We start from the raw sequence: 72,089 nt of genomic DNA, 5'->3' as shown, positions 1-72,089 counted from the left end.
CTGTCAACGAAGAGATTCTTTGATCCAGAACAACACACAACTAGAGCGCAAAGGTTAATCGGAAACGACATCAACTCCTTCTTCACTCGAAGCCTCAATCCATTCGGGGGCTAATGATGGGGTTATGTACCTAGGGTAGGGTCATGGACCTGTTCCAAGTAACTTACCCTAGGACATCCTTAGAAGAGGTCGCCTTCCAGTCGACCAACGAGGATTCACTCGACTGGCCTGAAGGACTCGACCACGAAGACTCACTCGACCACCAGGAGGTCAAGAGGCACTCTGCACCGCAGCGGCCTGTAATCAAGTAGACTTTATGATAGTAAAGGCACTTTATGTGGGGCGTTACCAGTAACGCCCCAGACTTAACTCACCTTAAACCCTCTCCTACGTGGGCTGGCTGGGGTCCTGGTGCACTCTATATAAGCCACCCCCCTCCACAGGCAGAAGGGTTCGGCACCTTGTAATCCATACATTCATAATCCACTCGACCGCCTCCGGGCTCCGAGACGTAGGGCTGTTACTTCTTCCGAGAAGGGCCTGAACTCGTACATCCTTTGTGCTTACAACCTCTCCATAGCTAGGACCTTGCCTCTCCATACCTACCCCCCACTCTACTGTCAGGCTTAGAACTACGACAGAATGCACACAGATTATTCCCCGGCGCCTGCTTCAGGGTCTTTACGAGAATGGAGTTGAATCAGATAATGATTAATCAAGCATGATAATTAATTAATGATATTGAAACAAGAATTAAAGAGATGGTAGCTAGCTAGTACTACTTAATTACTTACCTTTGGTCGATGCCAAAACAACTTTTTTGCCCAATTACCTGGAGTCACCTTGATGGACTTTGCCCATGCCCTGCCCGCCGGCAAAGAAAATTAATAAAGGGGTTATTAAATAGTTCATATCAGGAAATGACGAACTAATAATAGGCCGAGATATGGTTAATAATGATTGAAATTACCTGTTGACTATCCCCTTCACGATGGTGAAGTCTTTATCTGCTTTAGTTAGTGAGTCCAGTAATTCAACTTTTCCTTCGTCAACTTTAATGTCTAACAAGACCCAGTGCCAACTGCATGCGCACACGTTTATATGTCTTAATTAAGCGGGCATGTGCATAAAATTAGTCAACTACCGTAAACCGTATACACTTAATTATTAACATCTAGCTAGCTAGTAAGCAAAAACAGAATTTGTAGTACAAGACAGTGTGACTCACGGGAAGTTGTAAGGAAGTAGTATATCTTCATTGGTATTGAGGCGCTTCAAGAACTCTAGCATGCTTTCCTCTACACCTTCTTGATAATATGAAATCTGCCATATGTCCTCATTAATGGTATTTGGGTCAATGAACCCAATGCCATAGCATCCAGATTTTTTCATTTCATACATCTTCATCCTGCATATAATACCACAAAAAAAGAATATAGTGAGGATAATTACATGTGATGATTGATGAAAATTATCACTACATAACTAGTTTGAGACTTAAATTACAGAAAGAAATCACTTACAGACAATAGCAACTGATGATAGACTTGTCAAGTGCGTCTTGATTGTATAACTGAAATAGTTCTGGATACTTAATGGCCAGAGCTTTCTCATGGTAATAATGCTCATGCTTGACATTCACCATGAGGAACTCTCGATTGGAAATCTTGGTAATGTTCATGTACCATTGATGCAATTCATACATTCTCGTTGGGAGGTCCTTGACCTTGTCTGGATGGACCAAAGGTTGGCCCCGGAAATATTTCCACGCTATTTCCAATTCTCTAAGTGGAGGCATGGGCTCGATTTTGAGGAGTTGTCCAACAGAGATATTGAGCATTTGAGCGTGCATTATATGATCCTCCGTTATTACCACATTGCCATGCTGGGGAACGCTAATGGTTTGTCCACAATAATATTTGGCGGGCGTACTCCTCTCATGTGTTGTTGCCACAACAAGCGGGGGGATCGCTTGCGCCGCCTATTCTCCCAACTGGGGAACGGTTTTCCCGCATTTTTTGCCAGCTGCTTGTTGGCTCGAGCTCGAGCTCGCTTCCTTCTTTAGCCATTCTCGATGTAGTTTCCTGATTTGGCGCTCATAGTCCGAGTCAACAGGCTTGGGAGCTGGTTCTCTAGCCATATGAATGAAGTGGTCAATTACTTTCTCAGGCACTTTCTCCTTTGGCGGCGGTGCCGGTTTCGGTCCAAAATGGGCGTCCACTTGGGCTTGCACTATGGATGCGTTTTGCTCCTTAGTCATGTCGTAAGGCCTATGAGGAAGAGGAGCGAGGCTTGGACCATATTTATATCGCTTGTCTCCGCCTGTACTTCCTTATCTACCTCGACTCGTACCGCTATGCACCAAAGCTGCGGCATGTCTCTTCTGCAATTGCTGAGACGGCGGAGATGGCTGACGTGGCTGAGTTGGACCAGGAGAAGTGGCCTGACGATGTGCCGGACTTGAAGCAGGAGGTGGCCTGACACGATGCCGGACTTGAAACCGGAGAAGTGGCATGACGCTGTGCCAGACTTGAAACTGGAGGAGTTAGCTCACGCGTTCGGGGACTTGGAGGAGGTGGCGGACTTCGAGAAGGACTCGGCTCATGCGTTCGTGGACTTGGAGGAGCGGGAGTCTACTGACTTGGTGCCGGACTTCGAGGAGGAGTCGGCAGACGACGCGGTATCGGTGGACTTCGAAAGATGATGCAATCCTTTCTCCATAGGATGATACGATGTATAACCTCTTCCAGTGTGCGCTCGTCTTCACCTCCAGGAATGTCAAGCTGTAGCCCCGAATATGGGTCCACCACTTCATCAACCATGACACGAGCATAGCCCTCTGGAATCGGGATGCAATGGAAGGTTACTTCAGGGGTAACTGGAAAAGCAACGCCGTCCGCCACCATCATGGATATGTTCTTCATTTTGGAGTGTAGCTCACAGTTAGTGTTCTCTATGATGTCATCCACAGGGTATGTATCCAGCAGTGTGTCGCCCGGGGCAGAACCAATGCTGCTTCTCGGCATGGATGAGACGGTGCTATTCAATGCTGGACGATCATTCGCTTGCTGCTGCCGCTGCTGAGACCCCCTTTCCTGGCTAAGTGAGTCGATCTGCTGTTGCTACTGCTGAAATTTGAGTGCCAGGTCCGCCTGCCTTGCTTCTAGGCCTTGAAGGCGTTCTGCATCCTGCTTCCTCCGCTCCTCCTCCAGCTTCCTTTTCTTCTCCTCCTCCATCTTCCTTCTTGCACGGGTCATGTAGTCCTCATTCCATTCTAAAAAGCCCTCATACCAGGGAATAACGCCCTTGCCTCGTGTTCTTCCCGGGTGTTCAGGATTTCCCAGGGCGCGCATAAGCTCGTCGTTCTCTCTGTTGGGTGTGAACACCCCCCTTCGAGCTTCTTCTATTGCGTCAATTATCTTTTGTTCGGCTCCTTTTAGATTTGCCTTCCGCGAAACTTCGCCTGTCTTCGGGTCCAACGCCCCCCCCCATGCGCATAGAACCAAGTTTTGCACCTGGGGGGCCAGTTCCTAGTAACCAGAGTGACCCCTGCATCCTCCATCTCTTGCTCATACTTGTCCCACTTAGGCAATCCCACCGCGTAGCCACCTGGACCCAGCCTATGGAACTGCGTCTTTTTTGCGGCATTTGCCTTGTTTTTCATCGACCGTTCCTTAGATAATTCTGAATCCTTGAAGGTCACGAAATCATCCCAGTGTTCTCTTTGCCTCTCCAGTGTTCCCGTGAAATCTGGAGTCTTCCTTTCATTAGCAAGGTAGTTGGCCCATACAGTTTTCTTGTGGGTGTTGAATGCAATTGCCATCTTCTTAAGAGCAGCGGCCTTGACTTTCTCCACATCTGCTTCAGTGAAATGATCTGGTAGGGTGAAATGTTCCATCAGAGATTTCAAAAGGTCTTTTTTGCCTCTGTCGTCGACCCAAGTAACACCTGGACGTTTAGTCTTTGGCTCTTTCCATTCTTGAATGGAGATCGGGAGTTTGTCCTTCACAAGAACTCCGCACTGACGAGTCCACTTGTCCGCAACGTTCTTAGGCGTGAGGGGTTCGCCACTAAGTTTGGTGGATTCAATGTGGTACTTTACACCATCCTTCAACAATCTGCCCGGGCCTCGCTTTGACTTGCTGTCTGTAGAAGCAGATTTGCTCGATCCGGAGGGCTGAAAGAAGAAAGATCGATTCGTTAATATATCTTCAATAAAAAAACATGTGATGATCACCATGATGCATGCTTATATAAATATACCTCGCCGGTAGTCTTTGTTATTTGAAGATCTGCATTGTCTGTGTCATCACAAACATTGTCTGTGTCATCATAATCATAATCATAGTTCATGACATCATCAGCTCGGTCGTCGAGATCGAATATCTTTTCATCACCCTCTCCGGTATTGTTAAGATATTGGGAGCCGTCATCTGCTTCATTCAGATCATCTAGCCCGTGAGGGCTGCGTATGATGTCGAACAATTCCTCTTCTCTCTCTGCCAGTATTGTCCGCCATAGCTTTTACTTTACTAATACAAAAGAAATATAAAACAATTTAGTATTCAAATTACAATGCATGGATGCAATTAATCAATAAGGAAAAACTGAATCTCGAATACATCGTCTCGAATATATAATCTTAAATACATCATCGTCTTAATATATATAATCTCGAATACATCATCTCGAATATTATATATCGAATACATCATCGGCTAGGTATCTAATAAAGATCGAGTACTACAGAAGAATCTAGGGCGCCACTCGCGGTTCCTGGGGCGCGGGCGGTGGACACCCAAAGATAAGGAACCATCACAGGATCATATCTCCAGTCATCTGCCAAAAGAACCTGCCAAGTAGTGGAGAACCTGACGTCGTCCATAGCAGCCATGTAGCGATGGACGTGCTCATCTTCCTCCCTGACACGGCGACGCACCACCTCCGGCGGGGCCGGCTGCCTCTGCACCGAATGTGGCCCACGCGAACGCCACCAAAAGAGATTAGGGTCGACGACGGGACTCGAGGTCGGGTTCCTCACCAAGCGGCGCGCCCTTCCAGGTAGCACCTCCCAGTGCCAACCCGGCGGAGCCCAGTCCCGGACATGGGTCCTCTAAAGCAGGACGTCGTCGCGAACGGGTCGACGGCGAGGATGCGGGCCGGGCATATCGTCGAGAACAAATGCTATATGCCCGCAAAAAGTAACATTTTTTAAATGATTGGATTGTGATAACTAAAATTCTATATATATGCAAATTCTAACAATTTGACATTAATCTAATTCATCTAACTAAAACTAATTCTAAAATTTCCAGATTATATAACTAACATTTCTATAACAATTCTAATATTTATATAACTAAAAAAACAGATAAATTGCTAACATTTCTATAAATATTTCTATAACTAAAAAACAGAAAACATTTATAACATTTCTAAATAACTAACATTTCTAATATTTATATTACTAAAAACAGAAAAATTGCTAACATTTCTATAACTAAAAACAGAAAAAATTTATAACATTTCTATATAACTAACATTTCTAATACTTATATAACTAAAAAACAGAATAATTTCTAACATTTCTATAACTAAAAAACAGAAAAATTTATAACAAACAAACTAATGTGTGTGTAGTGTGTGTGTGTGTGTGTGTGTGTAGTGTGTGTAGTGTGTGTGTGTGTGTACATGGCGGCCGGGGCGAGCTCACCGGCGAGGCGACGACGGGGCGGCGACGACGGGCCGACGGGACGGGGCGGCGACGACGGGGCGGGGCGCGGCGCGGCGATGGGGCGGCCGGGGCGCGGCGACGGGGACGACGGGGACGGGGATGGCCGGGGCGGCGACGAGGGGCGGGGGCGGCGATGTCGACGGGGATGGCGTCGATCGGGGCAGGGCGGCGCGACGGAGGGAGGAAACAGAGGGAAGAAACAGAGGGAAAGTGAATTTTTTTCAACTGGTGTATATATAGGATGGACCTTTAGTACCGGTTGGAGCCACCAACCGGTACTAAAGGTCTGTTTTGGCCAGGCCAAGCGGCGGGAAGCGCCCCCTCTTTAGTACCGGGTGGTGGCTCCAACCGGTACTAAAGGTCCCCCCTTTAGTACCGATTGGAGCCACCATCCGGTACTAAAGGGGGCGTGCTGGCTCCAGGCGGTGTGTAAGTTTAGTCCCACCTCGCTAGCCGAGGGGCTACCGCACTGGTTTATAAGCTCAAGTGCGGTAGCTCTCTCAAGCTCCTCTCCTAATCAGGCCTACTGGGCGTACCTGTTCTCTTCTGCCCTGTGGGCCTACTGGGCCTTTGCGGGCCTGCATCCTGGCCCAACAAAAGGTTGGGTTCCTAGTCGTATGTTGGCCGCTTTGGCCCAGTAGGCGGGCTTTTTTATTTTCTTAATTTTTTTTGGTTTATTTATTTTTGTTTTATTTATTTTTGAGTTGTTTTTTTGCTGTATTTAGAGTTTCTTTGTGAATATTTTTGCTTTAGGTACAAAAAATTACAAACTTTCTGTTAGTGCCGGTAGTTTTCAAATTTGAATAGTTTAAATTTTGAATTATTTGAAATTTCTGTGAATCACTAGTTTGTGAATAACTTAACTTTGAAAAAAGATTTTTTAGTGATTCTTTTTTCTTATGTTTAATATTAGTGTGTTTTATCGTTATATTCAATTTGGTAATGCTTAGGTTATTTAAAAAATGAAATGCCTTTGTAACAGTTGAGTTTTCGTTGGAAACCCTGATACTTCGAAAGAGATTATCCATTTTGTACACGAAGTGCATCCAGTTTTTGCCGCAACCCTCTCTACTTTTTTGCACATACTATTTGTATGAAATTATAATACCATGCCAACTTTCAACCTTTTATGAGTTCATTTGAAATGCTTTTCAATTTCAGGGTCATTTAGCTAGAAAAAATCAGTAAATGCATGAAAAGAATTTGTTTGCACATAAAATTTCTTCGCGTTTCAAATGCCAAAACACATAACTACCCTAACTATTACAAACATTCCCTCCTGGGTGTGAAACACATAAGAAAGTGATGATAGTGAAGCCGATCACATCCCAGATCTTTGGGTGTGAAAGTTTTTCTTCGCGTGTGTCCCTTTGCGCCGTAGCCATGGAAAATCTTCATCATTTAACTGGATGCTCGGGTCAATATTCACTGTGAATGGAGCAATTTCATCAAACCTTTCATAATCTTCTAACATGTCTGTCTTGTCATCCACTCCCACGATGTTTCTTTTTCCTGAAAGAACTATGTGCCGCTTTGGCTCGTCGTACGATGCATTCGCTTCCTTATCTTTTCTTTTTCTTGGCTTGGTAGACATGTCCTTCACATAGAAAACTTGTGCCACATCATTGGCTAGGATGAATGGTTCGTCTGCATACACAAGATTGTTGAGATCCACTATTGTCATTCCGTACTGCGGGTCTTCCGTTACCCCGCCTCGTGTCATATTGACCCATTTGCACCGAAACAAAGGGACCTTCAAATCACCTCCATAGTTAAGTTCCCATATGTCCTCCATGTAACCATAATATGTTTCCTTTCCCGTGTTGGTTGTTCCATCAAAGCGGACACCACTGTTTTGGTTGGTGCTCTTCTTATCTTGGGCGATCGTGTAAAATGTATTCCCATTTATCTGGTACCCTTTGAAAGTCATTATATTCGAAGATGGTAACTGGGACAGGAGTATGGGTCATTTTGAATCGCCATCATTCAGGGCACGTTTCTGCAACCAACCGGCAAAAGTCCTCGTTTGTTCGCGCGTAATCCAGTCGTCAGACTTCTCCGGGTGTTTGGAGTGTAGAAAATTCTTGTGTTCCTCCATATACGGAGCCACCAAGGCGGAATTCTGTAGAACTGTGTAGTGTGCTTCAGTGAGAGAATGCCCGTCCATACATATTATTTGATGTCCTCCTAGCGTGCCTTTTCCTTCCAGTCTGCCCTTATGTCGCGATTCAGGAACACCAATCCACTTAAGGTCAGGAATAAAGTCAATACAAAACTCAATGACCTCCTCATTTTCATGGCCCTTCGAGATGCTTCCTTCTGGCCTAGCACGGTTATGAACATATTTCTTCAAGACTCCCATGAACCTCTCAAAGGGGAACATATTGTGTAGAAATACAGGACCCAAAATGTTAATCTCTTCGCAAAGGTGAACTAGGACGTGCGTCATGATGTTGAAGAAGGATGGTGGGAACACCAACTCGAAACTGACAAGACATTGCACCAAATCATTTTGTAACCTTGGTATGATTTCTGGATCGATTACCTTCTGTGAGATTGCATTGAGGAATGCACATAGCTTGACAATGGCTAATCGTACGTTTTCCCGTAGAAGCCCCCTCAATGCAACCGAAAGGAGTTGCGTCATAATCATGTGGCAGTCATGAGACTTTAGGTTCTGGAACTTTTTCTCTGCCATATTTGTTATTCCCTTTATATTCGACGAGAAGCCAGACGGTACCTTCATGCTGAGCAGGCATTCGAAGAAGATTTTCTTCTCTTCTTTGGTAAGAGTGTAGCTGGCCTGACCCTGATGTATGCCGTCTTTTCCGTGCATACGTTGTTGGTCCTCCCGTGCCTCTAGTGTATCATTTGTCTTCCCATACATGCCCAAAAAGCCAAGCAGGGTCACGCAAAGATTCTTCGTCACGTGCATCACATCGATTGCGGAGCGGACCTCTAGGTCTTTCCAATATGGCAGGTCCCAAAATATAGATTTCTTCTTCCACATGGGTAAGCGTCCGTCAGCGTCCTTTGGAACAGGTTGTCCGCCAGGACCCTTTCCAAAGATTACCTTCAAACCCTTGACCATATCATGTACATCAGCACCAATACGGTGGCGAGGCTTCGTCCGATGATCCGCCTCACCTTTGAAATTTTTGCCTTTCTTTCTTATGGGATGCCTTGTCGGAAGAAATCGACGATGTCTCAGGTACACATTCTTCCTACAACTATCCAAATATATACTATCGGTATCATCCAAACAGTGCGTGCATCCGCGGTATCCCTTGTTTGTCTGTCCTGAAAGGTTACTGAGAGCAGGCCAATCATTGATGGTCACGAACAGCAACGCCTTTAGGTCAAATTCTTCCTGTCCATGCTCATCCCATGCATGTACACCTGTTCCATTCCACAGCTGTAATAGTTCTTCAACTAATGGCCTTAGGTACACATCAATGTCGTTGCCGGGTTGCTTAGGGCCTTGGATGAGCACTGGCATCATAATGAACTTCCGCTTCATGCACAACCAAGGAGGAAGGTTATACAAACATAGAGTCATAGGCCACGTGCTATGGTTGCTGCTCTGCTCCCCAAAAGGATTAATGCCATCTGCGCTTAGACCAAACCATACGTTCCTTGGGTCACCTGCAAACTCCTCCCAGTACTTTCCATCGATTTTTCTCCACTGCAAACCGTCAGTGGGTACTCTTAACTTTCCGTCTTTCTTACGGTCTTCTGCGTGCCACCGCATCGCCTTCGCATGCTCTTTGTTTTGGAACAAACGTTTCAACCGTGGTATTATAGGAGCATACCACATCACCTTGGCAGGAATCTTCTTCCTGGGGCGCTCGCCCTCGACATCACTAGGGTCATCGCGAATGATCTTATAACGCAATGCACCGCATACCGGGCAAGCGTTCAAATCCTCGTACTCACCGCGGTAGAGGATGCAGTCATTAGGGCATGCATGTATCTTCTGCACCTCTAACCCTAGAGGGCAGACAACCTTCTTTGCTTCATACGTACTCTCAGGCAATTCGTTGTCCTTTGGAAGCATATTCTTTATCGTTACCAGAAACTTTCCAAATCCCTTGTCGGATACACCATTCTCTGCCTTCCATTGCAGCAATTCAAGTTTGGTGCCCAACTTTTTTTTGTCAGCTTCGCAATTCGGGTACAACAATTTCTTATGATCCTCTAACATGCGCTGCAACTTCGTCCTCTCCAGATCACTTGCGCAGTTTCTCTTTGCATCGGCAATGGCCCGACCTAGATCATCAGCGGGCTCATCTGATGCCTCTTCTTCAGCTTCTTCCCGCATTGCCGGCTCAGCTTCTTCCCCCATTGTTGTATCATCGTATTCAGGGAACCCATGGCCATGATAGTCGTCGTCGTCCTCTTCTTCTTCATTGTCTTCCATCATAACCCCTATTTCTCCGTGCTTGGTCCAAACATTATAGTGGGGCATGAAACCGGACTTAAATAGGTGGACGTGAATTGGTTTTGACATAGAGTAACTGTGACCATTCTTACAGCCAGCACATGGACAAGGCATAAAACCATCCGCCCGCTTGTTTGCCTTAGCGGCCCGCAGAAAAGTATGCACGCCATTAATGAACTCGGGAGAGCATCGGTCATCATACATCCATTGTCGGCTCATCTTCATTACACAACACCGAATAGACCAAATTAATACAAGTTCATACATAAAGTTCATATACAGCACTAAATTAAATGCAACATATAAATAACTCTCTAGCTAAAGAATTTAAATGCAACAACAAATGCGATCAAGATCGCAACTAAGGTAACAATTGATCCAACAACATAATGATACCAAGCCACACTATCAATGGCATATTTTCTAATCTTTCTAATCTTCAACCTCATTTTCTCCATCTTGATCTTGTGATCATCGACGACATCGACAACATGCAACTCCAATTCCATCTTCTCCCCCTCAATTCTTTTCAAATTTTCTTTCAAATACTCATTTTCTCTTTCAACTAAATTTAACCTCTCGACAATAGGGTCGGTTGGAATTTCCGGTTCACATACCTCCTAGATAAAAATATCTATGTCAACTTGATGGGCATAATTTGTCATAAACATGAAATGCAACAACTAGTTTTAAAAGAGAATATACCACATCCGAATCATAACAAGGACGAGGGACGACGGGGACAGATATCAAAACCATGGCACTATGTATAACAAACAACGTACAGGTAAGATAATTATACGAGTAAATATATATCCAAATCACACAATCATCAATTTGGTAATGTAAAACATTCATGAACAAGAGCCTCACCACAAGGTGGTGCCCGCGACGGGACGGTGCGGGCGATCGAAGGTGGTTACGACGGAGATTTAGAAGGCACTAAGTAAACCACACCTACATATGCAAACTAAGTGTTATTTCTGACCTCAGATTGCATATAAATCAAATACTAGCAAATATAATTCCTCCCAAATTAATCACTATACAAAGCATTGCAAGAGCTAATCTAGCAACGAGAGTTGAAAGGACAAAGTTGCTAACCTTTGTGATCATTTGAATGGATGGGGGCCTTCAAATCTTGACAAATTTTGGGCAAAATTTGTGAGGAGCTCGAGGAAGAGAGGAGAAGCACAGAGGAAGTGAGGGGAAAGGGGAAGAACAGAGTGGCTCGGGTGGACGAAGTGTTTATGTACGTCGACCTTTAGTACCGGTTCGTGCCACGAGCCGGTACTAAAGGTGCTGGACGGGCCCCAGACTGACAACACCCTGCCACCACTCTCTTTAGCACCGGTTCGTGGCACAAACCGGTGCTAAAGGTTCGCCACGAACCAGTACTAATGAGAACGGCCTGCTAGCCATTGGAACCGGCACTAATGGACACATTAGTGCCGGCTCAAAATCAAACCGGCACTAATGTGTCTCAGATTTGCCCCTTTTTCTACATGTGATGCATCTTTTTTGCCACTTTGCATACTTGTACTAACTGTGCCTGACTGAGCATATCCAGACAAAAAAACAACATCTGCATGTTGATTGGTTGCCAGCATCCCCTTTAGTTTGCATGTGCCGAAACGAAAGGCGTGTTGTTTGGTTGCAGACTTATTTGAGGTGAAACACAAGTTTGATTGTTTGGTTACATCCAGGACAGTTGTGTGGTAACCTCCTCCTCGATGTGGTGAGATTACCAGAGGCACACAAGAAGAACTAAGAACAAAACTAGAGCAACCAAACAAACTTAGGCACAAACACAAGTTTTAAGCCAACATAGTACATTAAGTTTTAAACGAAACCCGAGTCCTAAACCAGCAACCAATGAGGAATGGGAAACATGAGCTCAGGCGGTCACGGCGAAGGCGTTGTCGTGCTCCTTGCACTTGGTGACCACCTCCACGCCGTCGTCGTTGAAGACGATCACCTTCATGGTGTCGGGGGTCAGCAGCTTGAATGTCAGTATGTACCCGATCATGATCTGGTGAACGGCGGCGAAGGTGGCCTAACCCTGATCAAGGGTGGCCCTGCCGTTGATCACCCTCACCATCACCCTCCATCCGCAACAGGTGTTCGTCTTGAGCTTGAACTCTATAGGGACGACGGGGAAGTACTTCGTGAACTCCTAGGGCATTGGCAGACTCTCCATCTTGGGAGCAAGGATAACCTTGCAGAAGTGGCTTCGTCCTGACTCCTGATGGTCGTGGCAATAATTTCTCCGCTTGGCGCTTGGGTGATCCTGCACCGGCACTTCGACCAATGGCGGCACGACCTCCTTGCCCTTGTCCATCTGCATTATGAACAACACGCAGTTCAATGGTCAACATTCATTCATACCGGCCTAACGCTCCTATATTAACCCGCCCTACTAACCCAGCACCGCGCTCAAACCCCATCTGTTTCACCACCTCTCATTCTCCATGAGCTCCAACTCCAACCCCAAACCTTTCCCATTGGATGGAGGGTCTTGTTCCTCGGGTGCTCGCTCAGTGACCGCAAGAAGTTCGAGCACACCATGGAAGTGTGCTCGAACTTCAGCAGCATCGATGACATGCACAAGGAGGTCAATGTTGTGATGAAGAAGGCTACGCCGGATGAGTTGAAGACAATGATTCGGGGCCCATCCAAGGCGCAATGTCAGTGGACATCTTGTGCTGGGCCATGAATCCGGTAGGCTCTGGCGACACTGGACAGCGGGCAACATGGGCCAAGTACAGGTAGTACAAGGCGCCTCAAGACCAGCATGCCACGACGTACTTGTTGGGGAACGTAGTAATTTCAAAAAATATCCTACGCACACGCAAGATCATGGTGATGGCATAGCAACGAGAGAGGAGAGTGTTCGTCCACGTACCCTCGTAGACCGTAAGCGGAAGCGTTAGCACAATGCGGTTGATGTAGTCGTACGTCTTCACAATCCGACCGATCCAAGCACCGAACGTACGGGGCCTCCGAGTTCAGCACACGTTCAGCTCGATGACGATCTCCGGCCTCCGATCCAGCAAAGCTCCGGAGATGAGTTCCGTCAGCACGACGTCGTGGTGACGATGGTGATGTTCTACCGGCCCAGGGCTTCTCCTAAACTCCGCGGCGTGGTGGAGGGGGGCACCGCACACGGCTAAGGAACGATCCGTAGATCAACTTGTGTGTATATGGGGTGCCCCCCGCCCCCGTATATAAAGGAGGGAGGGGGGAGGTGCGGCCGGCCCCTAGGGGTGCGCCTGGAGGAGTCCTACTCCCACCGGGAGTAGGACTCCCCCCTCTTGCCTTGGTGGAGAAGGAAAGGGGGCAGGGGAAAGAGGAAAGGGGGGCGCCCCCCCCCCTTCCTTGTCCTATTCGGACTAGGGGGGAGGGGGCGCGCGGCCTGCCCTGGCCGGCCCTCCTCTTCTTCCTCGTGGCCCACTAAGGCCCATTAACCCCCGGGAGGGTTCCGGTAACCCCCCGGTGTTCCGGTAAAATCCCGATTTCACCCGGAATCATTCCGATGTCCAAACATAGGCTTCCAATATATCAATCTTTATGTCTCGACCATTTCGAGACTCCTTGTCATGTCCATGATCACATCCGAGACTCCGAACAAACTTCGGTACATCAAAACTTATAAACTCATAATAAAACTGTCATCGTAACGTTAAGCGTGCGGACCCTACGGGCTCGAGAACTATGTAGACATGACCTAGAACCATTCTTGGTGAATAACCAATAGCGGGACCTGGATGCCCATATTGGTTCCTACATATTCTATGAAGATCTTTATCGGTCAAACCGCATAACAACATATGTTGTTCCCTTTGTCATCCGTATGTTACTTGCCCGAGATTTGATCGTCGGTATCCAATACCTAGTTCAATCTCGTTACCGGCAAGTCTCTTTACTCGTTCTGTAATGCATCATCCCGTAACCAACTCATTGTTCACATTGCTTGCAAGGCTTATAATGATGTGCATTACCGAGAGGGCCCAGAGATACCTCTCCGATGATCGGAGTGACAAAACGTAATCTCGAAATACGCCAACTCAACATGTACCTTCGGAGACACCTGTAGTACTCCTTTATAATCACCCAGTTACGTTGTGACGTTTGGTAGTACCCAAAGTGTTCCTCCAGTAAACGGGAGTTGCATAATTCTCATAGTTACAGGAACATGTATAAGTCATGAAGAAAGCAATAGCAGTATACTAAACGATCAAGTGCTAGGCTAACGGAATGGGTCATGTCAATCACATCATTCTTCTAATGATGTGATCCCACTAATCAAATGACAACACATGTCTATGGTTAGGAAACATAACCATCTTTGATTAATGAGCTAGTCAAGTAGAGGCATACTAGTGACTATAGTTTTGTCTATGTATTCACACATGTATCATGTTTCCGGTTAATACAATTCTAGCATGAATAATAAACATTTATCATGATATGAGGAAATAAATAATAATTTTATTATTGCCTCTAGGGTATATTTCCTTCAGTCTCCCACTTGCACTAGAGTCAATAATCTAGATTACATAGTAATGATTCTAACACCCATGGAGTCTTGGTGCTGATCATGTTTTGCTCGTGAGAGAGGCTTAGTCAACGGGTCTGCAACATTCAGATCCGTATGTATCTTGCAAATCTCTATGTCTCCCACTTGGACTTGGTCCCGAATGGAATTGTAGTGTCTTTTGATGTGCTTGGTCCTCTTGTGAAATCTGGATTCCTTTGCCAAGGTAATTGCACCAGTATTGTCACAGAAGATCTTCATTGGTCCCGATGCACTAGGTATGACACCTAGATCGGAAATGAACTCCTTCATCCAGACTCCTTCATTTGCTGCTTCAGAAGCAGCTATGTACTCCGCTTCACATGTAGATCCCGCCACGACGCTTTGTTTAGAACTGCACCAACTTACAGCTCCACCGTTTAATAAAAACACGTATCCGGTTTGCGATTTAGAATCGTCCGGATCAGTGTCAAAGCTTGCATCGACGTAACCATTCATGACTAGCTCTTTTTCACCTCCATATACGAGAAACATATCCTTAGTCATTTTCAGGTATTTCAGGATGTTCTTGACCGCTGTCCAGTGATCCACTCCTGGATTACTTTGGTACCTTCCTGCCAAGCTTATTGCTAAGCATACATCAGGTCTGGTACACAGCATTGCATACATGATAGAGCCTATGGCTGAAGCATAGGGAACATCTTTCATTTTCTCTCTATCTTCTGCTGTGGTCGGGCATTGAGTTTGACTCAACTTCACACCTTGTAGCACAGGCAAGAATCCTTTCTTTGCCTGATCCATTTTGAACTTTTTCAAAATTTTGTCAAGGTATGTGCTTTGTGAAAGTCCTATTAAGCGTCTTGATCTATCTCTATAGATCTTGATGCCCAATATGTAAGCAGCTTCACCGAGGTCTTTCATTGAAAAACTTTTATTCAAGTATCCCTTTATGCTATCCAGAAATTATATAGCATTTCCAATTAATAATATGTTATCTACATATAAAATCAGAAATGCTACAGAGCTCCCACTCACTTTCTTGTAAATACAGGCTTCTCCAAAAGTCTGTATAAAACCATATGCTTTGATCACACTATCAAAACGTTTATTCCAACTCCGAGATGCTTGCACCAGTCCATAAATGGAACGCTGGAGCTTGCACACTTTGTTAGCACCTTTTGGATCAACAAAACCTTCTGGTTGCATCATATACAACTCTTCTTCTAGAAATCCATTCAAGAATGCAGTTTTGACATCCATTTGCCAAATTTCATAATCATGAAATGCAGCAATAGCTAACATGATTCGGACAGACTTAAGCATCGCTATGGGTGAGAAAGTCTCATCGTAGTCAACCCCTTGAACTTGTCGAAAACCTTTTGCAACAAGTCGAGCTTTATAGACAGTTACATTACCATCAGCGTCAGTCTTCTTCTTAAAGATCCATTTATTCTCAATGGCTTGCCGATCATCGGGCAAGTCAACCAAAGTCCACACTTTGTTTTCATACATGGATCCCATCTCAGATTTCATGGCCTCTAGCCATTTTGCGGAATCTGGGCTCATCATCGCTTCCTCATAGTTCGTAGGTTCATCATGGTCAAGTAACATGACTTCCAGAATAGGATTACCGTACCACTCTGGTGCGGATATTACTCTGGTAGACCTACGAGTTTCAGTAGAAACTTGATATGAAGTTTCATGATCAATATCATTAGCTTCCTCACTAATTGGTGTAGTTGTCACAGGAACCGGTTCTTGTGATGAACTACTTTCCAATAAGGGAGTACATACAGTTATCTCATCAAGTTCTACTTTCCTCCCACTCACTTCTTTCGAGAGAAACTCCTTCTCTAGAAAGGATCCATTCTTAGCAACGAATGTTTTGCCTTCGGATCTGTGATAGAAGGTGTACCCAACAGTCTCTTTTGGGTATCCTATGAAGACACATTTCTCCGATTTGGGTTTGAGCTTATCTGGTTGAAGTTTCTTTACATAAGCATCACAGTCCCAAACTTTAAGAAAGACAACTTTGGTTTCTTGCCAAACCACAGTTCATAATGCGTCATCTCAACGGATTTTGATGGTGCCCTATTTAACGTGAATGCGGCCGTCTCTAAAGCATAACCCCAAAACGATAGCGGTAAATCAGTAAGAGACATCATAGATCGCACCATATCTAGTAAAGTACGATTACGACGTTCGGACACACCATTTCGTTGTGGTGTTCCAGGTGGCGTGAGTTGCGAAACTATTCCACATTGTTTCAAGTGTAGACCAAACTCGTAACTCAAATATTCTCCTCCACGATCAGATCGTAGAAACTTTATTTTCTTGTTACGATGATTTTCCACTTCACTCTGAAATTCTTTGAACTTTTCAAATGTTTCAGACTTGTGTTTCATTAAGTAGATATACCCATATCTGCTCAAATCATCTGTGAAGGTGAGAAAATAACGATACCCGCCGCGAGCCTCAACATTCATTGGACCACAAACATCAGTATGTATGATTTCCAACAAATCAGTTGCTCGCTTCATAGTTCCGGAGAACGGCGTTTTAGTCATCTTGCCCATAAGGCACGGTTCGCAAGTACCAAGTGATTCATAATAAAGTGATTCCAAAAGCCCATCAGTATGGAGTTTCTTCATGCGCTTTACACTGATATGACCCAAACGGCAGTGCCACAAATAAGTTGCACTATCATTATCAACTCTGCAACTTTTGGCTTCAACATTATGAATATGTGTATCACTACTATTGAGATTCAATAAAAATAGACCACTCTTCAAGGGTGCATGACCATAAAAGATATTACTCATATAAATAGAACAACCATTATTCTCTGATTTAAATGAATAACCGTCTCGCATCAAACAAGATCCAGATATAATGTTCATGCTCAACGCTGGCACCAAATAACAATTATTCAGGTCTAAAACTAATCCCGAAGGTAGATGTAGAGGTAGCATGCCGACCGCGATCACATCGACTTTGGAACCGTTTCCCACGCGCATCGTCACCTCGTCCTTGGCCAGTGCTTGCTTATTCCGTAGTCCCTGTTTCGAGTTGCAAATATTAGCAACAGAACCAATATCAAATACCCAGGTGCTACTTCGAGCTCTAGTTAGGTACACATCAATAACATGTATATCACATATACCTTTGTTTACTTTGCCATCCTTCTTATCCGCCAACTACTTGGGGCAGTTCCGCTTCCAGTGACCAGTCTGCTTGCAGTAGAAGCACTCAGTTTCAGGCTTAGGTCCAGACTTGGGTTTCTTCTCTTGAGCAGCAACTTGCTTGCTGTTCTTCTTGAAGTTCCCCTTCTTCTTCCCTTTGCCCTTTTTCTTGAAACTAGTGGTCTTGTTGACCATCAACACTTGATGCTCCCTCTTGATTTCTACCTCCGCAGCTTTTAGCATTGCGAAGAGCTCGGGAATAGTCTTGTTCATCCCTTGCATATTATAGTTCATCACAAAGCTCTTGTAGCTTGGTGGCAGTGATTGGAGAATTCTGTCAATGACGCTATCATCCGGAAGATTAACTCCCAGTTGAATCAAGTGATTATTATACCCAAACATTTTGAGTATATGCTCACTGACAGAACTATTCTCCTCCATCTTGCAGCTGTAGAACTTATTGGAGACTTCATATCTCTCAATCCGGGCATTTGCTTGAAATATTAACTTCAACTCCTGGAACATCTCATATGCTCCTGACGTTCAAAACGTCGTTGAAGACCCGGTTCTAAGCCGTAAAGCATGGCACATTGAACTATACAGTAGTCATCAGCTTTGCTCTGCCAGACGTTCTTAACGTCGTCAGTTGCATCAGCAGCAGGCCTGGTACCCAGCGGTGCTTCCAGGACGTAACTTTTCTGTGCAGCAATGAGGATAATACTCAGGTTACGGACCCAGTCCGTGTAATTGCTACCATCATCTTTCAACTTTGCTTTCTCAAGGAACACATTAAAATTCAACGGAACAACAGCACGAGCCATCTATCTACAAACAAACATAGACAAGCAAAATACTATCAGGTACTAAGTTCATGATAAATTTAAGTTCAATTAATCATATTACTTAAGAACTCCCACTTAGACAGACATCTCTCTTGTCATCTAAGTGATCACGTGATCCAAATCAACTAAACCATGACCGATCATCACGTAAGATGGAGTAGTTTTCAATGGTGAACATCACTATGTTGATCATATCTACTATATGATTCACGCTCGACCTTTCGGTCTCCGTGTTTCGAGGCCATATCTGCATATGCTAGGCTCGTCAAGTTTAACCTGACTATTCCGCGTGTGCAAAACTGGCTTGCACCCGTTGTAGATGGACGTAGAGCTTATCACACCCGATCATCACGTGGTGTCTGGGCACGACGAACTTTGGCAACGGTGCATACTCAGGGAGAACACTTCTTGATAATTTTAGTGAGAGATCATCTTAAAATGCTACCGTCAATCAAAGCAAGATAAGATGCATAAAGGATAAACATCACATGCAATCAATATAAGTGATATGATATGGCCATCATCATCTTGTGCTTGTGATCTCCATCTCTGAAGCACCGTTGTGATCACCATTGTCACCGGCGCGACACCTTGATCTCCATCATAGCATCATTGTCGTTACGCCATCTATTGCTTCTACGACTATCGCTACCGATTAGTGATAAAGTAAAGCAATTACAGGGCGTTTGCATTTCATATAATAAAGCGACAACCATATGGCTCCTGCCAGTTGCCGATAACTTCAGTTACAAAACATGATCATCTCATACAATAAAATATAGCATCACGTCTTGACCATATCACATCACAACATGCCCTGCAAAAACAAGTTAGACGTCCTCTACTTTGTTGTTGCAAGTTTTACGTGGCTGTTACGGGCTTAGCAAGAACCGTTCTTACCTATACGCATCAAAAACCACAACGATAGTTCGTCAAGTTGGTGCTGTTTTAACCTTCGCAAGGACCGGGCATAGCCACACTTGATTCAGCTAAAGTGAGAGAGACAGACACCCGCCAGCCACCTTTAAGCACGAGTGCTCATAACGGTGAAACCAGTCTCGCGTAAGCGTACGCTTAATGTCGGTCTGGGCCGCTTCATCTCACAATACCGCCGAACCAAAGTATGACATGCTGGTAAGCAGTATGACTTGTATCGCCCACAACTCACTTGAGTTCTACTCGTGCATATAACATCAACACATAAAACCTAGGCTCGGATGCCACTGTTGGGGAACGTAGTAATTTCAAAAAATTTCCTACGCACACGCAAGATCATGGTGATGGCATAGCAACGAGAGAGGAGAGTGTTCGTACACGTACCCTCGTAGACCGTAAGCGGAAGCATTAGCACAACGTGGTTGATGTAGTCGTACGTCTTCACAATCCGACCGATCCAAGCACCGAACGTACGGGGCCTCCGAGTTCAGCACACGTTCAGCTCGATGACGATCTCCGGCCTCCAATCCAGCAAAGCTCCAAAGATGAGTTCCGTCAGCACGACGGCGTGGTGATGATGATGATGTTCTACCGGCGCAGGACTTCGCCTAAACTCCGTGACGATATGACCGAGGTGGAATATGGTGGAGGGGGGCACCGCACACGGCTAAGGAACGATCCGTAGATCAACTTGTGTGTCTATGGGGTGCCCCCCGCCCCCGTATATGAAGGAGGGAGGGGGGAGGTGCGGCCGGCCCCCTAGGGGTGCGCCTGGAGGAGTCCTACTCCCATCGGGAGTAGGACTCCCCCCTCTTGCTTTGGTGGAGAAGGAAAGGGGGGAGGGGAAAGAGGAAAGGGGGGCGCCGCCCCCCCTTCCTTGTCCTATTCGGACTAGGGGGAGGGGGCGCGCGGCCTGCCCTGGCCGGCCCTCCTCTTCTCCCTCCTGGCCCACTAAGGCCCATTAACCCTCGGGAGGGTTCCGGTAACCCCCCGGTGTTCCGGTAAAATCCCGATTTCACCCGGAATCATTCCGATGTCCAAACATAGGCTTCCAATATATCAATCTTTATGTCTCGACCATTTTGAGACTCCTCGTCATGTCCATGATCACATCCGGGACTCCGAACAAACTTCGGTACATCAAAACTTATAAACTCATAATAAAACTGTCATCGTAACGTTAAGCGTGCAGACCCTACGGGTTCAAGAACTATGTAGACATGACCTAGAACCATTCTTGGTCAATAACCAATAGCGGGACCTGGATGCCCATATTGGTTCCTACATATTCTACGAAGATCTTTATCGGTCAAACCGCATAACAACATACATTGTTCCCTTTGTCATCAGTATGTTACTTGCCCGAGATTTGATCGTCGGTATCCAATACCTAGTTCAATCTCGTTACCGGCAAGTCTCTTTACTCGTTCTGTAATGCATCATCTCGTAACCAACTCATTGGTCACATTGCTTGCAAGGCTTATAATGATGTGCATTACCGAGAGGGCCCAGAGATACCTCTCCGACGATCGGAGTGACAAAACCTAATCTCGAAATACGCCAACTCAACATGTACCTTCGGAGACACCTGTAGTACTCCTTTATAATCACCCAGTTACGTTGTGACGTTTGGTAGTACCCAAAGTGTTCCTCTGGTAAACGGGAGTTGCATAATTCTCATAGTTACAGGAACATGTATAAGTCATGAAGAAAGCAATAGCAGTATACTAAATGATCAAGTGCTAGGCTAACGGAATGGGTCATGTCAATCACATCATTCTTCTAATGATATGATCCCACTAATCAAATGACAACACATGTCTATGGTTAGGAAACATAACCATCTTTGATTAATGAGCTAGTCAAGTAGAGGCTGTTGTGGAACGTTGCAGAAAACAAAAAATTTCCTACGGTTTCACCAAGATCCATCTATGAGTTCATCTAGCAACGAGTGATTAGATGCATCTATGTACCTTGTAGATCGCGAGCGGAAGCGTTCAAAGAACGGGGATGATGTAGTCGAACACGACGTGATCCAAATCACCGGAGATCCTAGCACCGAACGGACGGCACCTCCGCGTTCAACACACGTACGGAACAGCCATGTCTCCTCCTTCTTGATCCAGCAAGGGGAGAGGAGAGGTTGAGGGAGATGGCACCAGCAGCAGCACGACGGCATGGTGTTGATGGAGCTGCAGTACTCCGGCAGGGCTTCGCCAAGCGCTATGGAGGAGGAGGAGGTGTCGGAGAGGGAGAAGGAGGCAACCAAAGGCGTGGGATGAAAGCCCTCCTTCCCCCACTATATATAGGAGGGCCAAGGGGGGGGGCGCCGGCCCTAGGAGATCCAATCTCCTAGGGTGGGGCGGCGGCCAAGGGGGTTTCCCTCCCCCCCCCCCCCCAAGGCACCTAGGAGGTGCCTTCCCCTCCTAGGACTCTTTCCCCTTGTAACCCTAGGCGCATGGGCCTCTTGGGGCTGGTGCCCTTGGCCCATGTAGGCCAAGGCGCACCCCCTACAGCCCATGTGGCCCCCCGGGACAGGTGGCCCCACCCGGTGGACCCCCGGGACCCTTCCGGTGGTCCCGGTACAATACCGATAACCCCGAAACTTGTCCCGATGCCCGAAACAGGACTTCCCATATATAAATCTTTACCTCCGGACCAATCCGGAACTCCTCGTGACGTCCGGGATCTCATCCGGGACTCCGAACAACATTCGGGCTTACTGCATATACATATCCCTACAACCCTAGCGTCACCGAACCTTAAGTGTGTAGACCCTACGGGTTCGGGAGACATGTAGACATGACCGAGATCGCTCTCCGGTCAATAACCAACAGCGGGATCTGGATACCCATGTTGGCTCCCACATGCTCCTCGATGATCTCATCGGATGAACCACGATGTCGAGGATTCAAACAACCACGTATACAATTCCCTTTGTCAATCGATATGTTACTTGCCCGAGATTCGATCGTCGGTATCCCAATACCTCGTTCAATCTCGTTACCGGCAAGTCACTTTACTCGTACCGTAATGCATGATCCCGTGACCAGACACTTGGTCACTTTGAGCTCATTATGATGATGCATTACCGAGTGGGCCCAGTGATACCTCTCCGTCATACGGAGTGACAAAGCCCAGTCTCGATCCGTGTCAACCCAACAGACACTTTCGGAGATACCTGTAGTGCACCTTTATAATCACCCAGTTATGTTGTGACGTTTGGTACACCCAAAGCACTCCTACGGTATCCGGGAGTTACACGATCTCATGGTCTAAGGAAAAGATATTTGACATTGGAAAACTCTAGCAAACGAACTATACGATCTTGTGCTATGTTTAGGATTGGGTCTTGTCCATCACATCATTCTCCTAATGATGTGATCTCGTTACCAATGACATCCAATGTCCATAGCCAGGAAACCATGACTATCTATTGATCAACGAGCTAGTCAACTAGAGGCTTACTAGGGACATGTTGGTGTCTATTATTCACACGTGTATTACGATTTCTAGACAATACAGTTATAGCATGAATAAAGACAATTATCATGAACAAAGAAATATAATAATACTTTTATCATTGCCTCTAGGGCATATTTCCAACAGTCTCCCACTTCCACTAGAGTCAATAATCTAGTTACATTGTGATGAATCGAACACCCATGGAATTCTGGTGTTGATCATGTTTTGCTCTAGGGAGAGGTTTAGTCAACGGATCCGCTATATTCAGGTCCGTATGTACTTTACAAATCTCTATGTCTCCATCTTGAACATTTTCACGAATGGAGTTGAAGCGACACTTGATGTGCCTTGTCTTCTTGTGAAACCTGGGCTCCTTGGCAAGTGCAATAGCTCTAGTGTTGTCACAGAAGAGCTTGATCGGCCCCGACGCATTGGGTATGAATCCTAGGTCGGTGATGAACTCCTTCACCCAAATTGCTTCATGTGCTGCCTCCGAGGCTGCCATGTACTCCGCTTCACATGTAGATCCCGCCACGACGCTCTGCTTGCAGCTGCACCAGCTTATTGCTCCACCATTCAACATATACATGTATCCGGTTTGTGACTTAGAGTCTTCCAGATCTGTGTCGAAGCTAGCGTCAACGTAACCCTTTACGACGAGCTCTTCGTCACCTCCATAAACGAGAAACATGTCCTTTGTCCTTTTCAGGTACTTCAGGATATTCTTGACCGCTGTCCAGTGTTCCTTGCCGGGATTACTTTGGTACCTTCCTACCAAACTTACGGCAAGGTTTACATCAGGTTTGGTACACAGCATGGCATACATAATAAAACCTATGGCTGAGGCATAGGGGATGACACTCATCTCTTCTATATATTGTGCCGTGGTCCGACATTGAGCTGAGCTCAATTTCACACCTTGCAAAACAGGCAAGAACCCTTTCTTGGACTGATCCATTTTGAACTTCTTCAAAATCTTATCAAGATATGTGCTTTGTGAAAGACCTATGAGGCGTCTCGATCTATCCCTATAGATCTTGATGCCTAATATATAAGCAGCTTCTCCAAGGTCCTTCATTGAAAAACTCTTATTCAAGTAGGCCTTAATGCTGTCCAAAAGTTCTATATCATTTCCCATCAAAAGTATGTCATCTACATATAGTATGAGAAATGCTATAGAGCTCCCACTCACTTTCTTGTAAACACAGGCTTCTCCATAAGTCTGTGTAAACCCAAACGCTTTGATCATCTCATCAAAACGAATGTTCCAACTCCGAGATGCTTGCACCAGCCCATAAATCGAGCGTTGGAGCTTGCACACCTTGTCAGCATTCTTAGGATCGACAAAACCTTCCGGCTGCATCATATACAATTCTTCCTTAAGGAAACCATTAAGGAATGTCGTTTTGACGTCCATTTGCCAAATTTCATAATCATAAAATGTGGCAATTGCTAACATGATTCGGACGGACTTCAGCTTCGCTACCGGTGAGAAAGTCTCATCGTAGTCAACCCCTTGAACTTGTCGATAACCCTTAGAGACAAGCCGAGCTTTATAGATGGTCACATTACCATCCGCGTCTGTCTTCTTCTTAAAGATCCATTTATTTTCTATGACTCGCCGTTCAATGGGCAAGTCAGTCAAAGTCCATACTTCGTTTTCATACATGGATCCTATCTCGGATTTCATGGCTTCTAGCCATTTGTCGGAATCCGGGCCTGCCATCGCTTCTTCATAGTTCGAAGGTTCACTGTTGTCTAACAACATGATTTCCAAGACAGGGTTGCCGTACCACTCTGGTGTGGAACGTGTCCTTGTGGACCTTCGAATTTCAGTAGGAGCTTGATCGGAAGTATCTTGATCATTATCATTAACTTCCTCTCTAGTCGGTGCAGGCACCTCAGGAACATTTTCTTGAGTTGCGCCATTTTCCGGTTCAAGAGGTAATACTTCATCAAGCTCTACTTTCCTCCCACTTACTTCTTTCGAGAGAAACTCTTTCTCCAGAAAGGACCCATTCTTGGCAACAAAGATCTTGCCTTCGGATCTGAGGTAGAAGATATACCCAATAGTTTCTTTAGGGTATCCTATGAAGACGCATTTTTCCGATTTGGGTTCGAGCTTTTCAGGTTGAAGTTTCCTGACATAAGCATCGCATCCCCAAACTTTTAGAAACGACAGCTTAGGTTTCTTCCCAAACCATAATTCAAACGGTGTTGTCTCAACGGATTTCGACGGTGCCCTATTTAAAGTGAATGCGGTAGTCTCTAAAGCATAGCCCCAAAAAGATAGTGGTAAATCGGCAAGAGACATCATAGATCGCACCATATCTAATAGAGTGCGATTACGACGTTCGGACACACCATTACGCTGAGGTGTTCCAGGCGACGTGAGTTGTGAAACTATTCCACATTTTCTTAAGTGTGTACCAAACTCGTGACTCAAGTATTCTCCTCCACGATCTGATCGTAGAAACTTGATTTTCCTGTCACGTTGATTCTCAACTTCACTCTGAAATTCCTTGAACTTTTCAAAGGTCTCAGACTTGTGTTTCATTAAGTAGACATACTCATATCTACTCAAGTCATCAGTGAGGGTGAGAACATAACGATAGCCACCGCGAGCCTCAACACTCATTGGACCGCACACATCAGTATGTATGATTTCCAATAAGTTGGTTGCTCGCTCCATTGTTCCTGAGAACGGAGTCTTGGTCATTTTACCCATGAGGCATGGTTCGCACGTGTCAAATGATTCATAATCAGGAGACTCTAAAAGTCCATTAGCATGGAGCTTCTTCATGCGTTTGACACCTATGTGACCAAGGCGGCAGTGCCACAAGTATGTGGGACTATCACTATCAATCTTACATCTTTTGGTACTTACACTATGAATATGTGTAGCATTATGCTCGAGATTCATAAAGAATAAAGCATTCACCATCGGAGCATGACCATAAAACATATCTCTCATATAAATAGAACAACCATTATTCTCGGATTTAAATGAGTAGCCATCTCGAATTAAACGAGATCCTGATACAATGTTCATGCTCAAACTTGGCACTAAATAACAATTATTGAGGTTCAAAACTAATCCCGTAGGTAAATGTACAGGTAGCGTGCCGACGGCGATCACATCGACCTTGGAACCATTCCCGACGCGCATCGTCACCTCGTCCTTCGCCAGTCTCCGTTTATTCCGCAGCTCCTGCTGTGAGTTACAAATATGAGAAACGGCACCGGTATCAAATACCCAGGAGTCACTACGATTACTGGTAAGGTACACATCAATTACATGTATATCAAATATACCTTTGGTGTTGCCTGCCTTCTTGTCCGCTAAGTATTTGGGGCAATTCCGCTTCCAGTGACCACTTCCCTTGCAATAAAAGCACTCAGTCTCGGGCTTGGGTCCATTCTTTGGCTTCTTCCCGGCAGCTTGCTTGCTGGGCGCGGCAACTACCTTGCCGTCCTTCTTGAAGTTCTTTTTACCCTTGCCCTTCTTGAACTTAGTGGTTTTATTGACCATCAACACTTGATGTTCCTTCTTGACTTCTACCTCTGCTGATTTCAGCATAGCAAATACTTCAGGAACGGTCTTTTCCATCCCCTGCATATTGAAGTTCATCACAAAGCTCTTGTAGCTTGGTGGAAGCGACTGGAGGATTCTGTCAATGACCGCATCATCTGGGAGATTAACTCCCAGCTGAGTCAAGCCAATATGTAACCCAGACATAGTGAGTATGTGCTCACTGACAGAACTATTTTCCTCCATCTTACAGCTAAAGAATTTGTCGGAGACTTCATATCTCTCGACCCGGGCATGAGCTTGAAAAACCATTTTCAGCTCTTCGAACATCTCATATGCTCCATGTCTCTCAAAACGCTTTTGGAGCCCCGGCTCTAAGCTGTAAAGCATGCCGCACTGAACGAGGGAGTAGTCATCGGTACGTGCCTGCCAAGCGTTCATAAAATCTTGTTCTGCAGGGAGAACAGGTGCATCACCTAGCGGTGCTTGTAGGACATAATCTTTCTTGGCAGCTATGAGGATGATCCTCAGGTTCCGGACCCAGTCCATATAGTTGCTGCCATCGTCTTTCAGCTTAGTTTTCTCTAGGAACGCGTTGAAGTTGAGGACTACGTTGGCCATTTGATCTACAAGACATATTGTAAAATATTTAGACTAAGTTCATGATAATTAAGTTCATCTAATCAAATTATAATGAACTCCCACTTAGATAGACATCCCTTTTCTAGTCATCTAAGTATAACATGATCCGAGTCAACTAGGCCGTGTCCGATCATCACGTGAGACGGACTAGTCAACGTCGGTGAACATCTTCATGTTGATCGTATCTTCTATACGACTCATGCTCGACCTTTCGGTCTTTTGTGTTCCGAGGCCATGTCTATGCACATGCTGGGCTCGTCAAGTTAACCCTAAGTGTTTTGCATGTGTAAAACTGTCTTACACCCGTTGTATGTGAACGTAAGGATCTATCACACCCGATCATCACGTGGTGCTTCGAAACGACGAACTTTAGCAACGGTGCACAGTTAGGGGAGAACACTTCTTGAAATTGTTGTGAGGGATCATCTTATTTACTACTGTCGTTCTAAGTAAACAAGATGCAAAACATGATAAACATCAAATGCAATCAAATAATAACAGTGACATGATATGGCCAATATCACATAGCTTCTTTGATCTCCATCTTGGGGTTCCATGATCATCTTGTCACCGGCATGACACCATGATCTCCATCATCATGATCTTCATCATTGTGTCTCCATGAAGTTGCTCGCCAACTATTACTTCTACTACTATGGCTAACGCCTTTAGCAATAAAGTAAAGTAATTTACATGGCGTTTCTCAATGACACGCAAGTCATACAAAAATAAAGACAACTCCTATGGCTCCTGCCGGTTGTCATACTCATCGACATGCAAGTCGTGATTCCTATTACAATAGCATGAACATCTCATACATTACATATAGATCATTCATCATTCATCACAACTTTGGCCATATCATATCACAAAGCACTTGCTGCAAAACCAAGTTAGACGTCCTCTAATTGTTGTTGCAAGTTTTACGTGGCTGAAGTAGGGTTCTAGCAAGAACGTTTTCTTACCTACGTGAAAGCCACAACGTGATTTGTCAACTTCTATTTACCCTTCATAAGGACCCTTTTCATCGAATCCGCTCCAACTAAAGTAGGAGAGACAGACACCCGCCAGCCACCTTATGCAACTAGTGCATGTTAGTCGGTGGAACCGGTCTCACGTAAGTGTACGTGTAAGGTTGGTCCGGGCCGCTTCATCCCACAATACCGTTGAAGCAAGATAAGACTAGTAGCGGCAAGAAAGTTGACAACATCAACGCCCACAACAAATTGTGTTCTACTCATGCAAGAGAACTACGCATAAACCTGGCTCTGATACCACTGTTGTGGAACGTTGCAGAAAACAAAAAAATTTCTACGGTTTCACCAAGATCCATCTATGAGTTCATCTAGCAACGAGTGATTAGATGCATCTACGTACCTTGTAGATCGCGAGCGGAAGCGTTCAAAGAATGGGGATGATGTAGTCGAACACGACGTGATCCAAATCACCGGAGATCCTAGCACCGAACGGACGGCACCTCCGCGTTCAACACACGTATGGAACAGCCACGTCTCCTCCTTCTTGATCCAGCAAGGGGAGAGGAGAGGTTGAGGGAGATGGAACCAGCAGCAGCACGACGGCGTGGTGCTGATGGAGCTGCAGTACTCCGGCAGGGCTTCGCCAAGCGCTATGGAGGAGGAGGAGGTGTCGGAGAGGGAGAAGGAGGCAACCAAAGGCGTGGGATGAAAGCCCTCCTTCCCCCACTATATATAGGAGGGCCAAGGGGGGGCGCCGGCCCTAGGAGATCCAATCTCCTAGGGTGGGGCGGCGGCCAAGGGGGTTTCCCTCCCCCCCCCCCCAAGGCACCTAGGAGGTGCCTTCCCCTCCTAGGACTCTTTCCCCTTGTAACCCTAGGCGCATGGACCTCTTGGGGCTGGTGCCCTTGGCCCATGTAGGCCAAGGCGCACCCCCTACAGCCCATGTGGCCCCCCGGGACAGGTGGCCCCACCCGGTGGACCCCCGGGACCCTTCCGGTGGTCCCGGTACAATACCGATAACCCCGAAACTTGTCCCGATGCCCGAAACAGGACTTCCCATATATAAATCTTTACCTCCGGACCAATCCGAAACTCCTCGTGATGTCCGGGATATCATCCGGGACTCCGAACAACATTCGGGGTTACTGCATATACATATCCCTACAACCCTAGCGTCACCGAACCTTAAGTGTGTAGACTCTACGGGTTCGGGAGACATGTAGACATGACCGAGATCGCTCTCCGGTCAATAACCAACAACGGGATCTGGATACCCATGTTGGCTCCCACATGCTCCTCGATGATCTCATCGGATGAACCACGATGTCGAGGATTCAAACAACCACGTATACAATTCCCTTTGTCAATCGATATGTTACTTGCCCAAGATTCGATCGTCGGTATCCCAATACCTCGTTCAATCTCGTTACCGGCAAGTCACTTTACTCGTACCGTAATGCATGATCCCGTGACCAGACACTTGGTCACTTCGAGCTCATTATGATGATGCATTACCGAGTGGGCCCAGTGATACCTCTCCGTCATACGGAGTGACAAATCCCAGTCTCGATCCGTGTCAACCCAATAGACACTTTCGGAGATACCTGTAGTGCACCTTTATAGTCACCCAGTTATGTTGTGACGTTTGGTACACCCAAAGCACTCCTACGGTATCCGGGAGTTACACGATCTCATGGTCTAAGGAAAAGATATTTGACATTGGAAAACTCTAGCAAACGAACTATACGATCTTGTGCTATGTTTAGGATTGGGTCTTGTCCATCACATCATTCTCCTAATGATGTGATCTCGTTACCAATGACATCCAATGTCCATAGCCAGGAAACCATGACTATCTATTGATCAACGAGCTAGTCAACTAGAGGCTTACTAGGGACATGTTGGTGTCTATTATTCACACGTGTATTACGATTTCCGGACAATACAGTTATAGCATGAATAAAGACAATTATCATGAACAAAGAAATATAATAATACTTTTATCATTGCCTCTAGGGCATATTTCCAACAGAGGCATACTAGTGACTATAGTTTTGTCTATGTATTCACACATGTATCATGTTTCCGGTTAATACAATTCTAGCATGAATAATAAACATTTATCATGATATGAGGAAATAAATAATAATTTTATTATTGCCTCTAGGGCATATTTCCTTCAGTACTAGAGTGGGACGTTCGGGTCGCTGGAGGCCGACAACAACGAGGTGCAGATGGTGGCCAGGGTGCCGACGGTAGGCAACCGTGCAAGACCCATCGTTCTGGACGAAGACAATGAGGAAGAAAATAAGATGGCTACGCCCCCCCCCCCCCCCCCCCCAATCCGCTCGACACGACTCTAGGGTCACCGCGGCTAGAGAAGAAAGTTTGTACCCCAATCCCCACCCACGATGTAATCAAAAAATAATCTATGAACCAGAGTAGTCGTTGGTGCTGAATCGATGGATGGAAACTCAAATTTAATCTAGCCCCAGTCGAATGCAGTAAATCTACAAAGAGGGCAAGGACTTACCGTGCGCCATGCATGGCCGATGCGCTCCGATAGAGGTATGCAATCGCTCCAGTGGTAGCCGCCGTCTTGGACCGCCCTGCTGTCGCTCCGTTGATCGCCGCCGCCGATGTGAGTGGAGAAGTGGGGAGAGAGCGGTGAGGAAGGGAGGTGAGGGTAATTTATGACGGCGCGTCTAGAAACAACGCGGCTTCTGGGGACTGTACCCACGCGTGCAACCGCCCACGCCCACGTGCCTAGGGTCGCACCGCTCGGGCCTGGCTCCACAAAAACAGCCGATTTGAGCGTTCCTCTGGATGCAGGTCCATAGGTACTTTAATGTTCGTGCTATGCATACCCAACAGTGAAAGCGGGTAACCAAACGGGTCATTTTCTTCTCGTGCGGGCCTGACTAAGGTGTATGTGAGCTACCAAACGCATCCTAGTCGTCGAACATGAGGCCCAGCCCTACAAGCTGCCATCGTTCTGATACACTAGAATCACAAACTGGTGGTATATTTGCAAGGGCACACATCGCCATGTGGACACGTACTCCCTCCGTCCGGAAATACTTATCATCAAAATAAATAAAAGGGGATGTATCTAGACGTATATTAGTGGACGGATGGAGTATGAGAGAAGAGGACAAGCTGGATAGATACTTCTTTACCTCCGTCTGATTCTCTCTCTTGTACCATTCCTCTATATATGCTCTCGTCAGCCAGAGACGATTAAATTGGGGTCCCAGAGACTGTTGTGTCTTAAATTTGTAGTTTTACTGATCATGTATTGTTCCTTGCTGCTTGTATACTAGAAGAGCATCACAATCAAGAAAGAAAACAACACATTGGAGGCAAGGACAAGGCTGGATATGACTTGATGTCATGATATGATAGACAACTGTGTCATAATTCCATCTGGCTACTTGCAAAACAGTTTTAGCCTGCGAGCTACAACACGTAAATGCCCAGCACTACAGACAGACCCCCTTCGGGTCTTATATCTTAATAATGAGAGAATTCCTTATTTGGCTCTTTGTTAAAATTTGCTTCCTTTTTTGGCCCAAAGAACTTTTTTTTCCTTTTTTGACACTCAAAGTTCATTTTATTCCTTATGTGACACTTCCATCCATTTTTCATCCAAGGGTGTTAAATGACGTGTAGAAAGACAATTTTGCCCCTGATGATAGTATGAACAGAAAAGAAGAAGCAAAAGGGTGTGAACGACCAAAAAAATACAGAAAAAACTAACGCCCACACGTGTGGGCATTTGCACATCGCTCACACGCCTCCATCACCTTTCATTTTGCCACGTATGAACAGATGACATCAGCAGAAAACTTTTTGGTTTCGGCTTAAAAATATTTTATCTCTTAATTAAAAAAGTGAATTAAAAATCCGTTTTCAACACTAAATCCGTCTCAGTGAGATCTTCAAAACTAGACCCCATGTTGATATGTTTCGATGAAAATTTTTTTGGCCCAAAAGTTGCCATGATGTTTACACTGTAGTTGCCATAGTGCTTAAACTAAAGTTGCCATGTGGCAATTTCAGTTTGTAGCTCATGGCAATTTTAGTTTTTTGATGATGGCAATTCTAGTACTTTGACCATGAAAATATTATTTTGTATAAACCATGGCAATTTTAAGTGCATGTATCATGTCAATTTTAGTTTATGATGCATGGCAAGTCTAGTTTCTTAATTCCCCGTTTTATAATATGTCAAAATTTATTTTTAAATGTAGAAGGAAATAGCTGAAATATATCATGGCAACTTTAGTGTAAACATCATGGTAATTCATGTGCAATAGACACGGCAACTTTTAACCTAAAAAAAATTTGTCGAAATATATTGATATGAGATCTCGTTTTGAAGATCTCGTTGCGAGGGAATTAATGGTAAAAACGGATCTTCGATCGGATTTTTCATTTAAGAGATAAAACATTTTAAAAACAGAAAATCCAAAAAGATTTTCACATGCATGCATGCGGTGACATGGTGTAGTCTGTGTGTTATAGGGCGTGTGGACGGGTTTGGCTCCCACCACACGTGTGGGTGTTAGGCTGGTCATAGTGGGGAGTAACTTAGACTAGTGTCATATGCATGACACTAGTCTAAGTTACTACCTTCATAATGCAAAGTAATATGATAGTAGTGTCATAGATGGCTTAATTTATTAGCTTGTAGACTCATCTTGTCTTGAAAAGCGCTATGTTACAGTAACATATTATGTTACCATCTCACATTAAATACTTGCCATATAAGCAAAAATTTCTTGAAATGTGCTATGTTACTAGCTAAGTTACTCCCACTATGACTAGCCTTAGCATTGTCCAAAAAATATCGGACTGGGATCTGCACTCCTGCCTCTTTTCCTCCTCACCACGGCTCGGACGCTAAGCTGAGTACTTTCTAGCCGTATGAAGAGTGCACATACGAAGACGTACGAAGCTAACTTCCTAAGCCGGCAGGCAGGCACCTCGATTGATTCTGGAGCACACGTAAAGCTAGCTAGCTTGGCATTAGCCAATGCACACACGTGCTCGTTGACGCGCTCACGCATGCTCGTGCTCGTTGACGCGCTCACGCAATACACCGCCATGGCCATACTGATCGTTGACGCGAGGGCAGAGTCGTCGCGGGCTGCGGCATGGCAGCATCGGCGTTGTCGTGACGCTGTGATGATTTAATCGTGTATATGGGTAGTGACTCGATTCATGTATGTAGTTTAGATGATTATTTGGACTCGAGGGAAACATTTTTTGGAACGGGTCAATGTACTCTTGGCTTCTTGCAAATTGCAATTAACGCAATGGCATGAGCGTGTGCAGCAATTGAGGCGCGAACACAGCTCAGCCACATCACTTGTTGACATGTCACGGTCTAATCTATCGGCTGTAAGATTAATCTCTACAAATTTATATGCTACAGTACCGCATAAATGGGTTGTCATTGTTCGACTCATCATAATATTTATTTATCCCCCGCAAAAAATAGGATTCATCATATAGTACTACTTTTTATTTAATCACGACAAAGTATATCGCATTACCTCTGCGTTTGCACGTAAATAATCTGGTCACATACTATACTAGGGGTAAAACGGTCTTCTTAGGTCAGACTTAACACCGTTACTAGCCAAAACTAACGGAAGTGTCACATAAGGCATAAAATGAAGTATGAGTGTCAAAAAGGGAAGAACAAAAAATTTAGGGCCAAAAAGGGAAGCAAATTTTAAGAAAGGGCCAAATAAGAAATTCTCTCCTTAATAATAGGGCCTCAGAATTTTCCATATGAGGCTAATTGATCTTCCTTTGCAATTTTAACTTTTTTGAAATGAATGAATAGAACATCTCTAGCAGATCCTGTATAAGCTCGCCAGCCCGTAAAATTCCGGACGATTTATAAGATCCGGTAAACATTCTGCCCGAGTATATACTGTAAAAAAGCCCCGGACTGTAAAAAAATTACGGGTGGCCCATTAAACCCCGGCGTGTCCGCTATATATACTGGAGCTGGCAAATCCCCAATCCTCCACCGCAATTTCTCACTCTCCGATGACAAATCCTTCACTCTCCGGCCGGTGGCACAGCCAAAAAAGGCCAGGCCCGATGTCGAGCGCAGGACACGGGTGTGGTGGCCAAGGGGGGCGAGGCGGCTTGCCGTCGCACAAGTGGGCCCGTCATGACGACGAGGTCGGGAGCTCCACCATTGGCCTTCCGGTGGAGGAATAACGCCGCATCCAGGCGCAGGAGCGCAGCGCTCCCGCAGCGGCGGCCGGAGGGCATGGAGGTAGTTTGACTGCCTCCATGATATCCTTTGGCCAACCACCAAGCGCCTCCGTGAGGCAGAGCGCGAGTTCGCCGAGGCGGAGGCGGCCGCTATCGAAGAAGAAGGGGCCGCCGCGTAGCTAGAGGTGGCCAAGGAGAAGGACGACTTCGCCTTCACCCTCTCCAGCTCCGCGATGGAGTATCATCTCCATGTCAAGAAGGATGAGTAGTTAAGATTATGTTTAAATCCAGTGTCGTGGATATAATCCTGACAATACTAATGGAGTAGGAATGTAGAGGCAATCGTATCTAGGGAACGGTGCGGTTGGTAGTACACTCAAGGAATTATACAGGTTCGGACCCACTGCAGTGGAGGCAATACCCTACTCTTGTGGTGCTCTTTCCTCTTGACGTAGGGTACAAACTGTGGATGTTCAACCTTAAGCCCGAGGCTTCCCTCCTGGCTTATATAGAGTGCACCAGGTATAGGTACATAATGGGCAGTTTCATGGCATTTATTACTGGTGTGGTCGACTGTTTCATGGCATTTACTACTTGTAATTGTCATATTTAACTGGACTATATCACCTTGGATAACTGTCATCATTAAGGCGTCGTGGCTGTGAGGTATCCTAAGTAGCCGCCAGCTGATGGCCTAGCCGACCGCTACCTTCGTCTCCGGCCTAGTGCTGGTAGTCGACAGTCGGGTACTCCGGCGTCCGACAGTTGGGACTTACTGCAGTATCGTGCCACCTCCTTGTCTCTGTAAGGTTGATGGTGAAGCCCCTTGGCCCATTTCCTTCTGAACCGTATCTTATACGAGTGTACTTGGGCCTACCCCGTATTTATAACCCCGACATCTAGTATGTTTAAAGTTTGTGCGATGAACTATGTTTCAATTCTAGCAAAGTATTGGTGGAGGGAACTATGTTTATCTAATATGTTTAAATTATGCAGTATCGCTTTACGGGATCTACTCTGTCATGCCCTTCGCGGTACAGCATCACGTAAACGAATTTTGCGCTATCACGGTTTGCCGGATCTGCTAGAGATGCTCCAATGTTGTAAACTCAATAGTTTCTGCGTTATATACTTGGTATTTGGTTCTTCTGGATAACCATGACGTAGTAGATTGGAAAGTAAGCAGTGAACTTTCCTTCTTTCGTGAGAGGATTGCTAATTTATAGTGGAACAAGAGAATAGTGCCCTTCAAACCCCGAGCTCAATGATGTTGATTTCCAATGTAACTAAATCTTTCTTTCGAAAATGATTCTACAAAGATTTGTACAATTAGAAGATTTTCTTTCTTGGAATCATATATTCTGCTAAAATATTTTTTCAATTCGTGATTTATTTAGTTTGGAAATTTGGGGAATATTTCTAAAATTTGGTGATCATTCTTAAAATCACGAATAAATTTTCAATTTTTTAATATATCTGAGCATTTTAGAAATTCGTGAAGATTTTCTCAAATGAGAAAAAAATAAAAAAAACTGAATTTGTTAGATTTCGGGAGCAAACCAGTTTTTTAGCCGGGTTTGAAAAAGGGGCTCTAAACCGTCGCATTATTCTGTTCATATAGCAGCAGGAGACCTCCTCCTCGGCGCCTGTAGCGCCCGTTAGCGATCACAGCGCCCGCTGCGTCGCTTGTATGGGCCTGGCTCAGCAACGCTCGCTGCCTGTCTCCGCTCGGTCGCTAGGATCCCGCCGCTCGCTAGATAGCTGCCCGCTCGATCGTTGGCTCCCGCTGGTTCACTTTTTTCCTTCACTCAAAAAAAAATCATTGAATTTGGAAAAAGTTCAACAAATTCGAAAAAGACCATCGTATTCGAAAATAGTTCATCCAATTCTAAAAAAGTTCATTGAATTCGAAAAATGTTCATCGAACTCAAAAAAAGGTTCATCGAATTCGAAAAAAGTTATTTGAATTCAAAAAAAGTTCATCGAATTCAGAAAAAAGTTCATCAAATTCGTTTAAAAGTTCATCAAATTTGAAAAAAGTTCATCAAATTCAGAAAAAAGTTCATCGAATTCGAAAATTGTTCATCAGATTCGAAAATAGTTCATTGAATTCAAAAAAAAGTTCATTGAATATGGAAAAAGGTTCACTGAATTTAAAAAAAAAGTTCATCCATTTTGTAGATAAGAAAATTACTCGAAATTAAAAAAATAAAATTTGGAAAAGGGGAAAAGGAAATGGAAAAAAGGAAGGACAAAAGAAGAAAGGGAAGAAAAGACCCAACATATCATAGAAAGCTTCGTGGCGCGGTGGTTATTGTTGCTTGCCTCAATGCATGAGGTCGATGGCTCGATTCTCCGTCGAGCGCCCGCTCTTTTTTGCATATAACAACGAACGAAGCGAAGATGGGCCGGCCCGTTAATAGCGAACGAAGAGAGGGGGGGTGTACGCCCGTTTGCGGGAACACCTGTATCGGGCGCTGAAGGCGCCAAATAGGATTCAGCTAGCAGCAGCACGCTATACTGAAAGTAGAAGAAAACTAACATAACTGAGCTGGCCCACTTATAGTCTAAGATCTGAAACATCAAGGTCGCACAACTCAGCCCAATAAGAAAGGATGCTTGGCCCAGTTAAAGCGATAGACCGAGCCAGGGGCGGGTCATGGCCTCGGTCGGAATCGAGCGAGCTCGCGTCGTCCCTGGCTTTGTTACCTTTGTTCAAACCATCGGCTTTGTTCCTTCTAAATCGGATTCTTCTCTCTTCGTTTTTCATTCCTCTAATCACACTGCCTATCTCTTATTATATGTAGATGATATTATTCTCACCGCTTCTTCCGATACTTTCCTCCACCAAATAATCTCTTCTCTCAATCATGAATTTTCTATGACTGATCTTGGTCTCTACATCATTTTCTTGGCATTAATGTTTCTCGTACTTCCTCTATTCTTTTTCTCTCCAAATGCCAATATGTTATAGATTTGGTCTCACGTGCCGGCATGTCTGATTGTCAACCCTGTCGCACACCTGCTGACACCGTGCCAAAATATCGGCTGATGGTGAACCCGTTTCCGATCCTACTTTTTATCGCAGCATCACCGGCGCTCTTCAATATGCTACCCTCACTCATCCTGATATTTCCTACTCTGTTCAATAAGCTTGTCTTTATATGCAATGCCCTCGTGCTCCTCATTTTGCTCATGTTAGACGCATTCTTCGATATCTCAAAGGTACTCTTGATCACGGCCTCCTTATTAATTCTTCCTCTCCAACAAGCTTGACAGTATATTCTGATGCAGACTAGCGAGTTGTCCCGACACTTGACGATCCACATCCCGCTATTGTGTTTATTTGGGTGATAATGTTGTTTCTTGGTCTTCGAAAAGGCAGAATACAGTTTCCAGGTCCTCCGCTGAATCTGAGTATCAGGCTGTTGCTCATGTTGTCGTCGAGGTCGTCTGGCTCCGGCAACTCCTCGTGGAGCTTCATTGACCACTCGAGCGTGCTACCATTGTTTACTGTGACAATATTTCAGTAGTCTATATGGCATCTAATCCAGTTCAGCATCGCCGCACGAAGCACATTGAGATAGATATCCACTTTGTTCGTGAGAAAGTGGCTCTTGGCAAGGTTCGTGTTCTCCATGTTCCAACAAGTGCACAATTTGATGACATCTTCACCAAAGGGCTTCCCACCAACATACGCTCCAGTCTCAACATCGTCACGCCCGACGTTGACACTGCAGGGGGATATTAGAGTATATTCGGTTCAGTTTTTGATAGTTTTGAATTGTAGTCTATCTCTTCTATACTTGGACTCCAAGACTTTGTACTTATATAAACAGCCTATTGAGACATAGATCAATACACAATTATTATCAGTCTCCATGTTCTGTCTTAAATTGTTTTAGTTTCCTAGCTAAACATACATTGTTTCTGTGTTCAGACAAGCATCCTGGGCTGATGATTTAGCTGCTCGCATAATTTCTGGATGATATATAATTATACACACTTGATGTTAATTGGTCAAAATGTACAAATTTCAGTACATGAATTTTGAATAGCGATGTTGCTAACAGATTAAATGTACTGATGTATGTTCTCACGTGCTTAGTATAGAGCAGCTGGATTTTATTCTGACAGAACTGCAAGATATATTTAATAGAAATGGCTCGCTTGTCTTATTGCCTAATAAACACATTGCCGAGCTTTTGGAGAACTCGTTTGAATTTAAACACACCTGACGAAACTTGGAGAGCATCTAATAACCTCATGTTCAGTGTTTGACAAAAAGCTAACACATTTCAGCCATCCGTCCCACAAAACTACCACATTTTTAGAAGTGACCGGAAACTACCAAAAAAATTATAATTTTGTGACTAGAAACTACCTCTTTCGGATAATGGCCAGTTTAAATGATTAAACGTGCTTATGACAGGCGGGGCCTATCTATCAATGCTAACGTGGCGGGAAAGTCAACTCTATTATTTCAGACAGTTAAGTAGACCGTTATGACACGTGGGGCCCACATCAACCTTCTTCTTCCTCCTCTTTTTTTTTGGCATTTCAACGAACACTTTCACTTCATGGAGGAGTTGGAACTAGTGCCGAGGCCACCGGCGAGGTGTGGCTGCTGGCCGGCTAGGTCAAATTATCGCCATCGCGGCCCGCCCTCCCCGTCTTCCTGTGGCAACTGCTCGCCCTCGCCGTCACGACCCCACTCCTATTCGCCCCACCTCCTGCTCGCGCTCGCCATCGCAGCCCGGCTCCTATTCACCGCAGCCCCCACGGCAAGGAATCAACCGCAGCAGGGAGAGGCAGTGGATGCTGCTCATGGCCTACCTTCAGCTCGCTAACAGCGGCGGCAATGGGACCGAGCGGGGGGCACCGACGCGGTGTCCGACGAGGACGCCGACGAAATCACCCCTAACCTCCACTTTGTACTTGCCCATCCCATGCACCCGAAGGCTAGCTGCCCATCCCCTGCGCCCAAGGCTCCTTTGTTCGCTCGTGGAGCTCCACCACCAACGCTGATCCATGATGCCCGGCCCCGCATCACCATCGAGCAGTAGCTCGGGGCGCTCGACACGGTGGCCGACCAGGCGGACGCCGTGCCGCGTGCAGTGGCGTGGCTGCTGCTCGTGGCCTACCTGCAGCTCGAGCACGGTGGCAGCAGGGAGGAGCGCTTCGCCGCGCCGCTCAAACTCTGGTGGGCGCTCTTCCTTCTCCTCTCCATCCACGCCGCGGCGAGCCTCTTCTACCGGCTTCCCGCGCCCACCCATCCGTGGGCGCGCAACGACGTTGAGGTCCTCGCAGCCAGTGATGCCAGCCCCGCGCTCAACAGCCCCAACGGCACGTCCAGGCTGGCTATCAACATGCCACGACAGGGAGCCACAGCGGCGAGTAGAGGGGATGAGATCCCCGGACCCCTGGATGAGCTCGAGCTCCACGATGGAGGCGGCGACGACGAATGCGCTCCTCTCTGCACATGAGGCTGGTCACAATGGGGAGGAACTTAGGAGTAACATCACACACTCCAATACAACTTTGCTTACGTGGCACATATTCAATGAAGAGAGAGGTGCTTGTGGTAACTAGCTAAGTTACCGGAACATCACACACTCCAAGAAACAATGAGTCTATAACCTAAGGCTGGTCATAGTGGGGAGTAACTTAGACTAGTAACATGCATATGTTATTAGTCTATGTTACTACCTTCATAGTGGGTAGTAACATATGGATGGTAACATGCAAGCCTTCATTAATTGAGATATAGACTCATTTTATCTTGGAGTGTGTTATGTTACAGTAACATATTATGTTACCACAAGCATCTCTTTCCTCATTAACTCCATGCCACATAAGCAATTGTTTCTTGGAATGTGTTATGTTACTACCTAAGTTACTCCCACTATGGCTAGCCTAATAAATACATCGTGGCATGACACTACATAGATGTTCCTACCCACTATGGAGGTAGTAACATAGTCTAGGGAAATGTGTAAGTTACTAGCTTATGTTCTTGCCCATTGTGACCAGCCTGAGGTGCTTGTTAAAATGCCACACAGACACACAGAGAGAGAGGAGGAGGAAAAGGATGACGTGTAGGCCCCACTTGTCATAACGGTCACTTAATGGCCAGACTAAACGGTGTTGATTTTTTCGCCACATCAGCCCTGACAGACGGCCCCAGTTTTCATAAATGTGTTTAAATTGCCTAAATTGGCCATTATCTGAAAGTGATAGTTTTTAGTCATAAAATTACAAAAAAAATTGGAAGTTTTCGATCACTTTTAAAAATGTGGTAGTTCTGTGGGATGGATGTCTGAAATGTGGTAGTTTTTTTATCAAACACTCCCTCATGTTTGTTCCTTCATTTGAATGGAATGCAACTTCAATTGCAAAAGATGGTTGCAAGTTGCACTTACTTTCTTCTCATTTTCTAACATTTGTCTAATCCCGAGCTCAAATGCTCCTCTATGAACTGTAAAAATACGAATGTAGGAAAACATAGCAAAACAAATATTTGATAACAAACATTTCTTAGTTTTCTTCATTCCGTGCAAATTTTAGTGATGAAATCACATTCGTTGAGGTCTAAAAAAAACTGTAACCACACAAACACAATAAAATGCATTCAAAATTAGTCATTTTGTTGTAATGATTTTTCTTCATGAAAATATGCACGTTTGTAGACATTCAAAATTGTTTATTGCCAAAAACAGAATTTATATATTTTTATTATTTTTCCTTCTGGGTTTACTGTTAACAAAGATGCATTTGAGCCCGGGAGAAGAAATTACATGTCCGGAACAGGGGAACTAATGTCGAGGTGCATCATAACATATTTTTGGTGCAATGAAAAACCATAGGACATTTGAAGGTAAACACTATTGCTTTCCAAGTTTGCGCACATATTGATTTTATTTTTGGTTTGTTGCAACACATGGACACTTTGTTAGTTTATTATAACTTATAAGAGATGTCATTTTTTTTATTACGACATGGCATTTTTATTATTAAGAGATGGTGTCATTCTTTGTAAAGAGATAACCTTTTCATATTAATGGATGGCATTTTTTATTATTAAGAGATGGCATTTTGTTTTAAGAGATGGCATTTTTAAATAATTAATACATGGCATTTGAAGTTTCAGATGACATTTTTTGTTTATTAAGAGATGGTATTCTTTTATCATGGCATTTCTTTTCGTTCTTTTGTGTTCAAATGGCAACTCAAACTATAGGACCATGGCAAGTTTAAATTTTTTTTAACATTCATGGTTAACTTCTGATTTTAGAGGAGTGCATTTTTTTATAAATTTAGAACATGGCACTTAAAATAATAGATTTTCTCCATGATTTTATATAAAAAATATTTTTGGGGGGTTCATGGCATTTTTTTTAAATATAAAAGATCAGCGAACTAGCCGATTTGTGTCAATCGCGGGTCACCCCGGACGGGTAGGCAGCTAACAATCGGAAATGATAGTTGGGAGTTGCCTTCTGGGTAATGAAACTTTCAATGGGGGGGGGGGGGGGGGGGTCCTCCCCGGTGCATGGATGCATGATATTGGGGTCCCTTTGAATTAGATGGACGGTGCTACATGGTTTTGCCCCTCATAAAATCCGATCGAGCTTCGTTCGACATGGACCGCAATACCTTTACTAGTGCTCCTAGAAACAAGAGTTACTCAACAATAAATAGGCCTGGGCGTGGACGATCGACCATGTTCCTTGTAAAGTTTGATGCCACAACCGAGCTACAGTTCAGCTTCACGCCGAGACACTTCTCCGCTGCCTTCTTTGCCCGTCGCACACAGGAGATAACCAACTTCGCCGCCAAAATTCCTCTTGTCCGCTATGGCCGACATAGTTCATCGTTGTACAGGGTGAAACCCTATATATTATTATTCCTCGTGTGTCTTTCTTACTACTTATTTTCCTGAATTTTAAGCTGGTTGCTGAAGCAATTCATTGAAATGTTACTCTTCCTTTTAGTTGACCTGACTCTTGCTACGGTCTAGAAGACCACGGCTAATCCTCAAAGGTGAAATAGAACCAAGGTTTATCTTTTTTATCAATGGTTGGATTGATCATAAGAACGAGAATCGGTCGTATGGGATCTTACGGAGCATGATCATGGATGACATGATTGCGGGGTGATCATATAAAATTTCCTCCTCAAGTTTACTAGCCTATGCTTCCTAGGTAGGTGACTTACATTTTGATTGGACGTAGATACACTTTTGGTCAGAATATGGTATATTCTTGCGATTTGTACCAAAGACTAATCTAAATTGCATTAAAAAATACACATTTGGATTATGTTTACAAAGCCATGAAGCATAATTATGCATGGGATTAACTATTCCAATTTTGAAACTATGAGTAGAGGATTTATGGATGAAGATACAAAGGTGTTGATTTCCAATGTAACTAAGTCTTTCTTCCGAAAAGGATTCTACAAAGATTTTTACAATTACAAGAATTTTCTCTCTTGGAATCATATATTCTGCTAAAAATCTTTTTTAATTCTTGAATTATTTAGTTTTGAAATTCAGGGAATATTTCCAAAATTTGGTGATATTTTATAAAAATACGAAAAAACTTCAATTTTTATTTTTTTTAAATATCTAAGCATTGTCGAAATTCGTGAAGATTTTCTAAAATTAGAAAATTTAGAAAAATCTGAATTTTTTAATTTCGAGAGCTAGCTAGGTTTGAAAATAGAAGAAAACTAACATAACTGAGCTGGCCCACTTAGAGTCTAAGGCCTCAAACATCAAGGTCGCACAACTCAGCCGAATAAGAAAGGATTCTTGGCCCAGTTAAAGCGATGGACCGGGCCAGGGGCGAATCATGGCCTCGGTCGGAATCGAGCGAGCTCGCGTCGTCCCTAGCTGGATTCGGACGAGCACGTCCCTTAAAGCTTGACCCCGCCCGCCTTAATCGCCACCTCGCCTCGACCGAGCCGCAGTTCAGCTTCACGCCGAAGCAATTCACAAAAGCGTACGTGCCTCTTCTTGTTAGTCTACTCGACTCAACTGGGCACCATGCCGGGCAAGAGAGGCGCCAGGACCTTCCTCGAGCACCTTCCAGAGGACATCATCGACAGAATACTCATCCGGTTGCTTCCCAAAGACATCGGCCGTTGCCGTGACGTCTGCGCGCTATGGCGCGGTGTCACCTCCACGCCTGAATTCATGCTCGAACACCGGCGCCGCCAGCCATCGCTCCCCATCGTCGACGGGGACGGACGATCTGCCAGTCTCGTTGTCGTCCGTGACGCCGGCGCGAGGAACACCAGTCAGCAGCTCTGGCCTTTCCTCCCAGGTTTCGAACACCGTATAGATGAGGTTTGTCTCTGATGCACTTGCGATGGTTTCACCATCATTGCCCGTAGTGGTCAGTTCTACATCTGCAACCCAGTTATCCGCAAGCAAGCTCTCCTACCGCAACCTCCATCTGGGCTAGGCGTCCGCACCACCGTAATTGCTTTATACATGCACCATCCAACCGGAGAGTACAGGGTGCTTTGGGTCTCAGGATCACAAACCTGGACCAAATCCAGCTTATACGTCCTCACGGTTGGATCAGACAAGCCGAGGCACGTCAAAGTCAGAACGCCAACAGTCTTGTCAGCTTCCATGGAATGGATGTTAGTGGAGGCGCTGATCGGTTATCCACCAATCCAACACCGCGGCAGTCTGCATTGGTGTCTTTCTCATCCCAAACAGATTACAGAAGATGGTGCAGACATTATTGTGTTTGACACAGAAGCCGAATCATTCCGGTGGATGCATAGTCCGAACCTACTAATTCAACCTGATGTGTATCATATGGGCAAGTTGGTCAACATGCAAGAAGCGCTTGCTTTCACGGCCCTCACGTTGAGCAGACACCCCACATTTGATGTGTGGGTGATGCATGACTACGAGGCCAACATTTGGGCCTTAAAGTACCGGATTGACCTACCGACAATGGAGAAATCACGACAATTGAATTTAACCTCTCTGAAACGGAAAAGGATGACACCACTTGATACAACAGTGAGATGGTTCAATCAAATTGCTATGGTCAACGACCAGGAGCTCTTGATCCAGTTTAATAGGAACCGTGTGTTACGCTGCGATATTGACGGCAACGTCTTAGGTATGGTTAAGATTGGAAAGAAACAATATTGTATGGTACTTACCGGGCATCGCCTTCAAGAAAGCATGATTCCAATTCCATGCCACGAGATACAACAAGAAGATGACGAGCCTCCATTCTCCGCAACAAGGAATATCTGAATTGGATGTTGAGGCTGATTTGATTTGCCTTTGCAGTATTACTTATTGGATGGCCATAGTAGCAACATATGCTGTCATGTTTGCTTATAGCACATTGTGAACCTTTCTTCCATAGGCTGATTGTTCCCAAACTGCTAAGTAGCACTTTGTTTATAGGTCCTGATGTCTCATCAAGTATGTGCAAACATGTTTCTTGCCCCTTAATTAGCATAGATTTGTTTCTATGATTGAAAAAAAATCCTTGGCACTTTAGCGCCGTGTGTTGGGACTTGGCAGTACTGCTGGAGCCTAGGAGGGCCTTTGTCTCGTGCCGTTGTTTGTGTCCAGGGGTTTGCGTTTTGAGGCAGAAAGAAACTTGTTAAAGATCTGCAGTCCTGGAGCAACATAAATACGATGGTTCTTGGTTCATTTTTCTCTATGTTCACGTTTCTTTTTGGATCATCTTTTTCTAGATAAAATATTTGTAATCTTAAAAGACTGGCCATATTTTTTTTCAATGCAACTAAATTTTTGAAATGGGGGCCTAGCACTCGAAATTTACAGGTAGAAATAAATTGTTCTTGCTTTTAATATAATAAGCTGTTTGTTAACCAAAAAACTCTTGCAAAAAAAAACAGCTAAAAAACAATCGGAAACACTAATGCCCACACGTATGGGCTTTTGCATCTCGCCCACACGCGTGAATCCGCGTCCGTTTGTGGGTGCACGAATCTTGGCATGTTTGTGGTGCCACGTAGGACTGGGCTGGTGTGTGGACATTCATCCGGTCACCCACACGTCCGTTTCACCACAGGGAGGGGCCGGTGTGTGGGCGTTCAGCAGTTCGCCCACACGCCAGTTTTCACTCGCGCACAAAGGCTGGTTTGTGGGCATTTGCCATCTCGCCCACACGCCCGTCTCCTCTCCCACACCCAAGCTGTCAATTGCCATGTGTTTTGCAGTATACATGGCAACTGCCCTAGTGTGCATGTAAGCAAATGGCAACTCTGTCTATTTTTTACCCGAACATGTCAGTTGCCATGTGTTTTGCAGGGTACATGGCAACTGCTCTAGTGTGCTTGTAAGCAGATGGCAACTCTCTATTTACCCGAACATGTTGTTTTGTCATGTCTTTTTATAGCGCTACACGGCAACTGCCTAGTGTTAGTAGGTGGCAACTCCTAAGGTTTTTAAATCATGGCAACTGCTTAGTGTTGGTAGGTGGCAACCTTTAAAGTTTTCAAATCATGGCAACTATAGTAAACCAGACCATACATGGCAACAACTGCAGTTGTCCAAAATGACATCTCGCACTTGTCCTGAGATGGCAACTGTAGTTGAGCAACCATGGCAACTGTAGTTGTCCGACATGGCAATTGTAGTTCAGCGACATGGCAACTGCAGTTAAACGGACATTGAAGAGGGTTCGGACCATGGCAACTGCGGGGACGCGTGCTGACTGTCACGTAGGGCATGCGGGACCGTGAGGTAGGTGGCTGACAGAGGTCGTGTGGCAGTTATCCATTTTGCCCACACGTAGACGTGTGAGAGGGACCGCAAGGAAAAAAAGAGACGTGTGGGCTCTAGTTGTTTTGCCCAAACGTAGGCGGTGGGCTGGTCTTCTTAGACACCACACAAAACATATGGCCAGACCCCTTAATGCCCACACGTGTGGCAGTTATCATCGTCGAAAACAATAAGAGTTGAATGGATCGCATAGCTTCTGTTACCTTTCATGTGACCGTAGTCCGTAGCCTCTTGGTTTCTGCTAAAACATTCTGCTTGAGCGAAACAAAAAAGATTGCATTCACTTGACGCGGCAGAGGGCTCCATAGTTCAGTTCATACTGTTGGCATCGCAGTCGCAGGCCAGCCTTCCCAGCGATCAGAAAGTTCTTGCAGCAGCATCACATCACCCCAGAACTGACAAAATTGTTCAGCCAAACGAACATGACTGTTACTAAACGCGATGCATTCGTCTCTTGTTATCCTCGCTTCGTCATTGGCTCCATCTTCCACGGGTCGGTCTGCGCGTGCGACATTGAAACGTCGACCACCGCGGACCAGCACGATGAAACTGAGCGTGCAGTTCGTTCGTTTTGTCCGATGCGACCAAGCAATCGAGCAGGCGAACGCGAGCACGTCACGTACACCGCCGTTGGCTGCTACCGCTGCAACTTGCCAGCCAATTGTGTATATGCTCGCGGGTTCGTGGAAGGGACAGCCCTAGCCAGAAGCGTGTAGCACCCGGCGATCGTCGGAACATGGAGGATGTATAGCCGACCCTTCCCCTCCTCCCCGTGGGCGTGGCGCCGGTCATCGGAACGGAACAGTGTTTTGTCTCCGGCTGGGTGATCGATGGGAACCCTGCTAGCTCCTGTACGTGCCTACAGAAGTATGTACTAGTACTCCTGTAACAGCGTGCCTTTTTAGAGACGGCAACGTTGGACTCATTTTTGACACCGTTTTCTTTTAAGGAATGGACAATTCCTCCAGTATCAACTAATCTTTGACAGACGTTCGCTGTCCATGTTACTCTCCCTGCTCTTTTCCTTTTTGACTACCAGGCAAAATGAAGATATGTTGTTACCAGGGAGGAGGCAGTCGAACACGAGGGGAGAGCGGAGGTAGCTCGTCAACATGCCGCAGCTCAGGATGCATTGGCTGCTGCATCTTAGTACGACCCCAGTTATAACTTCGGATATCAGTCAGGCTATCCTTGGCATTAGACCAACTTAGGTCAAAAGCCTAAGCTTGGAGGAGTACGTATTTCTCACCGACTTTACATTCATGTTCACACACTATTCTAGTTGTCGGTGCTCATACTCTTTCATTGTAATATCCATGCACTAGTAGAAAACAGGGCATTTGTCCCGGTTCGTAAGGGCCTTTAGTCCCGGTTCTTGAACCGGGACTAAAGGGTCGTTACTAATGCCTCCCCCCTTTAGTCCCGGTTTTAACACAAACCGGGACAGATGGTCCTCCACGTGGCCGGTGCGGTGAGCCCAGGCAGGGGGGCCTTTTTTCCCGGTTGGTGGCACCAACCGGGACTAAAAGGCGATGTTTTTCTTTTATTTTAAAGAAAAAGTGGCTGCTTTAGGGGTTTTGAGGGTTATTTTTAGGTTGTTATTAGCTAGCTAATAGAGAGAAGTGTCCTCTCTTATATCTTCGTCCTTGGTTTACCAACGCTGTTGCTATGTTCATTTCACCCGCTGATATAATAACTCATGCATGCTCGCATCATACATCATCATATATAATAACAAGTCCTACTAATCATGCATCATCATACAACTTCTACTCGTTATTAATAATAAGTCATACGATCATCATCCTCATAGTCATCGAACCCAACCCTACATAATTGGTCTTAGCACATGATCATCAGTATCAGGTAGGACCTAAACACCCTTAAGGTAAAATAGCATAAAATAATATAGACATTGACTCTCCATTATGAAGAATGGAGATTATCCTGTTTCCAATTCTTGCGATTCGCTGCCTTTTGCTTCCAAGAAGCTCCTTACGACTGTTCATACATTTTTTCCATTCTTTGATTGTCATGTCTCCACTTCTTTTAGAAACCCGGTATGGACAGTTCAGATTTGTAGGAAGACCTGGTTGTATGTTCAAAACATGAAGGCTATCGTGCGTATACATCAGATGAGGCACACAATCATTCCAAATTATCTGTTGAAAAATATAGTAATAACTTCGTAGTTAGCAATGATGTACTAGTTTTAGAAGTGTGCAAAAAGATGCACGGATGTCGTAATAGTAAAAAATCTTATCGGAGTATCTCCATGGTAGTTACCGTAGTTCAACACATGCATTAGTGGCACGTATTGACCATAATGTTGAGGAGTTCGATTGTAGACATTGTAATTCCCAAGATTAGTACAAAATGCAATTAGATGATTTTTCTCCCTATAAGTTAATTCGGAGCCATCGGTGTAGTGGGTTTTGTCTACCATCTTCCGCACATTCTTTAAAAAATGAAAATAAGCTGTTAATGGAAATAAGATGTCAACAATTTTGAAATAAACAATATAAATTACTTAATAATTAACTATGTTAAGCTCACATGGAGGAAGAATTAGAGGAGTATCCACAAGGACCCAAATTGAAGGTCTGTCTTGCTCGATTGTAGGATCACCAAGATCCATGGTGACAAGCATACCCTCATCAAAACCATACATCTTGCAAAGTGCTTCCCAATTTTTGCAACCAAAATGGGTTACACTCTCAACATTGCACATCTTTACTTGAAAATCCACACCATGATGGGTCCTTAGGAGAATTTTTTTGGTTTTCATACTTTCATGGTCTTCGAAACCCATCCTCTCCAAGACATAGCGTCTTGCATAGCATGGGATAAGCTAGTCGAATTGGAAAAGATGAAAAATAAACGTTAAAATAGTTGAAGTCGTGCATAATTACGAAAAAAAACTATTGTCGTCGTTGCGTACCGTATGAACATCGAAGGTCTCCTCGAGCTTAATGCTGAAGCGCCGATCTTCGTCCAGCTCAATGAACCTGTCGCACATACGTCGGTCGTCGTGGCACCAGTCGCACTCCCCCGGGCGGTTTTCGTCGTCCGAGTACGACATTTCCGGGCTATGTTCATAATTCAAATATTAAACTAGATCGTTACTATTAATCACGGGTTGACTATCGGTGATGGTACGTAGCTCCTTCTTTCATTTCTGAGTGCATTATTACACCAAATTGTCTAGCACACGGGAATGAAGGAGAACTTGTTCAATATGAGCATTCAATAAGCAAAACCAAATCATAAAATAAGCAAAACCAAATCATAAAATAAAGTAGTATTCAAATTAGCGTGCATTCAATTATAAGCAAAAGTACATCATCTCTTGGTGTCCGTACATCGTCGAATATTATCACTAATATAGCATCACTAATACAACTAGAACCGTAGCGTCCGACAGGTATCGTCGCGGGCGGTGGACACCCAAAGATAAGAAACCATCACAGGATCATAGCTCTAGTGAGATCTCTGAACAATCTGCCAGGTATTGTCGAACCTGCCCTCCAATGCAACCATGTAGCAATGGACGTGCTCGTCCTCCTCGCTGCCACGGTGACATACCACCTCCGCGGTGTCCGGAAGCCTCGGCACCGTCACTGGCCCACGCGACCACAATCAAACAAGGATCGGGTCAACAACGGGCTGCCTCCTCACCAACCTACGTCCCCCGGAAGGTAGCACCTCCCAATACCAGCCCGGCGGAGCCCTGTCCCGAACATGGCCCTGATCAAGCAGGCCTCCACCACCGAGTTGACGACGACGAGGATGCGGGATAGGCATCGCCGACGTCGATGCGGGAACTACTTCTATATATAGTTAAATAAAGTAGTTTTATTAATTAAATCAACTAGTTCAACTACTAAGCACTTACTATAAATAAATAAAGTAATACTTACTAAAAAACAAACTACTTCTATATATAGTAAAATAAAGTAGTTTATTAAATCAACTAGCTAGTTCAACTATATATGAAGCACTTACTATAAATAAAATAAAGTAGTATTTACTAAAAATAAACTAGTTTAACTATAGTTCTATTATTTTTCTAACTAATTATATTAAACACTTCCTCTTTTTATTTTTTTTCATTTTTCCTGAACATATTCATCAATGACTTATATCATTCACAATTTTCCTATACATACACAATAAGTTGACAAAGAAAATACTGTGAACAAAAAAATCATTAAAATTCTATGAACAAAATTACAACAGAAAAAAATCATACTTTTTCTATGAACAGAAAAAAGTCATAAAAATTTGACACATTCGATCTTTGCATATATATGAACATACAAACATGCATATTCAACAATAATATCACCAAAAAAATCAATTAACAAAAAAAATCTAACACAATTATATGAACAAATTGATTACACAATATGAAAAAAAGTCTAACAGAAAAACCTATGAACTACACATCTAAATTACTACACATCTAACAAAAAAAATCTATGAACTACAATAAAATCTAAAAAAAATCTAGTTATGTGCACTATATGGTGGTACCGCAGACATATCAAACATGTCTACTAGAGACGATCCACGGAATAACTGTTACAATCCGAATATATATTTATCCAGTCTATAAGTAAATATAATTTCCGTTGGGAATTGCACGTGGGACACCTGGTTAGTAATATATGCTAAAAGCACAATACAAAAGGGGGGAAATGCAAAATATAATGGATACATCTTTGTAGATATGCATAGACATCGTCTGACTCTCAAGATTCCTATAATTTACTCTCTTTGTTGCAGATTACTTAAAGTTCAAACTTTGACTTAAGTCAGACCTCCTTAAGTTTGATCAAGTATTATCGACATTCTATATCTTAAAGAAGTTTGAGTTATTCAAACAATTTAGAAGCGAGGGAGTCACATCTCATTATTTTTTTTTCATGCAAAAAGACCCAGTGCTTCCGTCGGCGTCAATACCACGGCCGGCCACCATGCCTCCGTCGCATACGCTGCGTAGAAGCAATGGACGCATCTATCCAGACATCCAGTTGCATTGCACGCCCAGATGTCTACGGTGAGTGGGAACGCGTCCAGCCCCGATGATGCATGTGCATGACTCCATCCAATCCATGATTCCATGAAGGTAGCTTCTTCGATCCCAACGGCGAATTATCCAGTTCTCGACCCTTTCACGAGCGCACAACTGGTCAAGCAATCTAGAGCGGAGAAGGGAAGAACAGAAATCATTGGAACGTCCTACATTGCCCTTCTCAGGGACGTCTTGTACCGGTAGACGGCCCTACAAGCTGCCATCGTTCCGATACAGTAGAACCACGAACCGGTGGTATATTTGCATGGGCCCACATGTACATATATGAGAGAAGAGGACAAGCTGGATAGATATTTCTTCACCTCCTTGTGATTATCTCTCGTCTACCATTCCTCACAGTATATCCTATCGTACGCCAGAGACGATTTAATCGAGGTCCAGAGACTGTCGTGTCTTGAATTTTTGTAGTTTTCTAGCTAACCATAAGTTGTTTTGTGTTCAAACAAGCATCCTGGGCTGATGGTTTAGCTGCCCACATATTTTCTGGATGATACAGACTTATACACACTTGATGTTAATTGTTCCAGATGTACAAATTTAGTACATGAATTAAATGTACTGATGTATGTTGTCACGGGCTTAGTATAGAGCAGCTGGATTTTATTCTGACAGAACTGCAAGATAGATTTTATAGAAATGGCTCGCTCGTCTTGTTGCCTAATAAACACATTGCCGAGCTTACCCGCAAAAAAAAAAACTTTGCCGAGCTTTTGGAGAATTCGTTTGAATTTAAACACACCTGACTCAAACTTGGAGAGCATCTATTAGCCTCATGTTCAGTGTTTGACATAAAGCTACCACATTTCAGGCATCCGTCCCACACAACTACCACATTTTTAAAAGTGACCGAAAACTATAAAAAAAATATAATTGTGTGACTAAAAACTATCACTTTCAGATAATGGCCAGTTTAGACGATTTAAACGTGTTTATGACAGGCGGGGCCATCTGACAGTGTTAACGTGGCGGGAAAGTCAACTTCGTTATTTCGGACAGTTAAGTAGACTGTTATGACAGGTGGGGCCCACATCAACCTTCTTCTTCGTCCTCTTTTTTTGGCATTTCAACAAACACTTTCAGTGCATGGACGCGGTAGGACTATTGCCGAGGCCACCGGCGAGGTGTGGCTGCTGGCCACGACGGATAGCTATGGCCTGCTAGGTCGAATTTGCCTCATCACGGCCCACCCTCACCATCTTTCTGTGGCAGCTGCTCGCGCTCGCCGTCGCGGCCCCGCTTCTATTCGCCCACCTCCTGCCCGCGCTCGCCGTCGCGGTCTGGCTCCTATTCACCGCAGCTACCGCGGCAAGGAGTCAGCCGCAGCAGGGAGAGGCAGTGGATGCTGCTCATGGCCTACCTTCAGCTCGATAACAGTGGCGACAATGGGACCGGGTGGGGGCACCCGACGCGGTGTCCGACCAGGATCCGACGAGGACGCCGACGAAATCACCCCTAACCTCCACTCTGGACTTGTCCATCCCATGCACCCGAAGGCTGGCTGCCCATCCCCTGCGCCCAAGGCTCCTTTGTTCGCCCGTGGAGCTCCACCACCAACGCTGATCCATGCTGCTCGGCCCCGCATCACCATCGAGTAGTAGCTCGGGGCGCTCGACGCGGTGGCCGACCAGGCGGACGCCGCGGCGCGCGCGGTGGCGTGGTTGCTGCTCGCGGCCTACCTGCAGCTCAAGCACGGTGACAGCAGGGAGGAGCGCTTCGCCGCGCCGCTCAAACTCTGGTGGGCGCTCTTCCTTCTCCTCTCCATCCACACCGCGGCGAGCCTCTGCTACCGGCTCCCCACGCCCACCCTTCCGTGGGCGCGCAACGACGTTGAGGTCCTCGCAGCCAGTGATGCCAACCCTGCGCTCAGCAGCCCCAACGGCACACGTCCAGGCTGGCTATCAACATGCCACGACGGGGAGCCACGGCAGCGAGTAGAGGGGAGGAGAAACGACACTCGAAGGACACCACCAGCCGCCGGCGACCCCGCACCTACGCCACCTTTCCCCGGACCCCTGGATGAGCTCGAGCTCCACGATGGAGGCGGCGATGACGGATGCGCTCCTCTCTGCACATGAGGTGCTTGTTAAAATGCCACAAAAAGAGAGAGGAGGAGGAGGAAAAGGATGACGTGTGGGCCCCACTTGTCATGACGGTCACTTAATGGTCAGACTAAACGGTGTTGATTTTTTCGCCGCGTCAGCCCTGACAGACGGCCCCACTTGTCATAAACGTGTTTACATTGCCTAAACTGGCCATTATCTGAAAGTGGTAGTTTCTAGTCATAAAATTACAAAAAATTGAAAGTTCTTGATCACTTTTAAAATGTGGTAGTTCTGTGGGATGGATGTCTGAAATGTGGTAGTTTTTTGTCAAACACTTTCTCATGTTTGTCCCTTCATTTGAGAGGAATGCAGCTTCAATTGCAAAAGGTGGTTGCAAGTTGTTGTAACGCCCCAGATACAACTTTCCATATTCATAACTCCAACTCTTGGCATTTCCGGCTATGTGATATATTTTTCCTCCGTGGTTGGGTTTTTGTCTTATGTTTTGCATTTTGTTCATGGCATGCATATCATCTCATGGCATTATGCGCATTGCATTTGCATGTTTTCATAAAAACCGTACCCGTTCTTAGTTGCCGCATCCCCCCTTGCACGCGATCACCTTGTTTCTCTGCACAACCACAGCCCCCCTCGTGTGCGCGCCCGAAAGTTGTCCCGAACCCGACCCGAGCAGCCGTCACCGTTGGATCCAGATCATCCCAAAATATCCCTAAAACATCTCCGTTTTGTTAATTGGGCTCCCTACCTATTATTTTCTCGACCATCTGATTTGATCGGAGGGTCCGATTAGCCCCTAAACCTAACCCCTTCCTATAAATAGCCCCTAACCCTAAATTTTAGGCCTCCTGTCCCATCCACCCATCGCCGCCGCCGCCACTCCACAAAATCCTCCTCGATTTCCGCCACCAGCCAACCATCGCTCTCCAGCTCCTTCCTGTTCGATCCACCCAACCACAGCGCTGCCTCCACCTTCCAATCCTTCGATCCACCCAACCAGAGCCCTCCCATGGCTCCCTTCGATTCCTCCCTCCTCCTGGCCGAGGAACCAGCGCCACCGGGCATCTTCCTCCCCTGCCTCCTGGACAAGTCCGACCTCCCGCAGCTCCTTCGTCCTGACCGCCCCGAGCCCGAGGCCCTGCCTTCTCCTCGTCTGCACCGACCGAAGCCAGCAGCTGCTCGAGGTCCCGAGCAGGAGCGCTCGGCCTCGTCCCCTCGCGCCGTCGCAGGCGACGACCTCCTTCGGCCTTGTCTGCCCCATCCCCGTCGATGGCCCGCTGTCTACAGGCCATCCCCGTCCTCTGCTTCGCCATGGCCGCCCCTGAGCTCCGTCCGCGCCGTCGTTGCCCGGATCCGGCGCCGGCCAGCCGGATCCGCCCCATCTCCACCTCGCCGGCCTTCCCTGCGGCTGCTGCCGTGCCATTGACCCCGTCCTCACCGCGCCCCTGGTTCCTCTGCTTCAAAGACGAACGAGGCGCGCCCAGCCCCGTTGACCGCGTCCCTGCTCGTCTGGAACGCCAGCAGCCCAGCTGCCCAGCGCCTCCCCAAGGCCCAGCCTGCGCCCCGCGGCCTGCCAGCCTCCTCCACCGAACCGGGCCAAGCCCATGGGTGAGCAGCCCCATCTACTCCCCCTCCTGTACCCTGTCGGGTCAGCAAGTTTCGGCCCGTATAGTGTTTTTTTTCCTGCATGCGAGTTTAGCTATTATCCTGTGATTTACTAGTTTTACAGAAAAAACCTCAAACATCATGCATATAATAACTCTTTAACCGTGCGTCATATTAAAATGTTTTCAACATGTAAAATGATTAGAATTTTGTGTAGATTAATAATTTGCCACTTTCATCCATGTTAAATATGTTTAAAATGATGTTTGTTTAATTTTGCTTAAATAATATGCTAAAATGATTTATTTCATAACTAAATAACCGTAGCTTGGTTTTAAATAAACTTTATATGTAAATGGGGTGGAAAAATGCCTAGATTAACATGGTGCACTTTGTTTTACTGTTTAACAACTCTAAAATTGTGTTTAGGGCAGAATAGTACCGAATTCATAATTTGGACATGAGGTTTTTCCGGAATTGTTGTTTGTTATTCCGGCCTCATTTAAACTTGCCTAGATAGTTAGTTTATTTATGTTTCACCTCTTGCCATGTTTAATAACATGTAATATTGTTGTGTTCCTAAATGAGAGAGAACTAAATAATGGATGTGGTGTTTCGTTAATATGCAACTCGTTGCATATTGAGCTCCACTTAACTTGCAGTGTTGTTTGTGCATATTGCCATGCCATGCCTCATTAAACCGGTCATGCATCATACTTGTTTGCGCATCATGCCATGCTTATGCTTGTTGGTTTACCATGTTGTTTGTTTCTTTCCGGTGTTGCTTCTTAGTTCCGGTAATGTTGCGATTGTGAGGATTCGTTCGACTACTCCCGTTCATCTTCTTCATGGACTCGTTCTAATTCCTAGCGGGATCTCAGGCAAGATGACCGCTACCCTTGATCTCACTACTATCATTGCTATGCTACTTGCTTCGTTCTATCACTATGCTGCGTTACCTATCTTTTGCTTATCAAGCCTCCCAAATTGCCATGAACCTCTAACCTTTGACACCCTTCCTAGCAAACTGTAGCTTGGCTATGTTACCGCTTTGCTCAGCCCTCTTATAGCGTTGCTAGTTGCAGGTGAAGTTGAAGATTTCTCCATGGTGGACAGGGTTATGTTGGGATATCACAATATCTCTTATATTATTATTAATGCATCTATATATTTGTTAAAGGGTGGAAGGCTCGGCCTTATGCCTGGTGTTTTGTTCCACTCTTGCCGCCCTAGTTTTCGTCATACCAGTGTTATGTTCCCGGATTTTGCGTTCCTTACGCGGTTGGGTGATTTATGGGACCCCCTTGACAGTTTGCTTTGAATAAAACTCCTCCAGCAAGGCCCAACATTGGTTTTACCATTTGCCTCACCACCACCTACTTTTCCCTTGGGAGTAATTAACCCAAGGGTCATCTTTATTATAGCCCCCCCCCCCGGGGCCAATGCTTGTCTAAGTGTTGGTCCGAACTAGAGCCCTTTGCAGCGCCCCCTCAGGGAAACTTGAGGTCTGGTTTTAGTTGTATGGATTGCTCATCCGGTGTTGCCCTCAGAACGAGATATGTGTAGCTCCTATCGGGATTGTCGGCGCATCGGGCGGTCTTGCTGGTCTTGTTTTACCATTGTCGAAATGTCTTGTAAACCGGGATTCCGAGTCTGATCGGGTCTTCCTGGGAGAAGGTATATCCTTCGTTGATCGCGAGAGCTTATCATGGGCTAAGTTGGGACACCCCTACAGGGTATAAACTTTCGAAAGCCGTGCCTGCGATTATGGGCAGATGGGAATTTGTTAATGTCCGGTTGTAGATAACTTGACACCAGATACGAATTAAAACGCATCAACCGCGTGTGTAGCCGTGATGGTCTCTTCTCGGCGGAGTCCGGGAAGTGAACACGGTTTTGGGTTATGTTTGACGTAAGTAGGAGTTCAGGATCACTTCTTGATCATTGCTAGCTTCACGGCCGTTCCGCTTGCTCTCTTCTCGCTCTTATTTGCGTATGTTAGCCACCATACATGCTTAGTTGCTGCTGCAACCTCACCACTTTACCCCTTCCTTTCCCTTTAAGCTTTGCTAGTCTTGATACCCATGGTAATGGGATTGCTGAGTCCTCGTGGCTCATAGATTACTACAACAACAGTTGCAGGTACAGGTTTTGTGATGATCATGACGCGAGAGCGATGTTTGCTTGTTTGGAGTTCTTCTTCTGCTTCTTCTTCGATCAGGGGATAGGTTCCAGGTCGGCAGCCTGGGCTAGCAGGGTGGATGTCGTTTGAGTTTCTGTTTGTGTTTCATCCGTAGTCGGATGATGCTCTTATGTATTGTGATGTTGTATTCAGGTGGCATTGTATGCCTTTTGTATGTATCCCCGTCTATTATGTAATGTTGATGTAATGATATCCACCTTGCAAAAGCGTTTCAATATGCGGGTCTATCCTTGGTGGGACCTTCGAGTTTCTTTTGGATAGGGTCGCATATTGGGCGTGACAAGTTGGTAATCAGAGCCTCGACCGACCATAGGAGCCCCCTTGATTGTTGGCCGTTGTTGAGTCTAGAAGAAAACTATTTGGAGTCTTAGGATTATATATATCAGAGAGTAGGAATTCTTTTTACTCCTCAGCCCCCTTCGTCGCTCCGGTGAGGACTCCTGATGTAGATGTTTTGACTTTTCTCTCCTCAAATTTCACTAAAAAAATTTTAGGATCACACGGGTATCTTGGAATCGTTCCGATGGTTTTGTGACGAGAACATTATTCTTGGTGCCTCCTGTCTTTTATGTGGCAGTGACCCGGGGAGTTGAGCTCCGAGGTGTTGTCGTCACAATTTTATCGTTGCAGTTCTGGAATACCTGAGTTTTGCCGACATCGAAAATCTCTTTTATGCAGTTGTTGGTGAGATAACCTCGACGTCACCCAGTACTGGGGAGTTCGGGAGTATTGCCATAGCTCATATAACGGATGCTTTTCGAAGGTTGAGGTACACGATTTCTGAAGGTTTCTTGGTTATGTGTTAACGGATGGATACAACTTGGATGTAGGTATTGTTAGTTTGGGTGAGATATATTGCTTCCCCTGTATCCCCAACACCAGATTGCATAACCAGAAAGTTTCGGGAGTTTATAAGTGGGAATTCAAGTAGCTCCTAGAATATCTTTCCGATAGATGTCTGATATGGCATTAGGTAAATGTCTATCATATGTATTTGTTTCGGCTTATTCTGCAAGCCAAATCCTTTATTTTGTTTTGAGTTGTGGTATTCGAGTTGCTTCGAAGTCAAGTGTTGATTCCATACCTTTCAAGCAGTGTTCTCATATTTTTATGGGAGTACTAATCCTTCTTGATCATTGAGGTTGTCATGTCAACTCTTTTCCAACCGGTGTGCTTCTCTTCAAGTGGATCCGATCATTTTCGACATCCGCAAGATCAACTCTAAGTTTTCTCACCGGTGTTTGTTTCATCCGTCCCCAAGTTGCCTTTGTTTTCCCGCCCTCCCACCCTTTTTCTTCAAGGACTCAGATTTCTTAATCAAGTATCCATTTATTCATGTGAAGTCTCTTCATTCTTTTCTTTCAATGTTCTTATCCGGTGATTTCCCATGAAGATGCTCAACAGTTTCAAGTTCATCATCCTTCGTTTTTTTTCTCTCCGGTGGATCCAATTCAAGCTTTCAATGTTGATCATATTCCTTTCCTCGTGCCAAATGCTTTCTCATGCCGGTGCACCTCTCAATCACTCACCTCTTGCTATTCATTTGTTCCAGAGTGTTGAAGATATCTCAGAAGATTTGTGTTTCCATTCTTAATCCGTTCAAGCTATTTGGAGATTGTTATCTCATTCAAGCTATTTAATTCAACCGGTGCAATCTCTCTTTAAAATCATTTCCAACGGTGTTTTCTTTTGAGTGGGTCCTAACCCACAGGTCTTTTCCCAGGATCTTACCTGACTCTTCGAATTATCAGGAGCGATTCTCAAATTCATTTCAAAGTTTGATTTAAGAATGAATTATCATAATGTCTTTCTCCAAGATCTTTCAAATTCTTTCGTTGTTGGTTCAACCTTTCTAATTTTTATTCTGGAGTGTCTCAACAATCCATGCTGGTGTTCCTCCTCCTCATTCTCGGGTTTTGAAGACCGAAGAAGGATTTCTCTTAAATCTTGCTCCATTCTCTTCAAGATTCATGGTTCTAGCTTCATGCCATCCTCATAATTGTTTTTGATTGTGACAATTCTTTTCACCCATCCAAAGCATTTCATGAGTTGTTTCCATTTCTTTCCTCTGAAGGCCATCATGTCATAATTCTGCATTCTCAGTGTGTAGCTATCGTTCTCCAAATCTTACCGGTGAATTGTTCAAATTCCCTCTAATCAGTTCATGATCTCTTCGTTCTCATGTATCTAAATCCCCTCAAGTATCTTCATTCTTTCCGGTGAATTGTGCCCTTGCTACTCTCTTTTTGAATTTTTACGGTGGTTCGTTCAAGATTTTCACTTCCTTTGTTATCATATCAATTCATTCGTTGTTTCCAAATCCCACTGGTGGTTCCATCAATACCTTCTTAAGTTTACGCTATATCTCTCTTAATCCTTTCTACGAGAATAAGTAATATGCAAAATCCATTGCTTGCCATCAATTTAATTTGATGAAGGATAAGCATACAATAAATCTTATTCCTATTTCCTCGAGGTGATTCAATTCTTTTCTTTCGGAGATTGTTCATGATTAAGTAATTCTCCGTTCTAGTGTTTCATCTTTTCCTTTTTCGGAGTTCCAAGTTTTCTCGGTTATATCGTCGCAAAGCTCCATCTAAATCATCGCAAGGCTTCACCTTGTGTCTTCAACTTCTCTTTCTTTCTATCATCCTTTCATTACCAGAGTTCTTCATGGAGGCTATACATGATGGTTCATCAAGGATCCCTTTCATTCTCATTTTGTTCTTCAAGATTTCTCTCGAAGTTATGGTCCGCCAAGCTATACTCTAAAATAAACATGGTGCTCAACACATGTTTTGTTTTGAGGAGTTCAAGCATTCTTCATCTTGCATTCCGAAGTGCAATTCTTTCTACCTTATCATTTGAGGTGGTGTTATGTCATTCTTGATAATTTTGAGTTCATGTTTCTTGATCCACATGTTCTCAAGAATGAGGTATTTTAAATCCATCAATCTCTTCGTTGGAGTTAGCTCGGTAAAGATTTCACCTAAAGTCTTCCCTAAGGAGTGTTGCTATTTGTGGTGCGTATCTATGGTCCGAGTTTTCTCTTTATCCTCGTGGCGAAAGGAGTTTTCATCTCCTTGCTAATCTCAATCCAATTAACAGTTTCCATCAGTGGCCGGTTGTCACCTCATCTTTTTGAGATGTTTGCCATAAGCCCACAACAAGCTTATTCTTTTCGTTGTTGGTTTTCCAACAACTCCGTTATAACCTTCTTGGAAGGGTGCTTTCCAAGCTCATTTGTGGCAGAAGTTGGCATTTTCTTCTCCGTTCTTTTATCCCAATGATCTATCTTCTTTTCGTTCTTCTGGAGGCATGGTGATGTTGCTCCCTTCACTCATCATCTCAGATTGTGAGGATCGTGTTCTTTATTGCTTATCCATTTAACCGGAGTGTTGTGTCTATCATTCCTCCTTTGACCGGAGTCTCATCCAAGTGCTTTCATTTTGCCAAGTTCATGTTCTATTCCTTCCATGTTCAACCAGAGGGCTGCCCGAATTCTTCATCTCTCATCTTGTTTTAACCGGAGTGGTTTCGAAATCTATCTTGTCCATTAAACTCTTGATTCATGTCTTTGCAACCTTGAAGTTCTCGTAATGTTCCTTGTTCCTCTTTTCCAACAGATTGTTTGCAATCTTGTTCATCTCTGTTGTACTCTTTCATTTAAATTGCTCAACCTCTCAAGGTTCATGGTTTCACTCGTTCGTCAAAGAAGCAACTTAGTTTTACCTCTTCTCTTCCTCTTCCGTTTCTCTCCGGTGCCATCTTAGATCTCGGGACAAGATCCTCTCGTAGTGGTGGAGTGTTGTAACGCCCCGGATACAACTTTCCATATTCGTAACTCCAACTCTTGCCATTTCCGGCTATGTGATATATTTTTCCTCCGTGGTTGGGTTTTTGTCTTTTGTTTTGCATTTTGTTCATGGCATGCATATCATCTCATAGCATTATGCGCATTGCATTTGCATGTTTTCATAAAAACCATACCCGTTCTTAGTTGCCGTGTCCCCCCTTGCACGCGATCACCTTGTTTCTCTGCACAACCACAGCCCCCCTCGTGTGCGCGCCCGAAAGTTGTCCCGAACCCGACCCGAGCGGCCATCACCATTGGATCCAGATCATCCCCAAATATCCCTAAAACATCTCCGTTTTGTTAATTGGGCTCCCTACCTATTATTTTCTCGACCATCTGATTACGATCGGAGGGTCCGATTAGCCCCTAAACCTAACCCCTTCCTATAAATAGCCCCTAACCCTAAATTTTAGGCCTCCTGTCCCATCCACCCATCGCCGCCGCCGCCACTCCACAAAATCCTCCTCGATTTCCGCCACCAGCCAACCATCACTCTCCAGCTCCTCCCTGTTCGATCCACCCAACCACAGCGCTGCATCCACCTTCCAATCCTTCGATCCACCCAACCAGAGCCCTCCCATGGCTCCCTTCGATTCCTCCCTCCTCCTGGCCAAGGAACCAACGCCACCGGGCATCTGCCTCCCCTGCCTCCTGGACAAATCCGGCCTCCCGCAGCTCCTTCGTCCTGACCGCCCCACGCCCAAGGCCCTGCCTTCTCCTCGTCCGCACCAACCGAAGCCAGCAGCTGCTCGAGGTCCCGAGCAGGAGCGCTCGGCCTCGTCCCCTCGCGCCGTCGCAGGCGACGACCTCCTTCGGCCTTGTCTGCCCCATCCCCGTCGACGGCCCGCTGTCTACAGGCCATCCCCGTCCTCTGCTTCGCCATGGCCGCCCCTGAGCTCCGTCCGCGCCGTCGTTGCCCGGATCCGGCGCCGGCCAGCCGGATCCGCCCCATCTCCACCTCGCCGGCCTTCCCTGCGGCTGCTGCCGTGCCGTTGACCCCGTCCTCGCCGCACCCCTGGTTCCTCTGCTTCGAAGACGAACGAGGCACGCCCAGCCCCGTTGACCGCGTCCCTGCTCATCTGGAACGCCAGCAGCCCAGCTGCCCAGCGCCTCCCCATGGCCCAGCCTGCGCCCCGCGGCCTGCCAGCCTCCTCCACCGAACCGGGCCAAGCCCATGAGTGAGCAGCCCCATCTAGTCCCCCTCCTGTACCCTGTCGGGCCAGCAAGTTTCGGCCCGTATAGTGTTTTTTTCCTGCATGCGAGTTTAGCTATTATCCTGTGATTTACCAGTTTTACAGAAAAAATCTCAAACATCATGCATATAATAACTCTTTAACCGTGCATCATATTAAAATGTTTTCAACATGTAAAATGATTAGAATTTTGTGTAGATTAATAATTTGCCACTTTCATCCATGTTAAATATGTTTAAAATGTTGTTTGTTTAATTTTGCTTAAATAATATGCTAAAATGATTTATTCCATAACTAAATAACCGTAGCTCGGTTTTAAATAAACTTTATATGTATATGGGGTGGGAAAATGCCTAGATTAACATGGTGCACTTTGTTTTACTGTTTAACAACTCTAAAATTGTGTTTAGGGCAGAACAGTACCGAATTCATAATTTGGACATGAGGTTTTTCCGGAATTGTTGTTTGTTATTCCGGCCTCATTTAAACTTGCCTAGATAGTTAGTTTATTTATGTTTCACCTCTTGCCATGTTTAATAACATGTAATATTGTTGTGTTCCTAAACGAGAGAGAACTAAATAATGGATGTGGTGTTTCGTCAATATGCAACTCGTTGCATATTGAGCTCCACTTAACTTGCAGTGTTGTTTGTGCATATTGCCATGCCATGCCATGCCTCATTAAATCGGTCATGCATCATACTTGTTTGCGCATCATGCCATACTTATGCTTGTTGGTTTACCATGTTGTTTGTTTCTTTTCGGTGTTGCTTCTTAGTTCCGGTAATGTTGCGATTGTGAGGATTCGTTCGACTACTCCCGTTCATCTTCTTCATGGACTCGTTCTTCTTCCTAGCGGGATTTCCGGCAAGATGACCGCTACCCTGGATCTCACTACTATCATTGCTATGCTAGTTGCTTCGTTCTATCGCTATGCTGCGTTACCTATCTTTTGCTTATCAAGCCTCCCAAATTGCCATGAACCTCTAACCTTTGACACCCTTCCTAGCAAACCGTTGCTTGGCTATGTTACCGCTTTGCTCAGCCCTCTTATAGCGTTGCTAGTTGCAGGTGAAGTTGAAGATTTCTCCATGGTGGACAGGGTTATGTTGGGATATCACAATATCTCTTATATTATTATTAATGCATCTATATATTTGGTAAAGGGTGGAAGGCTCGGCCTTATGCCTGGTGTTTTGTTCCACTCTTGCCGCCCTAGTTTCCGTCATACTGATGTTATGTTCACGGATTTTGCGTTCCTTACGCGGTTGGGTGATTTATGGGACCCCCTTGACAGTTCGCTTTGAATAAAACTCCTCCAGCTAGGCCCAACATTGGTTTTACCATTTGCCTCACCACCACCTACTTTTCCCTTAGGAGTAATTAACCCAAGGGTCATCTTTATTATAGCCCCCCCCCCCCCCCCGGGCCAATGCTTGTCTAAGTGTTGGTCCGAACTAGAGCCCTTTGCAGCGTCCCCTCAGGGAAACTTGAGGTCTCGTTTTAGTTGTACGGATTGCTCATCCGGTGTTGCCCTGAGAACGAGATATGTGCAACTTCTATCGGGATTGTCGGCGCATCAGGCGGTCTTGCTGGTCTTGTTTTACCATTGTCGAAATGTCTTGTAAACCGGGATTCCGAGTCTGATCGGGTCTTCCTGGGAGAAGGTATATCCTTCGTTGATCGCGAGAGCTTATCATGGGCTAAGTTGGGACACCCCTGCAGGGTATAAACTTTCTAAAGTCGTGCCTGTGGTTATGGGCAGATGGGAATTTGTTAATGTCCGGTTGTAGATAACTTGACACCAGATACGAATTAAAACGCATCAACCGCGTGTGTAGCCGTGATGGTCTCATCTCGGCGGAGTCCGGGAAGTGAACACGGTTTTGGGTTATGTTTGACGTAAGTAGGAGTTCAGCATCACTTCTTGATCATTGCTAGCTTCACGACCATTCCGCTTGCTCTCTTCTCGCTCTTATTTGCGTATGTTAGCCATCATATATGCTTAGTTGCTGCTGCAACCTCACCACTTTACCCCTTCCTTTCCCTTTAAGCTTTGCTAGTCTTGATACCCATGGTAATGGGATTGCTGAGTCCTCGTGGCTCACAGATTACTACAACAACAGTTGCAGGTACAGGTTTTGCGATGATCATGACGCGAGAACAGGGGAACTAATGTCAAGGTGAATCATAACATATTTTTGGTGCAATGAAAAACCATAGGACATTTGAAGGTAAGAACTATTGTTTTCCAGGTTTGCGCACATATAGATTTTATTTTTGGTTTGTTGCAACACACGGACACTTTGTCGGTTTATTATAACTTATAAGAGATGTCATTTTTTTATTACGACATGGCATTAATATTATTAAGAGATGGTGTCATTCTTTGTAAAGAGATAATATTTTTATATTAATAGATGGCATTTTTTATTATTAAGAGATGGCATTTTGTTTTAAGAGATGGCATTTTTAAATTATTAATACATGGCATTTGAAGTTTTAGATGGCATTTTTTTATTAGGAGATGGTATTCTTTTATCATGGCATTTATTTTCGTTCTTTTATGTTGAAATAGCAACTCAAACTATATGACCATGACAAGTTTAATTTTTTTAACATTCATGGTTAACTTCTGATATTAGAGGAGTGCATTTTTTTTATAAATTTAGAACATGGCATTTAAAATAATAGATTTTCTCCATGTTTTTATAGAAAATGTTTTTTGCGGGTTCATGGAATTTTTTTTAATATAAAAGATCAGCTAACTGGTCGATTTGTGTCAATCGCGGGTCACGCCGGCCTGGCAGGCAGCGAACAATCGGAAATGATAGTTGGGAGTTGCCTGGGGTGGGGGTGGGGGTGGGGGGGTCGGGGGTTGTCCTCCCCAGTGCATGGACGCATGATATTGGGGTCCCTTTGAATTAGATGGACAGTGCTACATGGTTTTGCCCCTCATAAAATCCGATCGAGCTTCGTTCGATATGGACCGCAATACCTTTACTCGCGGCCTTTAGTCGCGGTTGGCCAGAAGAACCGCGACTAAAGGTCCTCCGCCCCGACGGCCACCTGGCGCCCACGTGGACGGGCCTTTAGTCGCGGTTCTTAAGCAACCGCGACTAAAGGGGGGGGCCTTTAGTCGCGCCCGTTCGGTCGCGGTTGCGCAACCGCGACTAATGGCAGTTGCGAACCGCGACCAAAGGCCCTTTTTCCACCAGTGACTGCTCCTAGAAACAAGAGTTACTCAACAATAAATAGGCCTGGGCGTGGACGATCGACCATGTTCTTTGTAAAGTTTGATGCCACAACCGAGCTACAGTTCAGCTTCACGCCGAGACCCTTCTTCGTTGCCTTCTTTCCCCGTCGCACACAAGAGATAACCAACTTCGCCGCCTAAATTCATGCTGTCCCCTATGGCCGACATAATTTTTTTTGTTTTTTCTTAATCTCAGGTCACTATTTCACATATAAGATATTCAACACATATATATACAACAAGCATCCATATAACAAGCATATCCAACACACAAGTTTCATCATATATACATACATAGCCAACACATAGTTCCATCGTTACATATTACAAAAGTTTCACATTGTTCATCCAACACCGTTATCCATCAATTCATAAAAGTTTCACATTGATACAAAATAAAAACACAAATGGAAAAGAAGCACTCCATCCATGCAAGCTTCCGTGAATTAAATCAAATCTGCAAAATGATAAACAAGAAGTTAGAAGAAGAAGAAGAAGAGAAGAAGAAGAAGAAGAAGACTAGAAGAATACTAGAAGAAGAAGAAGAAGAAGAAGAAGAATAAGAATGAGAAGAAGACTATAAGCTTATTATGTAAACTTGATCATTTTGTGCTAACATAAGTAATTTTGAAGCTAACCTATAGGAAACTAAGCATATAAGCTCTAAGTTAGCATATTAGAGCCAACTTAGGTAAAATGAAGCTAACCTATGTCATTTTGGAAAAGAAGAAGAATAAGAAGAAGACTATGAGCTTATTATGTAAACTTGATCATTTTGTGCTAACATAAGTTACTTTGGAGCTAACCTATAAGAAACTAAGCATATAAGCTCTAAGTTAGCATATTAGAGTCAACTTAGGTAAAATGAAGCAAACCTATGTCATTTTGGAATAGAAGAAGAATAAGAAGAAGAATATAAGCTTATTATGTAAACTTGATCATTTTGTGCTAACATAAGTTATTTTGGAGCTAACCTATAGGAAACTAAGCATATAAGCTCTAAGTTAGCATATTAGAGCCAACTTATGTAAAATGAAGCTAACCTATAGGAAACTAAGCATATTAGAGATAATATAGGTAACTAAGTTTTGGAGATCTGACATACCTGACAAAGTTCAGTTCTCATGCATTGTTTTTCTCCTTCTCCTTCCTTAGCCTGATGCGCCAAGAGCGGCGAGGTGGTGGAGGCAGTGGGATGTAGTCTTCTACCACAATTGGCGTGGTCATGTCGCCCAACTGTGGGATCGTCGGCGCCACCACCGGTGCATGGTCATTGTCAGGCACCACCACCATCGCGAGGCCACCTTCAGGCAGGACGGGCACGACCATCGCTAGGTCATCCTCAGCCACCTCTATCTCTTGCCCATGGTCAGCCACCACCATCTCTTGCCCATGGTCAGCCACCACCATCTCTTGCCCATGGTCAGCCACCACCATCTCTTGCCCTTGGTCAGCCACCACCAGCGCTAGGTCATCCTCAGCCTGATGCCCATCGTCATCCTACAGCTCCTCATCCCCACTCTGCTCCTCTTCTCCCGCACTCCAGTTCGGATCATCCTTCTTGATGTCTATGTTGCTGCCAGAATCGTTGTTGCTTTCGCTAAAGCCAGAATCGCTATTGCTTTTGCTACAGCCATAGTCGCTGCTGCTTTGGATGTAGCCATAGTCGCTGCTGCTCCCATTGCCTGTCCAAATGCAACAATGACCGTTAACAATCGATGTGAGACAAAGCCAAATGTAGAGGAATAAGAAGAGGCAGAACGCACTGGCATCATCTCGTCAGCGTAGCGCATGCGACACATAGTCGCGTTGAACACCTTCACGATGAGCATGGTGGCGTCATCGTCGTACCTGAAGAGAAGGAAGTACCCCAGCCGCAGGTCGTAGGCACGGTAGAACTTCTCCCACCCACGATACAAGTATATGTGGCCCTCCTTGATCACCAACTCCACATCCCACTGCCTGCGTAACCCGCTGTCGGCCTGTCGCAGCTTCACATTATTTGGCGGATCTTCACCCAGCATGTTCATAAAACTGTCAGGCAGCCTCTGCAGTTTGGGACAATGAGTGATGTAGCAAACAACAGATATCATAATGAGATGGGTGAAGGGGAAATCTCTCGTTTTATATACCTGCGTCATGGATGATACTGAAGTCCCAAGTATGATACTGAAGAACTCGGAAGCATCCAACTCGGACTGCGGTGTGGCAGAGCGGCGGTGGCTGCTTCCCCCCATCTCTGATAAGCAGCAGAAGAGACCAATTAGTACCCTTACAACATATCATAAAACATGCATGATAACAGGCATTAGTCGCAAGTACCCCATATGTCCTATTTTTAGCAAAGTCATGCTAAAATTCACAGAAAATTTCAGCATGACCTTTGATGAAAATAGGACATATGGAGTACCCGAATTTGCCGGAACGGAAGTTAATCGACATTCCGGCAAACTCAAGGGCCTCTTGGGGTACCTGCAAAATCATTATCCCCGCGTAATGAAGTCGCCAATGGGTCATTTCAGAAGATCACAAGTAGCATCATCACAAGTACAACATCATCACAAATACAGCAGCAGGGATATTTTTATGATACAAGAAGAAAGCAGCCACAACTACAGTAAAAACAAGCAACTACACACACAGGAGTTGTAAAATATCCCTGCTATTCTTTTTTATAGAAACATGTAATTAGTCAAGACAACTTCTCTCGTATTTTTAAACTTCCATTTATTTTAATCTACAGTAGAGAAATGACATCATCACCCTCCAGAAAAAATCAACAAATATGGCATCAGAAACATATGTGCCACCTGTCAGAAAATATAGAAAAGAAAACACATAGTTATAAAGATTAGTATTCGAGACTTTGTAGAGAGCTCTGATTTCTCTTAATGGCAATTTGGGTGAACCTTTCCATGCAAAAAAAATTAAACTGTTATACAGATTTTGGACCCCATCATTGTTGGGGAACGTAGCAGAAATTCAAAATTTTCCTATGTGTCACCAAGATCTATCTATGGAGAAACCAACAACGAGGGGAAGGAGAGTGCATCTACATACCCTTGTAGATCGCTAAGCGGAAGCGTTCAAGAGAACGGGGTTGAAGGAGTCGTACTCCTCGTGATCCAAATCACCGGAGATCCTAGTGCCGAACGGACGGCACCTCCGCGTTCAACACACGTACAGCCCGGTGACGTCTCCCACGCCTTGATCCAGCAAGGAGAGAGGGAGAGGTTGAGGAAGACTCCGTCCAGCAGCAGCACAACGGCGTGGTGGTGGTGGAGGAGCGTGGCAATCCTGCAGGGCTTCGGCAAGCACCGCGGGAGAGGAGAAGGGAGAGAGGTAGGGCTGCGCCAAGAGGGGGGAAACTCATGTGTTGGGCAGCCCCTAGACCTCAAGTATTTATAGGGGGAGGGGAGGGGACTGCGCCCCCTCTAGTGTTCCCTCCCCAGGGGTGGCGGCCAGAAGGGGAGAGGGGGGAGGCGCACCTAGGGTGGGCCTTAGGGCCCATCTGCCCTAGGGTTTGCCCCCCTTCCCCACTTCCCTGCTCCTTGGGCCCTGTGGGGGGGCGCAACAGCCCACCTGGGGCTGGTCCTCTCCCACACATGGCCCATGCAGCCCTTCGGGGTTGGTGGCCCCACTTGGTGGACCCTCGGGACCCTCCTGGTGGTCCCGGTACGTTACCGAAAAAACCCGAAACTTTTCCGGTGACCAAAACAGGACTTCCCATATATAAATCTTTACCTCCGGACCATTCCGGAACTCCTCGTGACGTCCGGGATCTCATCCGGGACTCCGAACAACATTCGGTAACCACATACAAACTTCCTTTATAACCCTAGCGTCATCGAACCTTAAGTGTGTAGACCCTACGGGTTCGGGAACCATGCAGACATGACCGAGACGTTCTCCGGTCAATAACCAACATCGGGATCTGGATACCCATGTTGGCTCCCACATGTTCCACGATGATCTCATCGGATGAACCACGATGTCAAGGACTCAATCGATCCCGTATACAATTCCCTTTGTCTAGCGGTATTGTACTTGCCCGAGATTCGATCGTCGGTATGCCGATACCTTGTTCAATCTCATTACCGGCAAGTCTCTTTACTCGTTCCCGTAACACATCATCCCGTGATCAACTCCTTGGTCACATTGTGCACATTATGATGATGTCCTACCGAGTGGGCCCAGAGAAACCTCTCCGTTAACCGGAGTGACAAATCCCAGTCTCGATTCGTGCCAACCCAACAGACACTTTCGGAGATACCTGTAGTGCACCTTTATAGCCACCCAGTTACGTTGTGACGTTTGGTACACCCAAAGCATTCTTACGGTATCCGGGATTTGCACAATCTCATGGTCTAAGGAAATGATACTTGACATTAGAAAAGCTTTAGCATACGAACTATGATCTTTGTGCTAGGCTTAGGATTGGGTCTTGTCCATCACATCATTCTCCTAATGATGTGATCCCGTTATCAACGACATCCAATGTCCATGGTCAGGAAACCGTGACCATCTATTGATCAACGAGCTAGTCAATTAGAGGCTTACTAGGGACATGGTGTTGTCTATGTACCCACACATGTATCTGAGTTTCCTATCAATACAATTATAGCATGGATAATAAACGATTATCATGAACAAGGAAATATAATAATAATAACCAATTTATCATTGCCTCTAGGGCATATTTCCAATAGTCTCCCACTTGCACTAGAGTCAATAATATAGTTCACATCGCCATGTGATTAACACTAACAGGTCACCTCGCCATGTGACCAACATCCAAAGAGTTTACTAGTGTCTAAACTAGTTCACATCACCATGTGATTAAGTCTCAATGTGTTATGGGGTTTGATCATGTTTTGCTTGTGAGAGAGGTTTTAGTCAACGATTCTGCAACATTCAGATCCGTATGTACTTTGCAATTCTCTATGTCATATTGTAAATGCTGCTTCCACACTCCACTTGAAGCTATTCCAAATGGTTGCTTCACTATACGTATCCGGTTTGCTACTCAGAGTCATTCAGATAGGTGTTAAAGCTTGCATTGACGTAACCCTTTACGCTGAACTCTTTATCACCTCCATAATTGAGAAAACATTTCCTTATTCCTCTAAGGATAATTTTGTTCGCTGTCCAATGATCCGTTCCTGGATCATTCTTGCACCCCTTGAGTGACTCATGTCAAGGCACACTTCCGGTGCAGTACACAGCATAGCATAATATAGAGCCTACGTCTGAAGCGTAGGGGACGGCCTTCGTCCTTTGTCTCTCTTCTGCCGTGGTCGAGCTTTAACTCTTAACTTCATACCTTACAACTCAGGCAAGAACTCCTTCTTTGACTGATCCATCTTGAACACCTTCAAGATCATGTCAAGGTATATGCTCATTTGAAAGTACCATTAAGCGGTTTTGATCTATCCTCATAGATCTTGATGCTCAATGTTCAAGTAGCTTAATTCAGGTTTTCCATTGAAAAACACTTTTCAAACAACCCTATATGCTTTACAGAAAATTCTACATCATTTCTGATCAACAATATGTCAACAACATATACTCATCAGAAATTCTATAGTGCTCCCACTCACTTCTTTGGAAATACAAGTTTCTCATAAACTTTGTATAAACCCAAAATCTTTGATCATCTTATCAAAGTACATATTCCAACTCCGAGATGCTTACTCCAGTCCATGGAAGGATCGCTGGAGCTAGCATACCTTTTAGCATCCTTAGGATCGACAAAACCTTTCTGATTGTATCACATACAACCTTTCCTTACGAAAACTGGTAAGGAAACTCGTTTTGACATCCGTCTGCCAGATTTCATAAATGCAGCTAATGCTAACATGATTCCGACGGACTTAAGCATCGCTACGGATGAGAAAATCTCATCGTAGTCAACTCCTTGAACTTGTGAAAAACTCTTCGCCACAAGTCGAGCTTCATAGACGGTGACATTACCGTCCACGTCCGTCTTCTTCTTAAAGATCCATTTATCTCAATGGCTTGCCGATCATTGGGCAAGTCCACCAAAGTCCATGCTTTGTTCTGATACGTGGATCCTATCTCGGATTTCATGGCTCCTAACCATTTGTCGGAATTTGGGCCCACCATCGCTTCTCCATAGCTCGTAGGTTCATTGTTGTCTAGCAACATGACCTTCAAGACAGGATCACCGTACCACTCCGAAGCAGTATGCGTCCTTGTCGTCCTACGAGGTTCGGTAGTGACTTGATCCGAAGCTTCATGATCAATATCATAAGCTTCCACTTCAATTGGTGTAGGTGCCACGGGAACAACTTCCTGTGCCCTGCTACACACTGGTTGAAGTGATGGTTCAATAACCTCATCAAGTCTCCACTATCCTCCCACTCAATTCTCGAGACAAACTTTCCTCGAGAAAGGACCCGATTCAAGAAACAATCCCTATTGCTTTCGGATCTGAATTAGGAGGTATACCCAACTGTTTTGGGTGTCCTATGAA

The sequence above is a fragment of the Triticum aestivum genome, chromosome 7B (genome assembly GCF_018294505.1).
Source record: "Triticum aestivum cultivar Chinese Spring chromosome 7B, IWGSC CS RefSeq v2.1, whole genome shotgun sequence".
NCBI classification, from domain to species: Eukaryota; Viridiplantae; Streptophyta; class Magnoliopsida; order Poales; family Poaceae; genus Triticum; species Triticum aestivum.
This window is presented reverse-complemented; position numbering follows the sequence as displayed.